The following is a 72,089-nucleotide window of genomic DNA, read 5'->3' as shown; positions in this document are numbered from 1 at the left end:
TGTGGCAATTTTTATCTTTATTTAAAGCTATTCTTTCAGATGTTAAGAAACTACAGCAAATTCTGTGGTTCCAGAAAGCCTTCTCAAATTCTCCACCATCTCCATTTTTTTGTTTGTTTGTTTGTTTGTTTTGTGTTTTTTTTTTGAGACAGAGTCTCACTCTGTCACCCAGGCTGGAGTGCAGTGGCGCAATCTTGGCTCACTGTAAGCTCCGCCTCCCAGGTTCACACCATTCTCCTGCCTCAGCCTCCCAAGTAGCTGGGACTACAGGTGCCCACCACCATGCCCAACTAATTTTTTTGTATTTTTAGTAGAGACAGGGTTTCACCTTTTAGCCAGGACGGTCTCGATCTCCTGACCTTGTGATCTGCCCGTCTTGGCCTCCCAAAGTGCTGGTGTGAGCCACCGTGCCCGGCCTACCTCCATTTTAACACAAGACTGTGCTTCTTGTGTTAACAGGCCTTTCTTTCTAACAAACCCATTTCTTATTAAATTATGTTCTTTCGTCCTTCCTTATGATGCTAGAATTTGACAATCTTATCTGTGTTTAGTCACAGGAGACACAAAGTATTCTGGAATATCAAGACATTGTTTTCAGCCATGGTGCAACAATGCCAAGGGCATGTGAAGCTTCTACAGATAAGGCATCAAATGCAGAGAGCATCAGAAGCCAGCTTTGAAGGGCACAAGGTATGGCTCATGACATTTCAATGCCATGAAATAGGGCAGCCAGTGTTTGCAAAGCAAGCCAGGTGAGTTGGTGGCATAAGGAAAACGACTTCAGAGCTGGAACCTCTCCTGGTGTGGAGAAAACAGGTGGCTGACCTTCCACCCAGAAACTCCTCCAAGTAGATGAGCAACACAGATTGCCCATGAAGGCTGCATTTGGCAGTAAGGGCAGTCAGTAGTCATGGCTGGGGCAACCAGAAGGATTCCAAAAAGGAGCAAATAGAGAATTTGAGCAATGATGGAAAGTGGAAGGACAGTAAACTGGTGGGTGTAACTCCTTAAAGGATGAAGCTAGATTTATTTTATATGAAAGATGAAGTGTGAAATCCTGGGCAGGCCTCTTCCATGGGATGACTTAGGGTAAGCCAGAGAAAAAAATGGGGGAAGAAGACAGACCTGATGATAACTAAAGCCTCTCTCTACCTTGGTTGCTAATGTTTTTACCCTGGGGTCAGGAACAGGGTGGTTATGATGGCGTAGAATATGGTCCTTTCTCCAGTGTTTGGGCCACTCTGGCCCCCTTGCTGTCCATCATCACTATGCCCAAAGACGGGCATGGGGAAATGAGAAGCTACATGGAGGGTTGCCGAGTGGCTTTTTACTAAGCAGGCCCTTGCACAGAGAAAATTGAAGCTTCTGTGCTGGCAGAGATGAGTGTAACCCTTGCTCCCTCCTTTGAGTGATTCACACTCAAGTCATCCCATGCCAAGCCTGTGGTTTCACAGTAACAATGATTTTAGACTCCAGGATCCCTGTATAGACCAGCCACCAGGATTCCTTGTCCCCAAGCTCCACTGCCTTTTCTTTCTGGGCACTAGCTAGCTCACCCACTCATGGCAAAAACCTCCGAAGTTTTCCACCCACTTTCATCACGACCTCTGAGACACCTCTACTCTCCCTTACTGCCTCACCTCTCTTACTTCCCATCCTTCCTTGAAATTTTGCTTTATTCTTTGGATCGAGATATGAGGTTGCTTCTTCAGAAGCTCCAGAGGCCCCTTTATGAAGTCCTCCCCACTAGTTTCTTCTCTGTGTAGTCCATAAGCATATATGGAGCACCCAGTCTTTAGCCAGGGGCCAGGCCCTGGTTTCTCCCTTGTGTCATGAATCTCAGTTCATTCATATGCAGAAAGTCTAATGCCAACAGCCTAAAGTGGAGGTCAAGCCCCTGTAACTCCAACAGAGGCAAGAAAGTCACGAAGGTGGGGTTACCAGTGGTATCAGTCGGCTACATCTGCCATAACGAAACACCATATACTGAATGGCTTAAAACAGTGAAGCTCATTTCTTCACAGTTCTGGAAGCTGGAAATCCAAGATCAAAGTGTCAATAGGTTTGGTTTCTCCTGATGCCTCTCTCCTTGGCTTGCAAATGACCCCCTTCTCCCTGACCTCACATGACCTTTTTTATGTGTGTGCACATCCTTGGCTCTCTTCCTCTTCTTATAAGGACACCACTGCTATTGGATTAGGACCCAGCCTTATGACCTCATTTAATTTTAATTACCTCTTTAAAGGCTTTATCTGCAAATACAGCCACATTGGGAATTAGGACTTCAACCTATGAATTTTGGGCCGAATAATTCAGTATGTCACCCCAGTGAAGAAGCTTTTGTCTGCAAGTAGCAGAAACTTGACTCTCGTGTTCAGGTGTCCAGAGGAAGAGAGTATCCACTGTTAGTTCAGGGACCTCACAGGTTTATCAAGAACCAGACTCAAAAGAGACCACTGAAAGCATGTTCAGTTATGTGTATAGATCCAAAGACAATGATTCTCGAGTCCAGAAATTGTTTTAAGATTTTATATATCTATTCTGCCCATGTCACTTATTTGTGAGAATCACCAGCAAAACATTAAACCAGGCTATATGATTGCAGGGTACGCAAGGGTGTTTTCACTTTATCATCTCTGGAAATGACATTGATATCACTTTCTTAGTTCATTTATTCAGAACACAGTTAATAAACGGGTCACCTGCATTTTCAAGGCCTTGTGTTAGGGGCTTTCAAGGCCATTGGTATGAATCAGAAATTAGAGTGCCTCCACCTTGTTTTGTGAATTTCAGAGCAAGATTTAGCCACTTAATGCCCACAGTGAGAGGAGAATTCTGAAAATTCAGATGTTCAAGAAAATATATGTAAGCAATAAATAAATAAATAAACTGTGACACTCCTTAGAATCAGGCAGTAATCAACTGCACAATTACTTGTAGTGAAGATTCACACATCAGGGGACACCAGAAAAAGTAGTTTCTGGCCAGGCGTGGTGGCTCACTCCTGTAATCCCAGTACTTTGGGAGGCCGAGGAGGGCGGATCATGAGGTCAAGAGACCAATACCATCCTGGCCAACATGGTGAAACCCCATCTCTAATAAAAATATAAAAATTAGCTGGGCACGGTGGCACCTGCCTGTTGTCCCAACTACTCAGGAGGCTGAGGCAGGAGAATCACTTGAACCCAGGAGGTGAGCCAAGATCATGCCACTGCACTCCAGCCTGGTGACAGAGTGAGACTCCGTCTCAAAAAAAAAAAAAAGTAGTTCCTACTCCTTTTTACTGTTTAGTGCTTTTTTTTTTTTTTTTTTTTTTTTGGTCTCCCTATTTTGTTGATTTGTGCAGCTTCCAGCAGTTCTCTCTCCACTTCTCTCTAAGATTTTCCATCTTACTTTTTATGGAGCTTGATGTCTCTCTCTCTTTCCCTTTTTTCCCCATTAGTCTTTGCTTTTAGTTCCTGGCTCCTGCATGTAATTCTCCCTCCTCCCACCACGTCTCCACCTTTCCCCACTAAGGCCTTGAGAGACATAGATTTCTTCCAGAGACCCGGGGTGGATGTTTTAAACTTGCCTTAGGAAGTTACTTCTTTCACATATAGCTGCTTCAAGTGAGAACCAAAAACACTCTTTATAGCCCGGATCTGGGAGGCTGCAGAGCAGAAGGCTGCTTCTGAAAGTGGAGCAGGAGCACTGGGCATTCTCTTTGAAGAAAGCAAAATTCTTTTATCTCAGAGCAGAGTCCAATTTTATGAGCATATGGAAAGTTAGATTGAAGCAGGTCAAACCTCAGCCAATGCCTTTAATGACTGCATCTTCCCTCACAAGGGCCATATGCTTGGGATGGATCTGATTGTGTATATAATATATAAAATAGACAAAGGTACACTCTTGTACTCTCGCTTGCCAATTTCATGTTTTTGAACCATGAGATCCCTTGCTGTTGAAGTTGGGTCCCTGTGGGCCCTGTAACACCTTCTACCCATAGGGGCAGAATTCATGGAGTTCCATTGCAGAATTAAATTAACTCTGCCATCCATAAAAGCCAACAATCCAATGCATCCTCAAACCTCTGCGTTTTTTGAAGAGTGTAAAATGTGAACACGTGGAGGAAGATTTGAGACCAAATAGACAAGAGATAAGTGGCTGGATAAGTTGAAGTTTTTCCCCAACAATGATTGATTGTTATGCTATTTTGACAAGGAGGTTTTTAATAAATTCTGGCAATTAAAGAAATTTAGCAGTCTTGGAACCAGAAGCCTTTGAGAATGAACATAGGCTTTACATAAGAAGCTCAGTGGACTAAGGGAAATACTTGGCAATATTGCTATCAGCAGAGTGAGGGATTTTTTTTAATAGTAAATAACAATGGTTTGTAAAATTTGCGTATCAAGCAAACACACAATTACCTAGCCAAAAAGATATGCTTAAGTATGAGGCAGATATAGAGCTGCCTGTAGCTGACAAGCAGTTTCCAGGAATTCTTTAAGAACAAATGTGACCTGGTAAACAAGTGTGGCTAATAGTCCCAATATCACAACAATTTATAGGGCCAGGGTCCAGAACAAATCCATGAAGAGCTATAGTTCAGCCCAACCCAAAACCCAAGGAGTAGGATGTTGGGGAAATTAAGCTGTTTTAGGGACATGCAGGGCACACACGTGTTTGCCTTCCTGTGGATTAGTTATGCTACAAATGCAAGCTATTTTGCTAGAAAGAAAAGCACGTTGGGGACAGTCTCCTAAATTCTGGCTGGCTAGAAAGGACAGAGTTCCTAGATGTAATGGCCAAGATGATTGCAGAAAGCAGCAGGAAGAAAAATAACTCTAAGAAGCTAGAATCACAAAGAATGTCAAGAAACCAGTGAATGGAAAACACAAGGCACAAGGAAAGAATGCACCCAAGACCTAGCATCATGTCTGGTACATAACACTTACTCGGCCGGGCGCAGTGGCTCATGCCTGTAATCCCAGAACTTTGGGAGGCCAAGGTGGGCAGATCACGAAGTTAGGAGTTTAAGACCAGTCTGGCCAACATAGTGAAACCCTGTCTAGTAAAAATACAAAAAATTACCCAGATATAGTGGTGTGCACCTTTCCCCACTAAGGCCTTGAGTGACATAGATTTCCCAGCTACTCGGGAGGCTGAGGCAGGAGAATCGCATGAACCTGGGAGGCAGAGGTTGCAGTGAGCCAAGAAGCAAGATCGCGCCATTGCACTCCAGCCCAGGCGACAGTGTGAGACTGTCTCAAAAAAACAAAAAACAACAACAAAAAACAAACAAACAAAAAGCCATTTACTCCATGCATGTTATTGAAGAAATGAAAGAATAAAACACTAAATGAATAAATGGAAAAGGTTTAATCCACTGTATGTATTAGGAATCGCCTTTTTCCATAGATGGTGGATTTGGAGTTTTGAAAATAGATGGAAGCAAACATTTCATAATCCGTGGGCAACTAAAGCTTCATGCTGTCCCTAGAAGGGAGATTCTCATTGTGGTGACTGATGTCTCCCCTCTGCAGGGGTAGAGGTGGCTGTGAGTACACTTGGCATGGCCAATTGGGAGGTGAAGAAAACATGATGGACATATTTTCAGGGTTTTCCAAATTTGGCTTATGTGATTCAAGTGTAAATAGATGCCATCCACATGAGAAGCAAACTTGAGTTGTGGGCAGAAGTAGTGTTTTCAGCTCTTCTTCCACTGAAACTCATGACTTTGAAAGTCAAGGCACCTTTATGAAGTAGACAGTGGAAGTTAATTTTCTAGAGCATACCCAGAGTTTTTCAGTCAAGAGTGGGCACTGCCTTTATTTTGGGAGGGACAATATTTTATTTTGTAGGCCAAAAGTACAGCCCTGCCTGCTGCCCACGAAATGCCAGTTAACATACCCCAGTCATTGTGACAACCAAAAAATGCCCCAACACAGTTCCAGTTGCCCTCTTGGGGAATGTTTTCCAGGTAAGCAACACTCGTTGCTTTCAAAGAACTGGATTTAGTCTTCTGAACCATAGTACACTATGCAAAAATAAATGGCTTAGGAAAGGATAGAGTTTGTCTTGTAAATATTGGACTAACATACTTAGCAGAATGATGATGTGTTCAGTACAACGTTGAATGATATTCAAGTGTGGAATAGAGACAAACTCAAACATGCACTATACCCTTGCCTATCTCAGTGGGCCCCCTTCAAGTATCTACTCTAGTATAGAACACCTACTGGGTGTTCAGAGTTAAGTAATCTTAACTCCTACTTGCTTATGCTCTGCTCCAGGCCTCAAAGGCCTCATTTTCAACCTTGCATGCTCATCATTTCACCCTCTGGCTTGCTTTTCTACTTTCATCTGGTGATCGGCTAACTTCCAGCTCCTGGCCATGGCTTAGTTCCCTGGATGCTGCTTTTGTGGTGTTCCTGCATCATGGCAACCCAGATAGATGACTTTGTGATGACCATGTTGCCCAATCTAGCCCAGGGAGCACCCACCCTTGGGCAGAGTGCCTCCATGCAGCCCTCACACAATCTTAGTTCAGCTTCAGTGTCAGGGCCAAAACAAACACCACATAGCATAAACAAACAACAGTAAGGAAGGTTCCCAGTCCCTCTCAGGAAAGAATAATAGGGAAGAGGGTTAAAAACAATGCTGACATATTCACAATTTCATATGCAAATTCCCAGAGTATAAGTAATAAACCAAGTGAACTTGAAATTATAAGAATAGAAAATAAATTGACCTCATGGGTCCAAATGAGAGTTAGGAGCTCATGGAACTAAAAAGTCCAGAGGTAGAGCTAGAGCTAGTTTTAAGCATGGGTAGTGTATTAGTCCATTCACTCACTATTATAAAGAAATACTCGATACTGGGTAATTTATCAAGAAAAGAAGTTTAATTGGCTCCTGGTTCTGCAGGCTGTGCAGGAAGCATGGAAGTATCTGTTGCGGGAAGTCAGGGACCCCGAACGGAGGGACCAGCTGAAGCCACGGCAGAAGAACATAAATTGTGAAGATTTCATGGACATTTATCACTTCCCCAATCAATACTCTTATAATTTCCTATGCCTGTCTTTACTTTAATTTCTTAATCCCATCATCTTCGTAAGCTGAGGATGTATGTCACCTCAGGATCCTGTGATGATTGCATTATCTGCACAAATTATTTGTAGAGCGTGTGTGTTTGAACAATATGAAATCTGGGCACCTAGAAAAGGAACAGGATAACAGCAATTTTCAGGGAACAAGGGAGATAACCATAAAGTCTGACTGCCTGCAGGGCCGGGCAGAACAGAGTCATATTTCTCTTCTTGCAAAAGCGAATAAGAGAAATATAGCTGAATTCTTTTTCTCAGTAAGGAACAGCCCTGGGAAAAGAATGCACTCCCAGGGGGAGGCCTCTAAAATGGCCACTCTGGGAGTGTCTGTCTTATGCACTTGAAGATAAGGGATAAAATACGCCCTGGTCTCCTGCAGCGCCCCCAGGCTTGCTAGGATTAGGAAATTCCAGCCTGGTGAATTCTAGTCAGACCGGTTCTCTGCCCTTGAACCCTGTTTCCTGTTAAGATGTTTATCAGTGACAATGTGTGCACAGTGGGACATGGAACCTCATTAGTAATTCTAATTTCACCCTGGCCTTGTGATCTTGCTCTGCCCCCATTTGCCTTGTGATATTTTATTGCCTTTGAAGCACATGACCTCTATGACCCACACCCTATTCGTACGCTCCCTCCCCTTTGAAAATCACTAACAAAAACTTGCTGGTTTACGGCTCAGGGGGTATCACGGAACCTGCTGACATGTGTTGTCTCCCCCAGACACCCAGCTTTAAAATTTCTCTCTTTTGTACTCTTTCCCTTTACTTCTCAGACCAGCCGACACCTAGGTAAAATAGAAAAGAACCTACGTTGAAATATTGGGGGCTGGTTCCCCCGATAAATATCTGCCTTTAGGAAGGTCTCAGTAAACAGGAAACAGTCATGGCAGAAGGAAAAGGAGGAGCAGGCACATCACATGTCCAGAGCAGGAACAAGAGGGGCAGTGGGGGCGGGAGGTGCTGCACACTTTTAGACAACCAGATCTCATGAGAACTCTATCACCAGAACAGCATCAAAAAGGGAAATCTGCTCCCATGAGCCAATCACCTCCCACCAGGCCCCATCTCAACACTGGGGATCACAATATGACATGAGATTTGGATGAGGACACAAATCCAAACCATATCAGGTAGATTGAAGAGCTCAAATTATGTCAGTAAAATAGAAGAAAATCTCTTGGTCTTGCTTTCTCTTGTGTTGACTTTATTCTCAATAAACTTTTTACACTTGAACTATGTCTGAGATGGTCACTAGAGAGTATAGTTTACCTTCTATATTCAGCTTAGTAAACCCAGTGTGAAAAATTCCTTTTCCTAAAGTATTCCAGAAAGAGTTCTGGGGTCTCCTTCTGGCTCAACAAAGCACATAATTATTTTCCAATCCCAAAGAGCAAGGGTGTGAAGTGCTATCATTGAGCCTCCTCATCCCCAGAGGGGGGAAAGATGATTCCCCAAAGGAAAGTCAGAGGAAGAGGAAAGAATGCTGAGCAGCCAAGAATGACAGATATCTATGATGCTGGCCTGCAGCTCTTGACTTGGCTTTGGCAAAGGAAGAGTACAGCTTTATTTTTAAATACATATACACAAAATATATACACATAAAAATAATATAAATATATACATAACATATGTGTGCATGCAAATGTGATATATATTATATATATAAAATATATATGATATATACAAAATATATATATATATTTTATAGCAAATTCTATCAGCTACCTGAAAAGTGAGCTCCACAAAGGCAGGGAATATTTTTTATCTGTTTTGTTCGTTGTTGCATCACCATTACTTATAACAGTGCCTGGCACATAGTGGGTTCCCCCAAAATAGCTGATGAATAAACGAGTATGGAAATCCATACTTATGGAGAGGAAAGCCCAGGGGACAGTGTGTGAGTGAAGACTGAGTATATACCATAGGCTGCCCCACCAGACGGATGGTATTACTGGTGCTCTTCTAACATCAGCCCATTACTAGTGATGGATTTAAAGTCTCCAGGCAGTGATAAAGACTGTGTACCCCAAATACATGGCTTCTTTGACTTATCTTGCTAATAATTTCACCTTCAGGGAGTAATAGAAGTTGTATCCCTTAGAATTGTCTCTCACCAACCAGTGAGAACCATTTAGAATTGAATGTGAAAGAGATAAAAACCTTTGGATGAAAGTGGCCAGGCCAGTCATGGTGGCTCACACCTGTAATCCCAGCACTTTGGGAGGCTGAGTTGGGAGGATTGCTTGAGCCCAGGAGTTGGAGACAAGCCTAGACAACATCATGAGACCCTGTTTCTACAAAAAGTTAGCCAGGGATGGTGGCAAGCACCTGTGGTTCCAGCTACTTGAGGGGCTGAAGTGGGAGGATCACTTGAGCCCTGGCGACTGAGGGTGCAATGAGCCAAGGTTGCACCACTGCACTCCAGCTTGGGGGACAGAGCAAGACCCTTTCAGAAAGAAAAAAGAAGGAGAGAGAGAGGGAGAGAGAGAGAAGGAAGGAAGGAAGGAAGGAAGGAAGGAAGGAAGGAAAGAAGGAAGGAAGGAAGGAAGGAAGGAAGGAAGGAAGGAAGGAGCCATAGGATCCAAGCTTTAAAGGTATTGGTAAACATGTACCTCAGATTTGCATTTCTAAAAATGCAGACATAGTGATTCAAAATTTCATATTGGCCAATAAACAAGATTTATTTCAGAAAATGTGAATAAGAAGAACAACGAATGGGGAATATATATACCAGATATTAAAATACAGCAGTCCCTCCGTGTCCATGGGGGATTGGTTCCAGGACTCCCATGGATATTAAAATCCACAGATGCTCAGGTCCTGATATAAAACGGTGCCATATTTACGTATAACCTATGTACATCCTCCCATATACTTTAAATCATCTCTAGCTTACTTATAATACTAATACAATGTAAATGTTATGTAATTAGTTGTTATATTGTTTTTTAAATTTGTATATTTTTCATCATTGTATTGTTATTTTTATTGTGTTTTTTTCCTGAATGTTTTCAATTTGAGGTTGGTTGAATCTGCAGATGCAGAATCTGTGGATACAGAGGGCCCACCATATATACTCTTTTTGAGGGGCAAGGATGGTATACAGTGAAAACTGGAAACCCTGTTAGATAAATTCTAAAAGAGCTGCCACACTCAACTCTATATTCTACAACAGCAGTAACTAAACAGTATGGTACTGCCTCAGAACAGACACATCTATGGAACAAAATAAAGAATCCAGAAATAAACTGAAACACATCTGGGAATGAAATACATTATATAGATGCCATCCCAATTGAGTAAAGAGAAAGTGGATTATGTGATCGGTGGTGTTGGATCAACACAGAAGAAGCCATCTTGAAAAAATAAAGTTGGATCCATGCCTCATACCTTACACCTGGATAAATTCCAAATGTAAGAAATCAAAACCCCAAAGTAGTAGAAGAAAGCATGAGAGGATATTTAATAAGTTGAGATGGGAACAACTTATCCAATATAAGATTCAGACATTATAAAAGAATAGGTTAATAAAATTCTATCACGAAAACATAAAATGAAAATTCTCTATGCAATAAACATTACAAGCAAAGTCAAAAAGACAAATGACAAAGCAGGAAAAAATCTACTTCCTCCATCACAGAGAAAGGCCTAATTTCCCCACCATGCATGTTATCATGCAAATTAATTTTTTAAGATGGTCAGTCCATTTAAAAATGAGTAAAGGATATAAACAGTTCATAGAAAAGTAAATACAATAAGTCTCTTTAAAATATGAAAAATGTTCACAGCACTCACAAAAAAATACAAGTTAAAACTACCCTGAAATACAATTATTTGCTGCTGAAATTGGCAAAGATCCAAAACCCCGATAACATACTCAGTTGGTGAGGCTTGGAGTAAAGGGAACTCATTTATCACTGGAGGGGAAATAAATTGGATGGCCGCAAAGGTCAGTATGGCAATATCTATTAAAATTACAAATGTGCCTACCCTTTGACCTGGCAATTCATTTCAAAGCCTTTATCTTACAGTTGTACCCACACATATGCAAAATGATGTATGTACAAGATTATTTGTTGCAGCAACTTAAGAGGGAAAGATTGGAAACTACCTAAATGTCCATTAAAAAGGGACCTGGGCAAGGAAATATTATTAAGGTGTAAAAAAGAACAAAAGATCTCCAATATATGCTGCTAGCTGAAAAACAAAAAAACAAACAAACAAAAAAAGATATGAAACAATGAGTGAAAAGGAGAGAAAAGAATATCTATCTTTTTCAAGTGCATAAAAATCTCTAGATGGGATACCCAAGAAACTGGGTCACTAAGAGCAAGCCATATTCAAGGGGAGAGAAATTAGACTCTATCTTTGATGGGAAGAGGGTCAAAGAATTTGCAGATATATTTAAAACCACTTTTTATATTCCTAAAATTCTGAACCCCATGAATATACCACCTATTCAATATTTAATCCATCAATTTTTTAAAACAAGGGAATAAGTACCACTGGGTTTCCAAGTTGTGGCTGTTTACTTCTATTCAAAGAAAAGAAAACATTCAACTTTCATCAGAATTTTTTGCAAGTTAGACTTGGTTTCAGCATTCCAGGAGGTCCTAGGAGAGATTCCTCCTGGTTTCTTGTGGGGATTCTAACCCAACCAGAAAGAAAGGGATAGAGGCAGAGAGGGAGGGAGGGAGAAAGAGAGAGAGAAATATGTTACACGTTATGCCGGTGGTAGTTAGCAATGTGGTAATTGTCATAACCCTTTATATTTCTGTGTGATTTCTAACATTTTTTCATTGAGCAGAAATTTTTGTAACCAGAAAAACTGTTATTTAAAAATTTATATGTTCTTTAAAGTGCACTTATTAGTTAAAATTCACGTATTATTTCAGATTCACCTTGCCTTCCAACAAAGACATATCCCTAGAGATATGTTGCTTCTGCTAATGGAGTGCTAAGCTGAAGGATGCTGGTGGAAAAATTCAAAAGAAAACTATACTCTGTTTTTAAAAAGAAAATCTAGGGTGGACGAAGGGAAATACAGGAGAAGGGAAAGGCTGGACAGCGTTGCTGACGGGGTTGCAGGGTAAAGGTCACTGGAGTATAAAGGAGCCATGGCGACCACCAGACGCTGGGCACCTTAGACAGTAAACACTAGATAAATTCCATAAATTAAGTATATTCAAAGAGGGTTTTATGCTTGGCCATATGGTCTGTGATGTACAATTCTTCCTCATTTCTTTATGAAAGCATCAGTAACTTTGTATATATGTATATAGTTTTCCAAAACACCCCCACCTCCAAAGGAATTCAGCTGAACAGGAACCTGTGAAAACTTCCACCTGGAGAAGGATATCCCCAGCAGAGTCTTGGGACAGGAAATAGAATGGTCTGGGCCGGAAGTGTGAGAAGGTCAGTTGGCTGGAGCCATAAAGCGTCAGGTAGGGAGAGACAGGAGATGGGGCCTGATGGACAATAAGCAGGAGACAGGTCTTGGAGGTCCCTATGTCTTGTAGGACTTGTGGACTTTATCTCATAGATTACTTGGAACTACTGAAGAGCCTTAAATGGGAGTGTCTTAGATTTGTAACTTAAACTGAGCATATGGCTGCAGCTGGAAGACAGATTGGAGTGGTCAAAATTGGAGACAGGGAGACAAATTAGGGTTTTATTTTGCAACAAACCTCATCCAGGTGATGAATGAGGATGGTGGAATAAGGATCGTGGTACTGGGAAGAAAGAAACACACAGGTATGAGAACTCTCCAAAGGATAGAATGGGCAAAATGGAGTGATTGATTGGACTGAGGTTAGCTGAGGGAAGGGTTTCTGTGATGTTTCTTAGGTTTCTTGGAATGGATACTGTTGACAAAACAAACAAACAAACACACAAAGCATATGTAGAGAAGACCCATTGTGTGAGCCTTTTTAAATTGTTGCTTTTTATTTCTTTTGTTGTCTGTAAGGAAGCTATGAGTTGTTTCGAACATGTTGCATTTACATTATTTATGGGACAACCAAGTAGAGATGTTCAGCTGGTGGTTGGATACTTGAGTCTAAGGTTTGGGGAGCATTCTGGGCTAGAGGTATAGAAATCATTAGGATACAGGCAAATAAATGATACAGAGGGATGGGTTCACCCCAGAATATCAGCACAGTAAGAAGGGTCATGGGTCAAGCACAGAGCTTTGGAAAGTGATGTCTGGAGTTAGAGATAGGACTCTAGGGTTTAGGACTCCAATGACTGAGTAGATGTTGACCTGATTATTTCAGGCAGGCACCTTTAGCTGCAGTAACTGGGACTCATTCAATTTATCTCAAGAGAAGAGAGGTTTTGTGGAAGGGTCTGGATCAGACCCAACCCGGAGACCTCAGCAAATGAGGCAGGTCTGGGGGTATCCATCTCTCTCCAACCCTATTTATTTCTGTATATCCTCTTCATTTTCACAGTATTGGCTTTATTATCTCTTCTCTAGGGCCAATTTCTCCAAAATTTGGAAGGTCTATAAACATCTTAAAACTGTAAGCAAATTGTTCATTTATGCATTTCTCTGCAAGGGGAGTCTGCAGCTTTTGTAAGATTCTCAGGGTAATCTAAGATACAAAAGAAGCCTAAAACCTCCTCCTTATCTCTGTCTCTCTCTCTCCAGAAAGAAAGAAGCCTTGGCTTGCCTCAGCCCCACCTCAACCCCACAATATCCATTCACTTCCTGATCACTTGAAAATTACAAAATTCTTTTTATTTTCCTAGTTCCGATTTTAAAATTAGAGGATATGATTGATCCAATTTTTTTACATTAGGCCAAAGTTAATAGGATTATTGCTGTGGAGTCAGGGTTAGCTAGCAAGGGGGTGTGATGACAGAATATAAAGCCAGCCTGCCTGAGAAGGAGGTTAGGTAAAGAAGCTTCCCTTGGAAGGGATGTGGTGCAGACAGGATGGAAGGTAAAAGCTTGGCCTACGCAGCATGCCCATTACCATTAAAGAGGAGTAGATTGTGTATCCCACATATTGTGTTAGATGATCAATAGCTGGCTGGTTGCAATTACCCAAAGAGATTGGATTATAGGATTGATATTAAACTGGAAGATATCTAATGGAATGCTACAGATTTTGTAGAAGATCCCAACCTTATCTTTTCAACATTTATGTTAATTAAAGTTTATCAAACATGAATATCAAATTTGAAGCTGGGGGTGACATAATATATTGGAAGACAGAGCTGAGTCTCAAAAAGATCTTGGCAAGTTGGAACAAGAGACCAAAACAAACAAGATTAAATTTAGTGGGGCTGAATATAAAATATTGTATTTAGAATTATTAAATTCAAACACACAACTACCACATCAGGAAGAAGTGGACAATTATATGTTCATATATAGCTTTAAATAATCTCTAACCAATCTGATCCCAAAGAATAAGGCAATTGCTGAAGAAAAAGAAGAAAAAAAAGAAAGAAGACAGAAGAAGCAGAAGCAGGAGGAAAAGGAGGAGGAATAGGAAGAAGGAAGAGGAAGAAGGAAGAAAGAGGAGGAAGAAGAAGAAGGAGAAAGAGGAGGAGGAGGAGGAAGAGGAGAAGGGGGAGGAGGAGGAGGGGGGAGGGGAGGAGAGGGAGGGGGAGGGGAGGAGAGGGAGGGGGAGGGGAGGAGAGGGAGGGGGAGGGGAGGAGAGGGAGGGGGAGGGGAGGAGAGGGAGGGGGAGGGGAGGAGAGGGAGGGGGAGGGGAGGAGAGGGAAAGGGGAAGGGTGAGGGGGAGGGGGAAAGTCCTGTATTAATAAACGTTTAAATATCCAGATCCAAGTGTGGTGCTCCATTATTCATTGCTCAGAGGGCATCTGCATTCAGTGTCTAGCTGCTGGGGCCCTATTTGGAAAGATCCAGTAAACACAATATACTCTGCTCCTTAAAAGAGCCTGCCTGGGCTGGGCACAGTGGCTTATACCTGTAATCCCAGCACTTTGGTAGGCCAAGGTGGGTAGACCTGAGGTCGGGAGTTCGAGACCAGCCTGACCAACAGGGAGAAACCCTGTCTCTACTAAAAATACAAAATTAGCCAGGCATGGTGGCGCATGCCTGTAATCCCAGCTACTTGGAAGGCTGAGGCAGGAGAATTGTTTGAACCCAGGAGGCGGAGGTTGTGGTGAGCTGAGATCATGCCATTGCACTCCAGCCTGGGCAACAAGAGCAAAACTCCGTTACAAAAAAAAGGAAGGAAGGAAGGAAGGAAAGGAAAGAAAAAGATAGCCTGCCTGGCTTCGACTTGGATTTCCTCCTAAGTTATTTTCTCTTAAATTACTTGCTCATGCTCTATTCGTTCCAGTCCATAGGCACATGATGCCCTTCTCCTGTGCCTGCTAAAGTCCTAGCATCTCACCTCCAGGGACGGCAGTGAGCTCACACAACCCTGGACTCAAACTCTCGTCATCATGATCTTGCAATTATGCCCACTCCACGCCTTGAAACAGACTCGTAGAATCGCCAGTGAGCAAACGTGAGGATGGGTTGTTTACTCTTCATGGTGGCAACAACAGAAGAAACTGAGGTACAGAGTCATATCTCAAAGTAAGTGACCAGCACAGTTAGGATTCAGACTCCACATATTTGACCCCCAAAGGCATGTCCACCCCTCATCCACTTTTTTCAGTTCCCCTTTGAGCTATGGCAACACAAAATCCAAGAAATTGATTTTTGAATAGTCTGTTTTGACTCTTTGGAATCCTCCCTTCTCCTTTCTTATCCTTCAGGCTGTCAGTCCCCATCTGCTCTGCCCCTAAGACCCCAGCATCTCCCCCTACTTCCCCCCTTCCCTCATACAGAGTCAACATTGTGACTGACATTTTTGTTTGCATGAACCCTCACTTGAGTAGATAACCTCTGCTCAAAGAACACCTCGAGATGCAGATAGTTTTGGTCACAGTTCGGAAAGAGCAGGAGGTTGGGCCCCCAGTGGTTTGGCTTACCAAGCAAACTTGCCACATAAATCTGAGTAACCCACACGTCATCAGTGATATCAACACGCTCCCAAACCTAGCTGTGGAGGTCCAAAGATTGGCACATTTCTTTCCACATGGGATGAAATTGAGCCACGTCGGAAATTAGGTTAACTGCATGCATGAGAGCTGTGCAACAAATCAGATAAAATCCTCCAGGGTCGCAGGCTTGCGAAGGAGGGACTCAGACAGAAGAAGAAACCACAGCTGTGTCCATGTTCAATGTCCTGGTGTGGATTGTGTAGGGGTAGTAAGAGTCAGAACGGAGGCCAAGGTCATGGGCAACGGGGCAGTCAGGTGGAGCTGGCACAGCCGTGGGAGGAGCATGAACTGAATAGACCAAGTGTACCATCCAACAGAGCATAATGCTCATGCTGGGCAAATGAGATACCACCAGGGAGGACCAGCCCTTCCCCTGACAGCAAACCGATAGGGCAGGAACACCTGCTCCCAAGCAGAGATTCAGCCAGGCCTGGGCTCTATGGGGCCCATGAGCCAGGAAGCTGGCCTCGTTGGGCAGAGCATGCAAACCCTGCATAGTCCTGTTTCCTTTCCTCCAACCTACCAGCCAGGCCAAGTGTACATTTTCAGGCTAATGATCTATGAGGTTGCCAAACTAAACTTCATTTTCTGTTTGAAAGACTTTTCTAGTTTGGGGCCAGGCGCAAGGCTTGGCAATTTTACCCAGAGTTCTCCTTACACATGCAGTAATAACAACTAACCAAAAGCAACCGTGTGCCTTAGGGTATCCAAGCCCCTAGAACGTGCAAATGAGTCCCAAGGCAAGCGGGGAGTCAGGCGGGGGCACATCTGCTCATTTTCCTTTCCAAAATCATTGCAGTGCTAAGATCCCTTCCACGCTTGCCAGGAAAGTGCTGCCCAGTGACTTGTTGCTGCCAGCAGTGGCCGCACATGGCTCCCTAAGTAGCAATTCAGGGTGATGTCCCATTTGCCAAAGAACAGTTACATACATTGACTAGTAGTACAGTTCAGACTTCTGTGGTTTGTGTGTACTTAAATAAAAATTACAGCCCACTCTTGGAAAGCATAATGAAAACTTGGTCTTTTTTTAAGGGTTCTAAGCTGTTTAATTGGTCCAAATAACATCTGTCCCTGAATCTTACACCATTACCTACCAAGTCACGGAGGAGATGGATGTAATGCGGTTACTGCCTCCACCAGAGGGTGACATCACTCACACCTTGCTAAGTGGGTCCTTCGGTTCTTCTCCAGTATCAATCCCTGGTTGCTTCCTTTCACAAAGCTTCTTATGCAACACACTATCATTGTCATTAGTCAACTAATTAAAATGCCTATTAACATGGAGAATCATAAAAAAGATTAATACGTACAACCAACATTTGACTTTAACCTAAAAACAAATGTACCTTAATTTGCCAGTTTTTCCTTGTGCCAACAATCCCCGATCCCTCTCTGACCAAAGTCAACTAGAAAAGAAAGAGAAACTTAACGCAACACTTCCCCAAACCTAAGTTCCTTGACTAATCATAAAATAATCCTGGGCTTAAAAGTCACCTGAGAGATTAGCTCATTCCACTCCTTTAATAGAACTGAAAATAATGTAAAATTTTTATCATTTTACGGAAGAGAAAAATGAAGTCAGACCAAGGTTGTTAGCAAACCTGAGAGAGCAGTGAGTGCTTGCAACGAAGGGGCTACCGATGCTAAATAAGCTCATCTGCTCTCTAGAACCCCAGACAGATTCAGGAATTAGAGGCCCCGCCGGAGTGTCATTGAAGGTGGGAGGCGGGGCATTGAATCAATCAGGAAGATTGATTAGATGTCACAAAAGAGGCAGTAAAGTAAGACTTCCCAACTTGTCCAGTGGGGTAACTGGTCCCCATGCCCACTGCCACCAGGATATACAGGGGTCTTATTTGGGGGATGACACGGACAAGCATGGCTCCAGGCTCGGGGCTACCAGGCAGGTCAGAGGGCAGGAGCTGGTGCCCCGCTGACATCAGGGCAAGGAGTAAAAAGCCCAGATGCTGGAACCTAAGACCTCACAACTACACTGCCTGGGCAGAGCTCAGGCAGTCACCCCCAGGCAGGAGACTGGAGCGAGACCGGAGGTATGATGTGTGCAAAGCCGCAGAGGCTGAGACCGAACTGCAAACAACCAGATAGGGAGAGCATGAGCCCTGAGCAGGGAGGTGGGCAGAGTCCCAGTGAGGGTGGGAGACCAGAAGGCTCTAAAAAAGTTAAATGGCATGGCCATACCAGCACTGGAACAGGATCGCTCTGGCATTAGAGGGGCTCCAAATAATGAAGGAGGTAACACTGGGAATGACTGGTTGGGTCCAGGTGAGGACGACAGCTCCTGAAGAAAGGCATATGGGGGAGGGAGAATAGGTTTGAGAGGAAAAGTTAAAACTAACAGAGTCAGGCCGTCTCTCACTGACCTCTTGGTTCAAAAGGTAGGACCCCAAGCTCCCAATGTTGCCCCTTTAACCTTGCCAGTTAATAGACCCAGAAAGACCTGGGTAAGTGAATGTAAAGAAATATTGCAAGTTGAGCCATGTGGTTGCTGTGAGATTTTAAACCAGTTGCCCATTTCTTGCCAGGAAATGTAATCTCATTTTGGGTTAGATGGATCTGCCAGGAAATACTCCAGTGTGCAGTGAAGCTGTGGAGTAGAGGTCAATTTTACAATTACGAAATAGCTAGCTTTTCCAGAAACACCAGCAGTAACCCATCTACATCCTCAAAGGGCAGCTATGAATATCACACCTGTGCAGCCTGTCGCTGGGGGACACACTGGGGATGATGACTCACGTATGGTGGGAATGTGGGGGTACGTTGGGTGCACAGCCAAGTGTGTGCTATGAGATGGACAAGGTGGGAGACGAGGTTGAGGCTCCTCTACGAACCTCGTCAGCTAGGGCTGGGCATCAAAATTAAACTTGTGCTTCTCCCACAGCCCTCATTGTATCTTCTCATGGCCTGGGCAGTTCTTGGACCATCAAGGTCTACAAAATTGGCACTCTCCCCAAGAGAACTAAGCCTCCTTTACTTCTTCTACTTGGCACTGACGATGACTTTAGCTGTGACAGAGCAAAGGCCAAAATATGAATGCCATCTGGGCTTTAACAGTTACTAACTAGAGGAATAGTTCAACAACACCTTTCGACTAGTGGGAAATAATGAAGCTAGTGTCTTTAGCCAGTCTCAAATCAGTCCTACCCCTGACTCAGGCAAGGTCTAAAGGGGGCTGGGACTAGGAAGAGGCAATTCACCTGGGATGCAAACCATGAGGGGATCCCAGAAAACTCAGCGATCAAGACATAAAATATTTCCAATATTTCTAAATATTTAGAGTATTTCCAATATTGCAAAAATTAAAATGAACGTAGAAAAATCCATGATGAATAAAATATCAAAATGTTATACAAAAAGGCCAAGCCGTACTGGAGCCTGAAGCAAAACAAAAAAATCAGTAATGCTGGTTGTTTACTTATTTAAAATTTGCAGATTTTGCTCATCATTGCATTCATTTGGATTTTTAAAAAATATAGCATTAAAACATTCTAATCTTGAGTACTAACTCTTTGGACACCGTCTTAAATCTCGTGCCAGAGACAAACACCCCAATCTTGGACCAGCTTCATGGGAAGGAATTTGAATAGTTTTACACGTGTTCACTTACAGCTTTGGACACCCCACCTCACCCCAACACACACACACACACACACATACACACACACACACACACACACAAACATGCATGCACATACACACAAAAGGGCTCGGAGAAATTAAAAGCCAGTCTTTGGAAATTTAAGCAGACATCCCGTCCATTCACAGAGGCTATGCAAACAACTTTTCTCATTTCTCTCTTCAAGAGTGTTTCTGTTCACCTTTAAATACACACCTGAGATCAGCATTCGTAACAGAGCTGTGCACTCAGGTTGTGCTCACACACAGAAAGGAGGAAAATCAATTTCAATCCCCGAAGGACAGAATTACTGGTGCAGAAGGTCACTAAATGCTAGCACTTGCTCAGTGGGCTTGGAACAAGATCCTTGTTCTCATTGCTTCACTGCACTTCTGGCAGTGTGGGGGAGGGAGGCCTGGAGACTGGCTCTCACCAGGGAAGAGAGCGATGTCGCTTGTACAAGCCACAGGATAAACACTTAAAACAGCAAAGGGGACATGGCAAACACATGCATGAGCAATGTGGAGTCCCAGACTGACATTCGCACCTAACGCTCTGGAGAAATTGGCCAAGATTGGCCCAACCAACTGAAAATATTATTGCTGTAATTCTTTCAAGGTCACTTGTCAGACTGGGTTATCTACCTCCCAAGGGCTTGCTACACAAATCGGCCTTTCCAGAGAGACAGAACTCAGGGCTGTGTCTGGGGGAACCTCTCAGGCCTGGTTGCCATTTTGCTCATGTTCTTCCCTGCCAAGAGCATCTGATTGAGGCCATCTGAGGTCTGCAGTGGACAAGGGCCGAGCCTGGATCCTGTGCCAGTTGTCACGCAGCCTGAGTCCTTCCAGATGTCGGCACACTGGTGCCATCTCTGCCACCTCAGAGATGACTGCAAATATTTGGTTGGAAAGCACAGCAGTGGTAACATGATCAGAGGCACGGAGGGGCAGTAGTCAGGAGAAGGTGGCCAGGCTTCTTCTGCACACATGTTCCCAGGAGCACATGCGTTCTTCCCCCAGTATGAGGAGGAGGGTTTAGCGGTAAAAGCCAGAGCATGGAAATCAAATAGATCTGCAGTCGTGAGTCTGGATCCTGGCTCCACTCTTTAGCCATGGGACCTTGGGACATTATCTGACTTCTCTGAGGTTCAGTTACCTAATCCATAAAGTGGGGAAAAGCTAATGGATGCAAAGTGCCTGGTTCGAACTTCACGCTCCCCACGCGTGTATTGCACCCTTTCCCCAGCAAAGACCTGCCACATAGGACCTCTTCTCCCCTTCTCTGCACCAATCCCTTTTCTGTGCCCAGAACTGCCAAGCTGCTCTTGCTTCCTGTTCATTATGGTTGAGGCTTGACCTGGCTTTCTCTTTACTCAGCGTCTGGCAGTGGGGACAATGGGATTTTTATGAGAATAAAGGAGCCAGGTGAGAGCATCCCACTCCCAGCTTGCATGATTTAGGCAAGGAGGCAGGGAGGAGAAGAGGAAACTAAGGCACACCTCTTCCTCTCCTCTCTCCTCTGCTCCTACCCAGTCCTGAGGACCAGAGCAACCATGAGAGCGGGCCTACCGGGCTGCATCCCAGTCGACCTGCTGCTATTCTGAACTAGCTCTTGGGAGGGCCACGAAGGACACGCAGAGACTGAAGCTGAAGGAGGTGGCTGGACACTTGTTCCCACATCCTTGTGGGGAAAGAGGTTATAAGAGCCCGAGGGAATGAAAACACTGCCCCAAGTGACGGGCTCATCAGGAACTCTAGTGCACATGAGCAGAAAATAGGCTGATCTTGTTATTTGAACAAAAAGATTCATGCAGTAGGAAAGGAAATTTGAAATTACAGATGCCCCCTGCCACCCCAAATCTAAGCTATATGGCTACCAACCTCCACAAGCTTCCTAGGGAAGATTACTGGGAGACTGAACCTGGTGGGTCAAGCCTGTTCTGGGATTAAGAGTCACAAAGATGACATAGAAAGGCTGTACAACCTACGAAGTCCCATGTGGGCAGGGCATCTTCCTGTAGTGACAACAGTTGTGTCTGGCCCCTGCTGTGGTTTTTGGCTAACGTTGGGGGCAAGATGTTTTTGATTGGGGCACTGGGGTGGTGGAAAATGCCCCAATTCCAGGAACAGAAAGCAACAACAAGAAGTTAGTTTATTATGTAGGGAGGTTTTATTGGCAAGAGAGGCCTTTACGACTCCCAGGGGCCCAGCGGCTGCAGCCCAGGGAGCCGCAAGTCAGACTGAGCAGGAGGGATGGGGGAAGCAGTTGCTTAACCGGTCCACCGGGTGGCAGCACAGAAAGCAGCAGTGGCCGGACCAACAATACAACACTGACGGCGGCCAAGGGCCAAGGAGAGTCACAGAGGCCTACAAGAATGGGGCCTGTGCGCGGGATACCAGCCCTATTTGGTGGGGAAATGCAGCGTCAAGGATAATTTTATTTTTATCAGGGTTGTTACTTATGTCCTGGGTCATGAAGAGCCTGGAGAAATAAAGTTATACTCAAAACTTGTTAGGATTTGTTTTAAAAAATGAAAATATAATGAGTTATTTTGGCAGAGATCATTTCTGTCTGAGTAAATTCGGGTTAAAAATATAATGGGGGTTCAGAGGTCACTTTTTTTTTTGAGACAGGGTCTCACTCTGCCACCCAGGCTGGAGTGCAGTGGTATGATCATAGCTCATTATGACTGTTACTTATAGCTCACCGCAGCCCCAACCTCCCGGGCTCAAGGGATCCTCCTGCCTCAGCCTCCCAAGTAGCTGGGACAATAGGCGCACGCCACCATGTCTGGCTAATTTTTTAATTATTATTATTTGTAGAGACAGGATCTCGCCATGTTGCCCGGGCTGGTCTTGAACTCCTGGCCTCAAGTTATCCTCCCACCTAGGCCTCCCAAAGTGCTGAGATTACAGGTGTGAGCAACTGTGACCAGCCCAGAAATCACTTTCAAAGAAAGTAAGGTTGCTGATTTCACCTCCTTTGGGTTCAGCTGAGGCTGATGTTTGGCCTAGTCTGAGAGGAGTGACTTCTTGCTTTCTTTATATTGCTTTGCTCTCAGCCTGTGAAAAGGATCCATCCACAGCTCGAGCTGCCTTCCTGTTGCTCCCCATCTCTGGTTCCCCAGGAAATGAACCCTACCTTAGAGAGAAGAGGCAGAGAAGGAAGAAGCCCCACTGCCTACTGTTGGCCCACTGTGGACAGGCTGCTGCTGCTGCCAGGAGCTCTTGGGGGTGACCCTAGACAAGGAGAATCTTCCCAGGGAAATCCTGGGAGGGGCTAACTAAAGCCATGTAGAGTAGGAAGCAACTTCTCTCCAAGCCACAGTCCAATGGCAGGCTCAACTATGCAGCCTCCTTCAATGGAGCCATCTCCCTCAGCCTCGCCTTCTGCCCCTACTCCAGCTTGCCAGGCCTATATCGTCAGCTTCCATGCTCCAAAAGAAGAAAACTACTTATTGAGCAGAAGCAAATGCTACTGATAATTTAACACATACTGCACACCACACCTTTACACAAATATCAACGCATTTAGTTCTCACAACAAATCTATGAGAATATCATACCCATTTACCGGATGAGTAAATTGAGTCACCTGGATTCTAATTCACACTGACTGACTCCAAAAACTGTATTTTTTTCACACCAGTGCGTAAGCCATCATCTTTCTACCTTATTATGTGTTACCCCCTCTGGGGACTGTTTGCATTTTTTTAAAGGAGCCTGAAAGGGGTAAGACTAAAGATAAATACCACATATAGTCTCTTACCACGAACATCTGCAACCTCACCCATGCCAGATGAATGGTATTTCCAGACTTTGGGTCTTAATGTCTATAGATTTTTTTCCTTTTGCTACACTTGATCTAGCACCACTGGCTTCTGGGTGCATTCTTTGATTTTCTGATTTATTGTAGGGATTAAGAAATGGAATGTGTTAAATGCATTTGCACAAGTGCAATTCAACATGTTAAGACAGGATTGACCTGCCAAAACATCTAAGTGTCTGAGAACCATCAACACCTGCCATGCCAGAGGATCGCTGTGATGTCCCTGTCACCACCATTGCACTCCGACCTCATCCCCAGCTGGAGCACACCACAGTCACAGCCCAATCCCTCCAGGAAATCTTCCTTCAGTTATCAAGATGGTAGGATGTGTTTTTAAATGAATGATCATTTTAACAATCCTGCATTTGAAAGCTTTCCAATATTCAGATTATTATATTAGTTTCTAGGGCTGCCATGACAAAGTACCTGAAACTGGATGGCTTAGAACAACAGGAATGTATTCTCCCTTAGTACTAGAGGCCAGAAGTCTGAAATCAAGGAGTCAGCAAAGGCCATGCTCCCTCTGAATCCGTTCCAGGCTCCTCTCTTAGCTTCTAGTGGTTGCCAGCAATTCTCGACATTTCTTGGCTTGTAGGTGTATCATTCCAACCTCTGCCTCTGTCTTCACAAGGCCTTCTCTTCTCTGTGTGTCTGTCTCCACATTTCACTTTTGTTATAAGGACACCCATCCTAATCCAGAATGATCTCATCCTAACTTGCCTACATTTGCAAAGATGCTGTTTCCAAATAAGCTCACATTCACAGGTACCAGGGATAAGGACTTCCACGTATCTTTTCTGGAGACACAATTTAATCTACAACAACTACCTTTTCCAGACATCAATAATCAATCATGGCCTATTCTACTGGGCACACTAGATACAGCGATCCTCCAGGCAGCCGGCCTGGCTGTACCTATCAGCAATCAGAGCTGACACCTGCAGTGAAGCCGATTTGCCATCACAATTCTCACTAAAGGAATGAGTCTGAAACGATGGCAATCTAACATGTGGTGAAGAACCTGTTGGGGAGATCGTGCCAGCATCCTTCAAGCCTGGGTGCGGGTGGCCAGTTCACTGTATGCATAAGGTGGGTCCTGCTGGGGAGGGAGTCATTACACTGTCTCTTTGGCCTGGCAGGGACTATGTACACCTGACCACAGCCCTGGATTCACAAGGGAGACATTCCCTGTGCCTTTTCTGAGTTCGCAATCCACATGCATTGTAGTATGGCCTGGTTCCAACTTCACTCCATGCATACATTTCTCCTTCCTATACCCCCTGCAAATTGGAAATAGTGATACACAGCCATCTCACAGGGCTGTTGGGCAATTTAATTAATGTTTGTAAAGCACTCTGAGGTCTTCAGATGAAAACTGCTGTGTAAGTGCAAAATTATTATTAGTTCTCAGCCTCCTGTCCCTTGACTTCTGACATGGGCTTTTGTTGTTCCTGAATGGGAGCTGTTTATGGGCTGTCCAGCTGGCTCTTTTGGGTACATAGGCAAGTACATACACATTTACAGATTTTTTCCCCTTTGAAAAAAGCATTCCAACTCTGTGGGATGTCTCAAAGCTTTTCAATGTCTGAATTTCTCTCTACTTGTCTCTACTAAGTACTGTAATCTACAAGAGCAGATTGTAAACAGGCTACTTTTGCAAAGAGTTGGGGCGAGGGGCAGGAAATGGTCAATTTGAAGAAATAGCTCCTCTTATAATGAAGAATAAAGCAATATCTCCTTCTCATGCAGAATCTAAATGAACCACTAAGTGAGGTCTCCCTCGCCCAGAGGGATACTGTACGTGTTTATGCACTGAAAGAAGAAAAGAATAGAAGATTTGCTTCCAGTGCCCACGTTTTGCCTCCTTCCTTCACCCTAACTTCTCAGGAACCATGGAAACAAATACACCCCACCTAGATGATGTTTTCCTGATAGTCCTTTGTTACCTCACTGTGCGCTGCCTGGGATCCCACGGGGAGAATGAAATAAAAAAGTGGAAAAGAAGAAAGATATGTCTGCAAGTGAAATGTCTTGTCTCTGAAGGACAGAGTGGGGCTCGTATGTGATTTATCAAGCTCTGGGGGCAATAAACAATGTTATATTCCTTTTCCTTTTCCCTAAGACGTATTCATACCCGTCCCACATCACTCAGGCACAACCCATCACGTTCCCTTGAAGGTATCTTTTGGTTGATCATTATGCTTTGTTAGCAGTGTTTGTTAGTCAGCCAACTGCTGGAAAATTTTATTTTTAAAAATCGCTCAGGAGCAATTATATAACATGTAATCCGTTGGACAAAAGTATAAAGGCACAAAATCAATGAAAGGATCAAATGTTAGTTACAGGGTTATAAACACAGGAAGAAATAAACCAGAAGAGCTCAGATGGTGCACACCGTGTTTCCTAAGTCAACCGATCACCGATTAAATAGAATATCAAATTATGTAAGGGAAAAACAGGAATATTCTTCCGGGACAGGAATGCAAATTATGTAAGGGAAAAACCAGGACTATTCTTCCGGGAGAGGAATGTTGAGGCTGAAGTGGGAGGAAAGAAGGATAAAACTAGCATGAAACACGTGAAGTCTATGGCTGCAGCAGCGGTAGTGTTTTATTAGCTACGGGGATGACTGTGAAACAGGGGGAAGCTTTTCCATGGTCTCCAATGATTGAGTTCTGTCTTTTAGGTAGAGATAAGGATGGGAGAGATAGGTTCTTTTTTTTGCATTGTTAATTTTTTTTTTTTTTTTTTTTGAGACAGTCTCTGTCTGTCGCCCAGGCTGGAGTGCTGTAGCGCCATCTCGGCTCACTGCAAGCTCCGCCTCCTGAGTTCATGCCATTCTCCTGCCTCAGCCTCCCGAGTAGCTGGGACTACAGGCGCCCGCCACCACGCCCGGCTAATTTTTTTTTTTTTTTTTTTTGTATTTTTAGTAGAGACGGGGTTTCACCGTGTTAGCCAGGATGGTCTCGATCTCCTGACCTCGTGATCCGCCCGCCTCAGCCTCCCAAAGTGCTGGGGTTACAGGCATGAGCCACCGCGACTGGCTGCATTCTGTTATTTTTTAAAAGGAAAAGATGGCTGAGTTTTAAAAAATAATAACAAAAACATATTAGCAGCAGCTAGGATCATAAGAAAACCCAAGGCTGGCAATTGAAAAGACATGCAGGAGCCGGCTGGGGTCCAGCCCTCCTCTTTTCTTCCGTTGATGCGATGCTTCTTCAGGCTTCCCTTCAGTCTCCTACGTGGTCCTCCTGCCTCCCATCTCTTCCAGCTCTTTCATCCTTTACTTTGTTTTCCTGGTTATTATCCTAAAATTGGATCTGACAATGTGGCTCCCCAACTCAGAATCCTTTGACACTACCACTGTACAGACTCTGCAATAACTTATCCATCTTCCATTACTGCCTCCTCCCTCCTCCACCTGGGCGGAAGCCGCCCCATGCCCAACTAAACTCCCATACGACCCTCTGTTCAGCCTGCTCTCTCCTTTCTCGCCTTAGAGACTGTGCCCTCGCCATTCTCACTGCTCTTTCCATTGCTACCATTCAAAATCAAGTCCAGGCTCACACGGAATCAGCTCTGCAAGGCCTCCTAAGGTGCTCCCAGAAGAATCTGGACATTGCTACAGTTATTTTTCTGTGTTCCCAGTAATCTTCATATTTCATATATCACTCTCATATTCAGTAACACTAGTAAAACAAGTAACCATGCATACGGCTCTGAGCTCACTTCTCCTTCCAGTTGATTGTAAGCTCCTTGAAAGAATGTGTCCCACTAGGTTAGGTACTGCATGGTGTCTACAACAGTATTGTATCCAGAGTATCCAGAGTATATACTCAGCCAACATAACTTATGTTTAATTTCACCCATTCAACACACACACACCACAGAATGGCAGGTAGTAGAATCTTAATTTCATCGTACTTTAAATGTACTTTAAAGGTTAAAATTAGAAACTATGCACATCTAGTCTTGAGAAGACAATAAATAACAATAGTAGACAGTGACCGAATAACTGACTGCATTTAACCAACCAATTGATCCCATCCTGCAGACAATCAGTTACAAAATTACGGGGGACAATAGCTGGTGAATTAAGCACATAGCTCGTATCCTAAGATTTTTAGGTCTTCAGCTATTTTTACATAGGAAAGATGAGGTATTAAACAATGACCCAGTTAATGCCACCAAATAAAGTTGCCAGTGAGGAAAGAGCTGGGAACCAGATTGAATTATGCCAAGACTCTTGACTCTCACTGTGCTGTTAGGTTGAACACATGGCCTCGCTCTGCTGTCTCTACATCCAGAAGTCACTGTTATATCTCTTCCCTTGCAACCCCAGCAAATAATCGGGCTGGGTTGGATTCCATGAGTGTGGCTCAGTATTTTCTAGGAGGAAACCTCCTAAGTATTATTATAAATATGAAAAAACCACAGGCTTTCTTTTGGAAGAATGTGGAGCTGATAGTCACATCTGTATTTGTGTCCTGGGACATCCCAAGGCAAAATTATTATAACTGTAGAACTAATTTCATAGACAAGGGACAGCCTCGAATACAAAGCTTTCCCTGGCAATGGAGATGAAGAATAAATATGGTCCATGATCATCTGCCTTCCTCTGAAACATCTTCATAGGCCTCAATCGAGGCAGTTGAAACCAGTTCACTCTCTTTGACAAATTCTGCCCTCCATTCTCTTCTACACCCCCTTCTCTCTCTTTCTCTCTCTCTCTCTCTCACACATTTTTTTTTTTTTTTTTTGAGATGGAGTCTCACTCTGTCGCCCAGGCTGGAGTGCAGTGGTGCAATCTCAGCTCACTGCAACCTCCGCCTCCTGGGTTCAAGCGATTCTCCTGCCTCAGCCTCCCGAGTACCTGGGACTACAGGCACATGCCACCACACCCGGCCAATTTTTGTATTTTTAGTAGAGACGGGTTGCACTATACTGGCCAGGCTAGTCTCAAACTCCTGACCTCATGATCCGCCCACCTGGGCCTCCCAAAGTGCTGGGATTACAGGTGTGAGCCACCGTGCCTGGCCACACACAAACTTTTTCTTATACCAAAGACTAGGTCTGAAACATTGAGTCTACCTGCTCTCAAATTTCCATCATGTTTCCAGCTTAATTCAGTCCAAATTGACAAAAGGCAACCCTCCTTCCTGGTGTGTCCTGTACTGTAATTCTAATGGCCACAAAGAATTTTAGTACACTGAGTAATAATCCTCTGAAAGCAGCATGACTCCTTCACCAAGCCAATTCATTCCTTTTAACAAAACCACTTTGTCAAAGATTTATGGTTACTGATACTTTCTCTGCTACCTTTTTCTTCTTTCTTGTTCTAATATCAATCAAAGGCTTACCTTTTGCTAGATACTAAGCTTACTGCTTCTATATATTATCTTATTTAATCCTCACAATAAACCTATTAGGCAGATACTATTCTTATTTTAAAGATGGGCCAGCTAAGGCTTAGAGGGGTAAGTCCCCTGCCCAAGGAAATATAACTTCCAAATCTTGAAGCCGGGCTACACTACACACTCAGGTGACTAGGAGCTCTGTGAACTCTCAATTACCATGCCCTGGCACTTTTGATAAAGCATTTGAGAACAGACTTGATTCCATTGAAAATGAATCCACAGCTTTTAAAGACATTTTATGTGTATTCATCTTTGTAAAGAGCCATCCACCTATGATGCTTTTATAACTATTACAACTACTTAGACCACATTGTTCTTAACATTGTGGGGGGAAGGGACCTATTTGAGAATCTTGAGTGAAACCCATGAATCCAGGCACAAAGCCCCTGATGTTACACATCTTTCTGAAGCAGAAACCCTCCCTCCATCCCTCCCACCCATGACCATGCATGTTAGTATAAGCTGCTCATGTACTGGGTAGCAATGTGGCCCCAGGATGGAAGCAGCAGCATCTCTGGGAAGGAAGGTGCTGCTTACAAAGCTCTGTCTGCCAGCATGCCCTCCCTCCAAGAAAGACTCAGCCAATCTTTCAGCTCTCATTTTGGATTCTGATTCTCAAACTGGTTTACAACATCCTAGCACTCATCCCAAAGTCGGGATTTTTTTTATTTGTATTTGTATATGTTTTTTATTTTTAACTTTTATTTTAAGTTCATGGGTACAAGTGCAGGTTTGTTACACAGGTAAACTTACATCATGGGGGTTCGTTGTACAGATTATGTCATCACCCAGGTATTAAGCCTAGTAGCCATTACTCATTTTTCCTATCCCAAAGTCTTATGAGTTGAATATAAAACAGAAAAACACCCTTTCTTCACATGCATACGTTTAATAACATGAAAGCCACGACAGAGGCAAAAACACTAAATCAACTTGGTATCCATTTTACTCCCTAATATTAGGGGGACAGTGAACATATAACTCAAGCAATAAAATGCCTTTGGAAACCAAGAAGGGAAGGGCCCAAGTTTGATAAGAGAAACCCAACAACGGCTAAAACATCCATGCAACATTTCGTGAAGTCCCTTCTGCCAGTAGCTCCTGTGTGTCCATATCTTGGAGTGTGTTAGGCTACTGCCAGTGGCTCCCGTGTGTCCGTATCTTGGAGTATGTTAGGCTACTCTTCAAGAGCAGACCATGGACCTGGCTTCCTCACTTCCCCAAAAGAATTCCTACAGAAGGCTACAGGAAAGGCTTCTTGGTAACCTTCTTTGTTTCAAACAATGGAAAACATGAGAAATGGACAGCACCCTCTCATCCCCAAAACACCACCATCATAGCAAGGATAATGACTCAATGGAGTTTCAAATTTGTATAGTGCTTTATATGTTTTCAAAGAATTTTCACGCATATGATCTTCATCAGCCCATGCAACAGCCTTGTGGTTTATAATGGAGAAAGCAGACACCAGAAGGAACTTGCTCAAGATCACGCAGCCAGATAGTGGGACAAGGGGGCAAGCACCCAGACTGCACCGTCAGCCCAGCATTTCCAGCCGGCCATTAAATAGCTCTCTATCTTGTCACTCTCTCCGACTTCTTTTCCCTCTCTATGTCCAGGCTGCCTGTCAGTTCACAATGCTATCTCACTACAGATACAGATTTCAAAAGCAGAAAAACACAAACCTTCTTTGACAAGTACATATAGATATAAAAATAAATGTGGCACTCTTCTTTATTGCTTCTTTATGGATGTCTTTCCCAGATGAAAAGACCCTGCTGGGGAATAGTTCATCGACCTGTTATTTCTTTGTACACAGATTACTCCTTAGTAATAGCAGGACCTTCACACCAGGAAATTATTTGCTAAATATTTCCCACTGTCTCACAGCTTGATCTGTCAATTTCTCCCAGATGTAAAACATCTGGGCTGGTACAGCAAAACACAGAAAATTCAAAGAGATGTCCCCAAGATGCAGAAGAGGACAGCTGTCCTCAGGAGTCTGTCACGGGCCAGCTGGGGGCATTCATATTTCCCAAGACCCTTTTCCGGCTGCATCTCACCATAGCTTTTATATGACTGAAAAAGTGTCCAGGAGGTTGACCAGATAGCTGCATACATCGCTGAAAAGGTGGCCATGGAGAAGCAGCAGTGGCCCCATGCTATGTGGTCATGTGATGGTTTTCGAGGCCTGCCCACAGAAAATGGGGTGGGATCCACTTCCAGATGTTTTCAGTGAGGTGAAGGACTTCACAGGAGGATGCCATCTTCAGCGTAGGCTCATTCTTCTCTCTTCCAGTGTGACAGACAGGCACACCCCTGAGCCTCAGCTTCAGGAAGAAGAACCTGCAGAAATCCTGCTCATACCAGTTCTGTCTTGTGAGGAGTCACTGGCCCTAAATGCTTATTTGGGGAGGTAACTGGGAGAAAAGCTCGTTCCATGCCAGCTTTAGAAAAATCTGGGAAGATACTCTGTAGCCGTGCAAACTTCTAAAAAGAAATGAAAGAAACATGAAGTGAATAATTGGAAAAATTCAGCAGTTGTCACCTCCTTTTAAACTCTATTCACTAAGAGCTGGCTAGACAACCCATTCTGGAAGCTCTCATACTCACTGCCTCACTTGCTCCACAGGGATTTGTACCAACCATTTCACTGGCGTCTCCAAACTTGGACCAGGAGATTCACTGATTGTGGCCATTTCGACCCCCTACTGTTAGGTCTCTGTATGGAAAGTCAATGCCCACAGAAGCAGGCATTTTCCAACAAGAAGCTAAAGTCATTCATGTTTAAAACATACTGCCTGGTAACTCTAATTATCTTCTTATACGCAAATAACCCTAACATCCTAACTGTAAGATCTTTGAGGGCAGGAACAATGTCTTACACCTTTTTACACCCTGTACAGTGCCTAGCATAATGCCTTGAACATAGTAGGTGCTCACTGGAGTCTTTGATTGACTGGTATCTAAAATAGAAACCAGAGAGATGAGTGCACAGTCAGAGAGGCAAGTAAGTGAATAGAGGGACACAGTGAGTGGCAAGAACCAGTCCTGGGGTAGCTCCTGGGTGAAGTCTGTCATGCCGGCCCTGCCTGGTGGATGGAGACAAAGGGGGCAGATCACTTCCTGGAGGGGTCAGACACACGTGTGGCCCTACTCTCCCGCAACCATGGTCAACACAGGTGAGCAGCCATGCAGAAAGAATCTCTGAGGGCTTTGAGCCGGAACCTGCAACCAACAGCTCATGGGCATGTCTAGGGTGCCCGAGCACCGGCCAGCCATCCTTCACCCCGGAAGCCTCCTGCTGTGTCTCACTGCTCTGGCTTTTTGGGATTAATTCTTAAGGCATAGGCAGAAATACCAAAAATAGAAGGGGAGAACCCCCACGAGAAAATAGTTTGAAGGCAGCCAAAGGAGGCTGATCTATCCCCTGGCATCCCTGGGGCAGTGGGGCCCACTCCCTCACCCACAGGAAGAGCGGGGCCTCTGCTCTGGGATGGGGGACCCTCAGCGCTGCAACTTCTAGCACTGTGCCTACAGGGCCTCTGCTCGTTCACAGAACCCCTTGTCATTTCCCAAACGTCCTTCCTATACCTTACTTTGGTTTTTTTTTTTCCACAATGCTCTAAATGTAGCCACTAGACAAAAGCTGGAAATATTTCAGGGAGCTTCCTGTAATGATTCTCCCAGTCTAGGGGCCTCAGAAAGTCCAGGGTTCAAAGAATAAGCTCCCTCACCATTATTAAATGATTCACACTATCTGCAAAAGATATTTGGATTGGTGCCCTGGGTAATCTTTTAATAACAGAAGATGTTTTAAAAAGATACTTACACAAGTGAAAATGATGAGTGTTAAGTAGAAAATAACCAGAGCCAGCAGCAGGACAATCTCCGCTCTGTATTTCTTAAAAGTCTCTTCTTTACGCCGTGCAGGGCATCCTTTAAAAAAGTAAGTGACATGTGAAGCCATTTTAACAGGATTTTTCTACCATGAAAAAAAGCTACGAATGCTTTGTTCCTCGGTCCTGGAGTCCTACTTGTCTCCTCTTCCCACCATCAGGATGAACGACAGTGACAGTAACAGTAACAGTGACGGTGACAGCAGCAGCAGCAGCCAGTGCGCACTGTCGCTCTGTGTCTGGCTGCATGCGACAGGACTCTCACACGGCATCTCCCCGAATCTTCAGAGCAGGCCTGAGTAGTCCCATTTTACAGATGAAAGAGCCGAGGCTCAGAGAGGGTGAAGGACCAAGGACCAAGGCAGGTGAGCCAGGCATCTGGTCCAGGCTTATCCTGCAGCCTGTCTGCCTGTACTTCGGATGTCAAGCCTTTCCTGGCTTATTTGGTCCTCCTACCAGATGAACCACCACTTGTTAATCCAGAAATTATCTTAACTTCATCAGTGTTGGGTAGACTGTGGTGTGTCCTCACCTCAGGAGGTTTCAGGGACTATGAAAGGAAGTAGGTGAGCTCCCCTGATATTGCCAAATACGTCAACAGATTTTTCTAGAATCATTCAAGCTCTTTTGGCAAGGCTGCCAGCATGGTTGGGTGGAAGAACAACTCCCTCAGGGTTGTTAAAGGGTGTGGTGCAGCACGAAGGGAGGGTAAGGGCAGGGAGGCCTTTAGCCCAGGGACAGACATGAAGGGAGGTACCTCTCCCCACTCAGGTGCAACACCCAATGTGCTCTTTGGGGAAGCAAGTTGAGCTTTGGCTATAGTGTGCTTGCAAACAGAATCTGCTCGATGCCCCAGGCAGGAGCCGGTGGAGTGCAAATGAGTGGAGGGGGTTCTGCCATTGGAGCCTACAGCTGGATCTCCAGAGAGCTGTCAATCCCTGAAAATGGATTCAACATTTTGTGCAGCAGTCGAGGGATGGATTCTCACAGCCATGGGTCATGAGAGCCATTGTCCTCATAGTCCCTAACATGTATTGATTATTCAGTCTATCCCGGGCACTACACTCAGCATTTTAATGCAACTTCTCATTTAACCTTCACAACAAGCCTATGTTGTAGATGTTACTTCCATTTTAGAGATTAGAGAACTGAGGCTTAGAGTGAATCAGTGATTTGCTCAAGGTCACACACTAACAAAAGCCAGGGTTAATATTTGAGCCAGATCTAAGTGACTGTAGACTCTGACCCCTTAAGCTGTAGGCAATATCGCCTTCGAAGAGGAAAAGGAGAGAAAATCAGCTATTCTCTTCATTTTCTCTCCACTCCCCACAGGACATGCCTCCCCTCTCCATCTCCTCTGCAAGGTTCCTCTCATTCAGGTGAATATTCATTGAGGGCCTACTATGTGCCCAGATACATCAGAGGAGAAAACAAAGAGGTTGTTGTTCTTTTGGGGAGACAGACAGTAAATCAATCCATACATAACATGCCAGTTGTACTAAGTACCAGGAAACAAAGAAACCAAGATGAAGGGCTGGAGATCCAGAAGGGCCTAAGGGAGGTGTGTGCATACAACACTAAGCAAAAAGCACACACTGCCCCCCTTAAACAGGGACTGTACTCTTGCAGGTGTAATAATATTACCCTAAGTCCGATTCCTTTCAGATCCCTGACAGAAGGAGAAATCAACTGTTGTATGGAATCAGGGGCTCTGTGACCACATTTTTATCATTTCCAGCCTCAGCCCCTAACAAGTGTTGGGCAAAAGTCAAACAAAAGGCATCATTTAAGCCACAGAAAAAGAAAATGGTGACATGCTTGCAGCGGATTTCCACTTTCAGCCACAGATGTGATCCAAAGCTCTAGAGCTACACTCCAAAAGAGAGGATCGATTTTAGGACCTAAAGGAAGTACACATGCATTGTGAAAGAAGAAAACAAGTGCAGCAGGTCACCTCACCTGTCACTCTCAAAATCACCTTGCCACTTAGGTTTCTCTGCCCATCCGGGTCCTGCAGAGTGCACCTGTATGTCCCCGAGTTGCAGCTGGTAGTGTTTCGGATCTTCAGGGAATAGGGCCTTTCACTGGGGGCGTCGAAAGAACCATTTTGCCCCTTCTGATGATAGTGCTGTCCCCTGAGGTGGTCTTCCTGGGGTGTCTCCATCCTCTCTTCACCGCCCTCCAATAGCTGTGAAGAAGGAATCATAGCGCATCACGGTCCACTGCAAGCACTCCAACTTGACACCAATTGTTCCATTTTGTTTTCAGAAGATCCAGCCTCAACTTATGTTTGTAAAACAAGACATGATGCTTTTGTGTGTGTGTGACCTCTTGGGGAGGAGAGATCTATGAAAATTCCCAAGGCTACATCTTCGGAATATATCAGGACTGCATCTCATGATTCTATCATAAGTATCCCAATTTCCACCCTATATTAGGGAGAGAGAGTCACTGTTGATGACAGTGATAAGCTGTGTGTGAATCTTGCTGGATTATATTTTGTGTCTATGTATACATGTATAGATAGGATTGTTCTGTATTAAATGTTCTCTTGTTTTCTTCAGACACCAACTCACCCACTGAATGATTCCTATTTTTGTATCCCAGCCTTTTATTTGGAAAAATTCCTAAATCCGTTATGATCCTTGCCAGACAATTCAACTAAAATCAGATAAGCAGATGAGCAATGCCTCCTGCGAATAGTCACCTTGTTCCTCAAGGGCTGTGTCTCTGTGTGGTCATGCCTGACGTCGCCGAATGTGCCACATCTTTTCTCTGTACTAGGGCAGCGAGACCGCTGAGAAGCATGCTTTATAGAGAGTGTATGTGTCAGATCATTTGCTGGTCATATCAAACTCCACATGGAAGGGCAGTAACAGCTGACTTCACTGTACTCAGGACAGACCAGCCGGACTTGGGGAGATGCCCAATTTAGCCAAACATTTTATCTGGCTGGCTTTCTTTCTTTTTTTCTTTTTTGAGACAGGGTCTCGCTCTATCACCCAGGCTGGAGAGAATTGGCTTGATCATGGCTCACTGCACCCTTGGCCTCCTGAGTCAACCTTCTGGTACTCCCACCTCAGCCTCTCCAGTAGCTAGGACTATAAGCATGTGCCACCACACCTGGCTGATTTTTATTTGTTTGTTTTTTTAGAGGCAGTGTCTTGCTCTGTTGCCCAAGCTAGTCTTGAACTCCCAGACTCAAGAGATACGCCCGCCTCGGCCTCCCAAAGTTCTGGGATTACAGGCGTGAGCCACCGCACCCGGCTTGCTTTCTGTGAATTCTTTGTGATCAAACTGGTGGAGTGTCTTCAGCATCTCCCACTGCATAGATCAGGCTCATATCACATTCACCGTTAATTCTCTCTTTCTTAGACATATTTTTAATTTGCCTAATTAACTTGCTAAGTAGCTCCTCCATTGAAATACTTTAAAGCTTCTAAAATGAATTTACACAAGCAGTAAAGCAAATCCTTGTTTTCAGCCTTCCTGGGCAGCCCTTCAACAATGACATTCCCTAGCAGCACCTGAGTTTCCCTTTGCTGGTTGGCTGGGGACCAGCAGGGAGCCCAGGATTAAGTGATATTCCTTACCTGTCCCTAGCATAACTGCACCCAAGAGCCACCTTAGGGAAGGAGACAGAGATTATCAGGCTCCACTGCCACTATCTTTGCTTGCACCTATCAATGATGAATCTCTCGTTCTGGGAGCACCCTACAACTCTGTTCTGACTTTTAGGAAGGGACTCAGTGTAGGGAAAGAGATAACCAAGGAGTTAGGGGAATACTCTGAGAAGCAACTCAGGAAAGAAAATACATACACACGGGCACCTGTGCACTCATACACACACACACACACACACACACACACACACACACACAGAGTCATTTCTGCTTCATTTATTAATTCAGGGCATATACCACAAGGTCACCGGAAAGCTCAGGCTCCAGCCCTGGTGTTTGTTAGCATTCCTGTAGAGTGGGCTACAGAGACATCTGGTGGCAGATTGATCGCTCCTGCAAGAAAACCTGCTCAGCTCCCTCCTAGCCCTGAGCTGAGACGAATGGCTCTTCTCAGGCCGAGTCTGTGGACATAAATCCCATTGCTTGATGGTCGTTTTTGTGTGGAAAGATTCCTTCCTAAATAATCAAGCATCTATGCGAGGAAGCTAAAAGACTGGGGCCCTTGGGTGTGCAAAAATAAAGCACAAAAAGGAGGTGGGGCCAAGGAAATTTAGAGGAAACTAACGGTGTCCACCTGATTCCAGAACACATCTAATTTAGCACCATTTTTCCCTTTTCAAGCCTAAGTAAACCATAAACTGCAGCCTCATCATGGGCTCACACTGCTTGCCTCTCCCTTCCGCTGCCTGGCAGAGCGGCTTCTTCCTACTAGGCAGGGCTTTTAACAGACCAGAGGCCGAGGCCCATCCAGGGCCAGTCTGTGTCTAGGATGGTCTGAAAGCCAGTTTGAAATAATTAGCTCAGCCCAGTCCCTGCAGTTCCCATTCCGATGTCCAATCTTGCTTTTCTTTTTCTAAATTAACCTCCAAATGCGAGCGTAGCTGCAACAACCATTTTGAGATTATTCACCCACGGTTTTCTCCTGGGGAGCTCCTCTCCCATCCAGCAACCCCTCCCTCAGCTCAGAAAGGCCCATCTGAAAGTCAAGGTCAAAACTGTGAACCCCTCTGGAGCTGGTAGAAATATAAACTATTGTGTCTATTTACATAAAGATGGCCCCATTATTGTGTTAGCTGCTGGGAATTGTTGAAGCAAAAAGGTGCTGGTGATCAAAACTGGCTGGCAGTAACTTCTGCCTATTTGCAGAGAATTCATTTTAAAAATCAGCAGCAACACCAATAAAATGTAGTTTATTTGATGGTTAGATTTCCAAGGGCCTCTGGCAAAACCGTCAGTGGGCCGCTAGTTATTTTTAAATGGCAGAACAAAGGCAGGGTGAGCCATAAGAACGGAAGGAAGAATCAAGGGAGAAGGCAAAACAAAGAACCTCAAAGCAACCTGCAGAATTCTGATGTGCTGCCACCAGTGGAATCATGGCAAAATATCTCAAGTCTCATAGGGTCATCTTCCAAACACCCCTTTTCCTAAATGACCCAGAGAACTATCGGCAAAACCTAGGAACTCTTGCCAAACTAACGAACAGCACTGTTTGCCTAATAACTAACTACAGCAAAAAGAATTCCCTGTAAATTCATACACTGCACCTGGAAATATTTCATAACCCTCCCTCTGACTTCCAGTTTTAGGTATATACATTTTCAGCTAAACTTTCTCTTGTGACCCCCAGCTGTGGAATTTGGGGTTTATCCACAGCTGCAAAAGTCGTGGTAGTTTTTATGTTAATGTTGCATGCTCAGAATGGGGGTGGGGCCCTAGCAGGATCAAGGGACCGTATGCAAAAGCTCAAATCATTATCGTCAGCTACGTGGCCAGGCAGCTATCACCCTGCTTTATCAGATGAGCTAACTGTGGCAGAGGCACCACCAAAAACTGAAGGGAAATTTCAGTGGGAGGAAAATGGAGTAACAGCAAATGGGCCATCCCCACTTTGCTTTGTTTTATGCGTTCTCATAAACATTGGAGCTGGCTCAAAATCAACCACTGGCAAGAACAGCTCTTTAAACATTCCAAATCTAAAAGTGTTCCATCGCTTCTCTGCAAAAGCATTTTAGGAAATAGTAATTTATAACAAAAGGAACCCTCAGATTCATTCACAGCCAACCATAATTGACAGGAACTATTTAATGCACCCTTCACAATGCTAATATTGTAGTACAGTGTGCTAAAGCACAACACAATTTCAGCAAATTAATTACTCAAAACACTCATCCCAATCATGTTTTAAAAATCCACATGTTGTACATTAACTTTTATGCTGACAACTCTATCATTTTTGGTTGAGCTGGAAAAGTGCAAACGTGGGACATCTCATTTTCAGAAAGCCTGGGGACTCTGACTTGTCTCAAGGCCTCCAATTTGACTGAATTATTTAAATACCATATTCTTTCTCTCAAATGGAGATTTGACCTTAAGGAAACCACAAGCCCTAAATTAAAATAAACTCTCTTTCATTTGCAGAATGCTAAATCAAGCAAACACAAGTACTAATTTTATGGGCACGTGAATGGAGTCAGTTTTTGTTTTTGTTTTTTTTTTAATGATGAACTAATTTGAACTAAAACAAAAGACATAAAATAAATCATTAATTATGGCTGAAACTGAACCAGTATTCAAACATCCTATTGTGGAAAGCGTTTTTTTTTTAAGTGTACATAATTTTATCCAAATATATGCCTCCTACATTACCATATTTGAAGCTAAGAGGGCAATAGTTTCATTTTATAGCAAAAAAAGAGTTTTGATCACAAAATTGAGATCTAAATTTATCATACATCAGATTTGTTAAGAATGCAGGGCCAGGCACGGTGGCTCACGCCTGTAATCCCAGCACTTCGAGAGGCCGAGGCAGGTGGATCACATGAGGTCAGGAGTTCAAGACCAGCCTGGCCAACATGGTGAAACCCCGTCTCCACCACAAATACAAAATATTAGCTGGGCGTGGTAGTGGACATCTGAAATTCCAGCTACTTGGGAGGCTGAGGCAGGAAAATCGCTTGAACCCAGGAGGCGGAGGTTGCAGTGAGCCAAGATTGTGCCATTGCACTCCAGCCTGGGTAACACAGCAAGACTCTGTCAAAAAAAAAAAAAAAGCGGGGGTGGGGGGAATGTGCAATAGGTGCCTACTTAAAAGAAAAAAACAGTATAAAAATTTCATCTAATGATTTGATAAAACATATTTAAGGGTATAGACTGTAAAGATTTAAAGTTGGTATTAAACTAATCTGATGTATTCCAACCACATTGAGCAGCTTTCTTTATTGCATTTCTTGTGCACTAACATTCACGTACCTTGGTTTCTAACTCAATTAAAGTGCCAATATAATTCCCATTCATCATAAAAACAGCTCTTTATAATGTGCAAAATAGTTTGGCTCGGAGGTTGATGTCATAATGAGGGTTGAATGTATGAGCATTAATATCGTTTTTTTTCTATGCGTAGTTTTATTAGAAAAATGATTTTCCACTTTGAAATTTACTAGGTCTAACAGACAGAGCTGGATTTATGGCTGTTAACAGTGTTATGAGTATAGCAGAGGCAACATAATTAAGAGCACAGTCATTGGCATTGGACTGAGCTGGAACCAAACTCCAGCCCTCCCACGGCTACCTCTGCTCTTGGCCAACTGACTGAACGACTCTCAGGCTTGGATAGCTCCACTGGAATCTGGGGGTGATCACATCTCACTGAGCTGGTGTGAAGATACTTATGATGATGTATACAGACCCTAAGCATCGTATCGATCACACAGAAAGCCCTAAAGATGTTACTACTCTCTCTCTCTTCTTTTTTTTTATAACCAAGGTTTCATTCTGCATACTAAATAGTTCCCTGAATATAAGAAGTATTGAAAAAGTATTTACTGAATGAATGCGTGAATTTTAGAAACAGTGAGAAAGTTACAAGAGCACTAGCTTTGGAATCAAAGGTCTGAAGTCAATCCCAGCTTCTCCACGTGTTAGCTGGGTAATCTTCCATATGACACTTGACCTCTGAGCCCCATTTCATCATCTGGAGCTCCCTTACTTGCTCATGGGGTTATTATAAGAATCAAGTGAGAAAACACAGAAAAGTGCTGTATAATTGGTAATGCTGGTAATAGAAATTATTCTTGTATGTAGCTTTCCACACCATCCACCCATTCTGTCATTTCCTTACCACTGACACTTCCCATCTCCTCTGGGAAAGTTGTCCTAGAAGTCCCAATCTCTGCTCTAGGGAGAAACTGTTTTTTCCACATACAATGTCTTCAAAATATCCACAACATTCTGAATTTTTTAAAGCATCATCATAATAATGTAGCAAACCCTATTGGAACTGAGATTTGAAGGCAATGTTGGACCCTTCATTGTTCATGCCAATCATCTCTCTTCTATTAGCATCCCGTGCGGCCTGCTGGACCTGGAAGAGGTACCATTACAAGCTCTGAGTTCATGTCCTCTGAAGAACTCCACATCTAGGTTCTAGAGGAGGCAACTTAACTCAGGCCTGGTATCCCACGATCATGGAGACTGGCTCTGATAGGCATGTGACCCAGTCAAAGTCCCTTGAGAATAATCAGACATAAGTTGAGATATTTGAAGAGAAACACAACCTTCTCCTTTGCACTTGCTTCTGGAAGGATATACAGGTTGAGCATCCCTAATCCAAAAATCTGAAACACTTCTGCTCCCATGCATTTCAGATAAAGGATGTGCAACCTGTCCAACTCTGTAGTTATTGGCTATGATCTGGCTGCGATGTAGAGGTTGGACACAGAACCAATGTAAAGGAAGGCAGAGTTGACAGACGGAAAGTCACCAAGTCCTGGGGACATTCATGAACCTCTAAGCCTAGCTATATTCATTGCCAGGGCTTCAGAGCACCACAAACTGGGTGGCTGAAACAATAGAAATGTATTCTCTCACAGTTCAGGAGGCCAGAAGTCCAAAATCAAGGTGTTGCCAGGGCCAAGCTCTCTGAAGGCTTTAGGGGAGAATCTGTTCTGTGCCTTTCTCTTAGCTTCTTGTGGTTGCCAGCAGTCCTTGGCGTTGCTTGGCTTGTAGACACATCACTCCAATCCCTGTGTCTGTCTTCACTTAGCTTTCTCCCGGTTGTCTGTATCAGTGTGTGTTTTCTCTTATTAGGACATCATTCATACTGAAGTAGGGCCCACCCTAGTCAGGTAGCACCTCATCTCAATTTGATTACATTTGCAAAGACTCTATTTCAAAATAAAGTCATAATCACAAGCATCAGAAATTAGAACTTCTGATCTTTTGGGGGCGCACAATTCAAGCCACAACGCCAGCCATAACTGAAATGTGAACTGTATTTTGATTTTTCAATTTTTTCCCATTCCAATTATATATAAGTCTTATATAAGCCAATTATATATATATTTCCTTCTCTTTAGGCTAGTTTTGATTGGATTTACAATCCCTCACAACTGAAAGCCTCCTAATGACAAGGCACCCTGCACCACCACGTAAATAAGGGTGGTACGTAGGGTGCTATAGGCACATGGCTCCAGCTTCAAGGTCAGTCCTGCTTTGTCCCTTGGGCTCACATGCCTCCCACTCCTTGAGGAATGAGACCTCAAGGCCTGATTTGAATCAGAACCTCTGTTCTCCAAGGTGATTATGAACTGTTTATGGAAACCAGCACTCTTCTTTTCCTAAAGGTTTTCCCTATGTGGACCCATAATCCTAGGCAGCTACCAGCTCTTCTAGAATTGGTAACCTCGATTCTATCGGTAATACCTATTCTAATCGGTAACCCCGAGGACTGCTGGCAACCACTGGAAGCTAAGAACTGGAACAATTCTTCAAATTGTCCCAATTTGGGACATGCAGTAGACTGGTCCTCCAAGAAAGCATCAAGTGATATTAGCAAGCCTTGGGCTCCCAAGTCTGTACTAGTTCCACATGACACACACGGAAATTTTACCCAAATACACTTCAGTGCAAAACAAAACAAAATGAAAAACAAAAACATGCTTATGAGTACAAAGGAATCTTAGGGAAGTATTTTCCGTCCAGCTCTATTTTGAGCTAATGATTGTTGATACAAAATTTAGGGTTATTCCAGGAGTAGCCAGGAAGGGATTATGGAAACATCTTTAGAGGGAGGAAACTTTTTTTAGGTAATCAATCTGCTTTTAGTCTTGCCATACATAAAAGTTTCCCTTATGTCACTAAGAGCTTCTCCAAACTTCCTCTTCTTTGTGTAGTGACATTGCCAAGTACATAGCTAAGACAATCCAGTCTTCATGTGACTCAGGTTCCCCCTTTTATTAATGGAAAACAAGTTGGTTTTTTTGTTTAGTTTGTTTTTTGTTTTTTTTTCAATTTAACTCTCAGCTGCTTTCTTCCTCCCTCCCCACTATCAAGCTAAAAGATTTTGGCAACTTGTGCTCTGTTCCACTATTGTCCAAAAATCTCAGTGATCCACCATTCTCATCTAGATGAGACTTCTTCTACAGCCCCTCAGAGGCGACCTCATTCCTCCATGCCCACTCCTCCGCAGAACCACATGAACAGGACTGGTGAGCAAGAGGAAAAGAAGGAAAAGAATGAAGTCTCCCTCTGACACTCAGCTTCTAAGATGAATCATATTCTCTCCAACACCAGGAGAAATATGCTTTGCTTTAGGCATATTTTGCATTATGCCATTCTCTTTGCTTAAAATCCTTCAATGAGGCCGGGCATGGTGGCTCACGCCTGTAATCCCAGCACTTTGGGAAGCTGAGGCAGGTGGATCACCTGAGGTCAGGAGTTCGAGACCAGCCTGGCCAACATGGTGAAACCCTGTCTCTACTAAAAATACAAAAAAGTAGCCGGGCATGGTGGTGGGTGCCTGTAATCCCAGCTACTCAGGAGGCTGAGGCAGAGGAATCGCTTGAACCTTGGAAGAGGGGGTTGCAGTGAGTCAAGATCATACCACAGTACTCCAGCCTGGGCGACAAGAGCAAAACTGTCTCAAAAAAAAAAAAAAAAAATCCTTCAATGGCTCCTTACTGCCAAAAGGATAAAGTTCAAGTCATTGTTGCTGGGCATTCAAAGCACCTCACAACTGTCTCTAGCCTACTTTCTAATGTTATCTCTCAGCCATCTGCTGTTTAAGCCTCCCTTCTACATCACTGGTTACCTCAATGGTTCCCAAAAAGTCTTAGTGGATTCCCAGGCCTTTGCTCAAGATGGTTCTCTGGCAAAAGTTCTACATCGATCCTGAGATGGCCAATGCCAGGCCCAGGATGGGGCACACATTTGGGACTTAGAAATATTTACTAAACAGTGAAAGTGTAAATATGAGAGACATCTGAAAAGCAACTTTACATCTTTCATGGTTTGACCTAGGGAAGAGCCCATAAAAGTGATTCAACCAGGTCAAGTACTATAGGTGCCAATGGGGACAGTATGATTTTTTTTTTAATTCTAACATACATGGTTTTCATAATTCAATGGTTCTACATTTAATGTAGAAATGTTTCCTTTTTGTCCTAAAACATGTTCTTAAATCCATCTTACAACAGAATCATTCTAGAATCCAGGAAGCACAGTAAGTGTTCGGTACTGGCTCCTTCCATGGTCTATGAGGGTCTGTGGCTGTATAGATTACATCTGCCCCGACTGCTTATCAACTCTAGGCCCTCCTAAGGCACTCTGCTCTCCTCAGTATCCCTGGTTTTGTAGCTCATTATCACACAAGATGGTAGAGACAGAAAACATAACTTCACCAAAAAGAAGTTTAGCAACATACACGGAAGAGCCTTGAACTTTTGAAGTGGCCTCACGCAAGCCATTAACCTGCTCTCCAACAGTTTCCTTAGTGTTAATGTCAGAAGCAGAACACTCCATGATGGCCCAAGATCTGCCCCAGCTGGGGCTCTTCTCAATATTATAAAGTCTATTTATAGTAGACTTTTATATGAAGTCACACTCTTACTTCCCTTTTCTCCCTTCCTTTGGAAATGATCTGAAAAGGGCACTTGTCTTGTGATGCTTCACTGTCCTCACCCCCGCAGCATCACCCAGAGACGACACCATATATCCTCTTTCGTTTTGCATCACCCGTAGGCTGTCAGGGCTCCTAGCATGATACAAGAAGGCATTGCATCTCTGGGATAAATAACCACTCATTATTATCCTTAGTGAATATCAACCAGGCCCAAAGTACTCCATCCAAACTCGTCCTCTCTCTCCAAACCTACATTAAAGAGAGTGTAGACACAGCGATGCTTTTCATGAAGTCCAGCTGCAGCCCTTTAATGCATGGCTTTACTACTTGCAGACATGATATTGCGCTATGCCCTTTTATGCTGGAATTTAACCACAGGTCATGGCCAGTGGAAGAAAAGTCATGGATCAAAGTCAATTTGCATATTTTCTCAAAATACCTCCTCAAAGAATCACATCTATTACAACTTTTTTTGTGTGTGTGTGTGTGGTAGAGACAGGTCTCACTACATTGCCCAGGCTGGCCTCAAACTCCTGGGCTCAAGTGATCCTCCCATCTTGGCCTCCCAAAATGCTGGGATTACAGGAATGAGCCTGAGCCACCACACCCAGTCTACTATAACTTTAAAAGATAAATCGATTGGCTCATGCCTGTAATCCTAGCACTATGGGAGGCTGAAGTGGGAGGATGGCTTGAGCTCAGGAGTTGGAGACCAGCCTGGGCAATGTATTGAGATCTTGTCTCTACAAAAAATTAAAAACATAAAAATTAGCCAGGTGTGGTGGTACACCCTTGTAGTCTCAGCTACTTGGGAGGCTGAGGTGGGAGGATTACTCGAGCCCAGGAAGTCGAGGCTGCAGTGAGCCATCTTCATGCCACTGTACTCCAGCTTCGGAAACAGGGTGAGACTCTGTCTCAAAAAATAAAAATAAAGCTAAATTGAGCTACTATCCTAATGAATATAATGTATTAACTTTTCTATTTCTTCTCAATCACCCATTCTGCCTTAAAAAGTATAAGGGAGGAAGGGATGAGAAGAGGACCCTTTGCTGGATCCCAGTTAAGAGGACATGGTCCATAGAAGAGAAGAGCAGGGCCAACAGCAATTGGGATATCTCTGTCCACTTTTGGCTTCACCTTTAGCCTCCTGCGCATGTGTCTATTAAGTCCCCTCTAGCCCATCTCACCGCATCTTTGAAACAGAGATAACAGAATGAACACTCTTCCTTCCCAACACTAATGTTGCAAACAGATTGGATGCTGTCTGTTTTGAGTTTTCTGGTCAAAGGCATATGATAAAAAACACACGGTTTACATGGGTCCTTTTGTTAATTACAAGTAATCAGTGCCAAATGGACAAAGGCAAGATGCTACCTGGTGCCGAAGGATTGAGTGGTGAATGGAATTTTAAACTGTGAGTCATTACAACCATACTTATGATACGCAGACAGCCTGCAGAATGTGCTTCAATCTGGTGGACGGTGAAAACCCACTGCAAGGGACTCTGCTTTCCTTGCCCAGCACAAAGCCCCCTCCTATACCGGCAAAACAGGTTTTACAAAGCCAGGGCAGTGATGATGAAGTGAGTAGGATGGGATAAGCTGGCTCTGGTTACCAAAATGAAATTCCTCCCTTTGTGGCTACCCCTCCACTTTGACGAAACATTTTACAAGAAACTTGTAGAAAAATGACCAGATGCTTAATCTTCTGTAAAATGAAGTATTTCGGCATTTCACCACTGGCCTTATCTCCAGAACACTCTATCCATTTTTGTTGTATAAGGATAATCAATGCAAAAGTATAATTATTGGGCTGGAAAATAATAAGTACCTACAGAACATGCTGAGAGCTGTTTAAAAAAATGCTTAAAGGAACAACATATGTCACTTTCGAGGCACCTGATTCGTTTACTGGTATAGCATAACTCTCCTACCCATGAATCTCAATCACCATTTACTTCTCAAAAAATAACTACGGTATGACTTTTCATTGGCACTATTCCATGGAGCAACAGGAAAAAAAGAACACCTAGAGACTGCTGTCCCTTTTCTTCTTGACAGAGTTTTGAAAGACCTTCGGGGTAAATCTCACAAGAATTGTGTCTAATAAACAAGTTCATGCGTTACAGAGTTACATCACCAGCTGACATCCAAGGAGAAGTCCAAGGTTAATTGCTATGGTTTAGTGGACCATTCCAAATGACCCTGTGCAAGAAGCTTTCACTCCAGAACTGTTTGAACTTTACAGTCTGAAATTTCATCTTCTTGTTTCATGAGTACTTTTTAATTACTCCCCTGGGGGTATTAATAATGTTTTCTTTCTTTATTAAATAGTTACTCTCTGATAGTGGTTTCACATTTTTCCCCCTTCTTTGAGATAACTAAGTCCCTGCCTGGTTAGCCCAGGGGCACTTTGATTTTCTTTACCTTAAGTTATTAAGGTAGAAAACAGAGATATCAAGATAGACCTCTAACAACTCAGGATTTGGAATCAGACTGCTTGGTTTAAATCCCAACTCCACCATTTAGCCAGCTGTGCAAAAGTGGACAGGTTATTTCCCTCCCTAAGGCTCAGTTTCCTCACCTGTAAAGTAGGACTAGTAACAGTACTAATCCCTAAGTGCATTCTTCCGATGGATGGAAATGGATAATGTATGTAAATATTTACCTTGGAGCTTGGCATGTGGTGAGCATTCAAAAATTGTTTTTTACAATAATTTTTAAAATACTATTGTTTTGACTATGAGAACAATTTCGGAATTGCTGTGTTCTCTGATCCCACAGTAAGTAAGGTACCAATGAAGTAGGAATATTTAACACCTTACTTTTACACACAATACAATGCTCTGAGGCAGCAGCACCATCCCCGTCATGCATAACTCATGAAGTGCTGGGCTGAATTCACAAAGCACCTTTGCAATTTATAGGGCAAAAATTAGGTGCCGTGAAGAATACACAGAAGTATTGATACAGCCACTGCCCCCCAGAGAACTGACAATCCAGTTAGGAGACACATACACAAAGAGATCACCGCAGTGATGCCTTGTACTGTTAAGTGGTCAAAGACATGTACAGTTTCTTATAGTATCTTTCATGGTGGGCAGAAGAACGCCCTGCATTTTGGGGAAAGCTACAAGCGCAGAGTTGCCCCCATGGTAAGACAGCAAATCAGTGAGAGCTACACAGTAAGGTTGGAATGTCATATTCATTTGGGTTAAAATGGAGGTGCAGTGGTAGCAGTGGCCTGACTTAAAGAAGGACCAGTGATATCAAACAGTAGCTGCTTGGCTTTGGAATGACACCATCATTGCCATCTTAGAATCTGAGAATGTTTCAGTCAAGAGCAAACCTTGAAAAAGCCTCCTTGTCACTCAGTCCTCTTACAGTAGGAGCAGCAAGGCCTGTTCTTACACATGCGGGCTCCGGCTCATGCATCCACCTGATGCCCTCAAGGCTGCCTCTCTCACGGCTGCCAGAGGAAGGAGGAGGAGGGCTAGGGGAGGAGGCCAAGGGTATCCCACAAAGGAGATGACCACTGATAACTACCATGGATGAAATGGCCTAAGTCACTTCTGTGTCTTAGCCCTTCCTTTCAAATTGCCCCCTCCCCCTCCCATGTATCATGGGCATCACAGTCACAAAACACAAGAAATTGGAAGTCTGGAGACATGCGCCCTGTCCAATGCCCAACAGGGACCAAATCTAGGTCCCTGTTGCTTTCTTCCTGACCTGCTGGCCCACAACCACAGGTGGCCTCCAGAATTAATCCAAATGAGAGAGCCTCTGCCCTTCCAAAACGTCTTAAGTGGATCATTCATCTCAGGCCGCCTTCAGTGGCAGGAAGGGGATTGAGGTCTGCGGAGAGCAAAACCTAATTCGGCCCTGTACCTGGATGCGGATGGGGTGGGGGAGGCGCGACGGGAGCCTGGGTACTCCAAGTTCAGCTGCGGGAGACGCCCCCCGCCCCCACCTGGCAGCCACAGAGGGTCGCCAGCCTAGGGGAGATGGTTCCTGCTGTCTTCAAATGAGCTCACCAAACCCCAGCCCGCGGGTATCGCAGCACCTACCTTGACCCAGGAGACCGTGTAGGGAACCTGCGGATCCCAGGGGGCGGTGCAGGGCAAGTCCACATCTTCGGAGCAAGCCACCTTCACCTCCGGCGTCGCGGGAGCCAGGCTGTAGGCTACAAGAAAGAGAGAGCGCGTCGTGAGCAAGCGACCGACGGGAGGGGGTGTCGTGGAGGGGCGGGGGGCGACAGGGGCTCGCGGGCCCTACCGCAGCTCAGGAGCAGAAGCTGGAGGCCGCGCGACATGGCTGGAGCGCTGCGCCGCTGCCACGAGCTGCAGAGCGGTGGCGCGCTGGCGCCGGCTGCCCTTTTATGCCCGCGCGTTCGGGAACTTCCCTGCGCGCCAGCCCGGGGGATTCCCCGGCGGGCAGCGGAAGCGGGTGGCGCGCCCTCCTAGTGCCGCTTAGGCCGGGGCGCCCCCGTCCCCGCCCCCGTCGCCCCCGTCCCCGCCCCCGTCGCCCCCGTCCCCGCCCCCGTCGCCCCCGTCGCCGCCCCCGCCGCCCCCCTCGCCGCGTGCGCGTCCCCGCCCCCGCGCGCCCGGGCCGGGCGCCCCGAGTTCGCGTCGCTGCTGCGGCTGGCAGCGGCGACAGCAATCCCCGCGTGACGCCCAGTGCTGGGGGCTTCGCAGACCGCGCTCGCGCGCGTGACGCTGCCGTTGACCCGCAAAAGGAAGCCGGGAACCGGGCCATCCGAGCGGGATCTGCCCATTTTACGGAGGCCAAACCAGATTCCGAGAGGGTGGGCAACTTCCTCAGAAGCCCAGCCTGTCCTTGGGAACGCACTGGTGAACCCAAGTCCTCACTGTTTTCCAGAATCTGTGATAATCAAAGGCGCGTTAGATTTCCATAGAAACATACAAGTCCATAGTACTTGGCTCCCTGCCTTCCCCGAGAGGTTATTAGTCAGTACCGTCCTACCTGTTTAAATTATATCACCAAAGGAGAGTGTCTCCTATTAAAATAATAATTACACACACACAAACACAACATTTTTGGAAAAGAAAATTCTAGAAGCCAATGAAATCACCTGTAATTCATCCAGGAAGTAACTTCAGTTAACATGTTTTTTTGTATTATAAAATGTTTATAACAACATAAAATATTTATAACATTTATGTCAGTGCACAGATTGGTATTTTTAATGGTTTATTCTTCCTGCTATCTTGTAACCTACTTTCTTTTAGCTTAATAATTTGCAAGCAGTTCCACATAATTAAAAACTTCCAACAGCATCATTTTGGTCCACTGTTCAGTTGCACCATAAATTAGAATTGATTAGTGTTAGACATACAGGTTGTTTCTTTTTGTGTTACTAATATTAGAAACAATGCTGTGATTGCTATGGGAAACTTCAGTGTAGATAAATCTTTGCTCTAAAATTGCTTATTTTCTTAGAATAAATACCTCAAGGAAATTGTGCTAGGTGACGGGGAGTTTCCAATTTTGTTAAATATTGCCAAAAAGTTACCTGCAAGGAGGTGTCTTCAATCTATATTCCCATCTGCAATGAGAGTGCCTGTTTGCCAACACAAACTTATCCAACCTTTCTTTGTCCATCCAAGAAGTTAAAAAGAGTGGCATCACTATACCACCAGTTTTAATCTGCTCTTGGAAGTAGTTGTACCAATTGACAGTCCCGCCAGCTTGTGTGAGTACCTTTTCCCCAGCAGCCTCACCAAACTAATTTTTTAATTGTGAAAATGTTAAGCACACAAAATAAGTATAGAAAATATGGAATTGAACGCATCTGTATACAATTTACTCTTGAGAAATAAAACAGTACTAACATTTTTGAGACCCTCTTTTTTTTTTCTGAGACGGAGTCTCACTCTGTCGCCCAGGCTGGAGTACAGTGGCCGTGATCTCAGCTTACTGCAAGCTCTGCCTTCCGGGTTCACGCCATTCTCCCGCCTCAGCCTCCCAAGTAGCTGGGACTACAGGCGCCCACCACCACGCCCGACTAATTTTTGTATGTGTGTACTTTTAGTAGAGACGGGGTTTCACCGTGTTAGCCAGGATGGTCTTTTGAGACCCACTATGTGTCCTCTGCCAGATCTCATACCTAGGCATTTATGCTTCTTTCCAGTTTTTCCTGATTATAAACAATGTTGCAGGGGAGCTGAAAGTCTTCCAACACTCTAGCTCAGTAATTACACTGCATTGTTAAATATTGCCATCTTATTATCCAAAATGCACATGCCCATTTACATTCCCCTCAGCAGGTCTTAGCATGATCAGATTTTTTTTTTTTAAAGATAGGGTCTCACTATGTTGCTCAGGCTGGTCTCAAATTCCTGGGCTCAAGCGATCCTCCTACCTTGTCCTCCCAAGGTACTGGGATTACAGGTATGAGCCACTGTGCCCAGCCAGATTTTTTTAAATTTCTGCCTATCTAATGAGTGTGAAATAGTAGATCTTTTCTGCTTAATTTATGTTACATTGATAACATATGTTTCAAGAACATTGGATAACCTTTTCTGAGGATTGTCATTCATATCCTTTGGCCTTTTCCATGAGTGCTGTTTATAAAATCTGAGCCAAATCCTTTCTTGGTTATATCCATGCCAGATCTCTTCTCCAAGTTTAAGATTTGTATTTTCCATTTTGTTTTTTACATCTTTAATCTACCAAAGAGTTTTTAAAAAATATTTTAATGTGGTCAAATTTACTGATCTTTTTGTTTATGATTTGTGCTTCTGGTATTGTGTTTAAGAAATCTTTTCCTGCCCTGAGATCATAAAAACATTCTCCTTCATTTTCTTCCAAAACTTTTAAAGTCATGCTTTTTCATATGTTGGTCTTTAATCCATTTAAATACGGTTTGATGTCGTGATCTAACTTATTTTTTCCATATGGATAACCATTTTTTCCAATGCTGCTTGCTAAAAGTCCTTCTTCCCTACTGATTTAAAATGACATCTGTGCTTTATACAAATTTCTATGTATGAGTGGACCTGTTTCTAGACTCTATTCTGCCTCTCTTTGTGCTAATATCACACTTTCTTATTACTATAATTTAATTAAGTCTTGCTGTGGTGGAAGTGAGTGAGTCCTCACATGCTGAACTTCGTCTTCAAAATTGTTCTGGTGGCTAGGTGCAGTGGCTCACGCCTGTAATCCCAGCACTTTGAAAGGCCCAGGTGGACAGATCACTTGAGATTAGGAGTTCAAGACTGGCCTGGGCAACGTGGTAAAACCCGGTCTTTACTAAAAATACAAAAAAATAACAAATACAAAAAATAGCCAGGCATGGTGGCTTGCACCTGTGGTCCCAGCTACTCAGGAGGCTGAGGCAGGAGGATCACTTGAGCCCAGGAGGTCCACGCTGCAGTGAGCCGAGATTGTGCCACTGCACTCCAGACTGGGTGACAGAGCAAGACTGTGAATCCAAAAAAAAAAATGTTCTGGCATTCTTGGTTCTTTGTTCTACCTTATACACATTATATCAATTTGTGAACCTCAAAAAATTTGATTTGAATTTTAGAGGAATATATTCAACTTATAAATTGCCTAAAATCAACATCTTTAGAAGTCAGTTCTACAAATTCATCCCATATTGTGTATCTTTCCATTTATTTAGGTCTTCAAGAATTTTTAAAATTATATATATATATATAGGTTTTTCATATCTTTTGATAGATTTCTTCCTGGATACCTTCACATTTTGTGTTGCTACTTTCACATATATATTTTTTAAACTATATTTTTCTAGGTGTCCATAGCCAGTGAGTAGAAATTTCCTTTCTTATTAATGTTAACAATGTGTTCTTAGACTTTCCATTAAGTCACTTGTTGAATTATGAATTATTTAGAGGATTTTAAAAAAAAATCCCAATATATGGTTTGGTTTTCATTTTGCTACTGGTGTCTAACAGTTGAGGTTGCTCAAGAACAGTCTGTATGGTTCTTTGTTGCATATCAAGGATTGCTTTGTAGCCTCATATGTGATCTTTTGGTAAGAGTGGCAGGTACTCGGAAAGAAAGATCTTTTGATCAAGTTTGCTCATGGTGTTGCTCAGATCTTCTATATCCTTTCTGTAATCATAAACTATCAATTACTGAAAGAGATGTGTTAAATTCTCTCCCGTGACTACAGAATTGTCCGTTTATCTCTGAAATTTTATCATTTTTTTGGCTTGGTATAATTTGATGCTATGTTTTAGTGTCTGGAAGTTATGCTTTTCCAATGAATTGTTCCTTTTTCTCTTCATTTATCTGACATTTTTTTCTAGTATTCCTTTTTGCTTGAAATACAACTTTGTCTAATTTTTTTTTTTTTTTTTTTTTGAGATGTAGTCTCACTCTGTCACCCAAGCGGGAGTGCAGTGGCACAATCTCGGCTCACTGCAACCTCCACCTCCCGGGTTCAAGCAATTCTCTGCCTCAGCCTCCCAAGTAGCTGGAATTACAGGCACCCGTCACCATGCCTGGCTAATTCTTGTATTTTTAGTAGAGATGGGATTTCACCATGTTGGTCAGGCTGGTCTTGAACTCCTAACCTCGTGATCCGCCCGCCTCAGCCTCCCAAAGTGCTGGGATTACAGGCGTGAACCACCACGCCCAGCCTGTTTACTCTTAATATTACCATCCTCTGCCTGTTCCTTTCTCTGGGTTAGTTTTTTGCTGGCGTTTTCCATACCTTTACATTCAACATTTCTTTGTCCTTACATTCTGTTGTGCCGTTTTTAAAGTATATTGTTAGATTTTCTTGTATCCAGTATGACTGACAATCTATCTTGCTAATTGAGGGTTTAATTTTACTTACTTTATGAATTCTGCTATATTAGGATTTATTTTGGTCATTTTGTTTTACGCTTTATGCTTGCCCAGATTTTTCTCTGCCTCTTCCTTTCTTGCATCTTTTTATTGACCATCAATAAAAATATTTTAGCCCGGGCGCGGTGGCTCATGCCTGTAATCCCAGCACTTTGGGAGGCCGAGGTGGGTGGGTCACATGAGGTCAGGAGTTTGAGACTAGCCTGAACAACATAGTAAAACCCATCTCTACTAAAAATAAATAAGTAAATAAATAAATAAATAAAATTAGCGGGGCATGGTGGCACATGCCTGTAATTCCAGCTACTCAGGAGGCTGAGGCAGGAGAATCACTTGAACCCAGGAGGCGGAGGTTGCAGGGAGCCGAGATTGTACCGCTGCACTCCAGCCTGGGTGACAGAGCCAGACTCGGTCTCAAAAAATAAAATGAAAATAAAAATGTATATTCTGTGGTGTTCTCTCTACTGATTTGGAAGTCATGCATACTATTTCTCTTATGTGATTATCTTTTTATAATTTTTAATAAGCATACTCGATTTAATAAATTCTAGAGTTAATTAATATTGCCACCCTTTTCCCTAAAATGCCCAAATGCCCGAACTCTGCCCATCTCATCTACTATTATGACCAGTACCCTCATTCCACTATGTTTTTATACTCCCCAAGTAGTCTTTTTTTACATATTAGTTATTTGTTGAAATTTATCTCATATTGTACATCTCACTGCTTCTTTCCTGGGTCAATTCCTTCTGAGGTATATTCTTAATTCTTTTAGCAAAGGTGTTCAAGTGGAAAATGCTCTCTGTTTTTGTCTGAAAGTGTTTATTTTGCCCATATCCGTGAATCATAGTATAGCTGTAAGTTGACGGTTATTTCTTCTCAGCACTTGAATATATTATTCCATTGCAGCACTTGAATATATTATTCCATTGGTCTTCTGGCTTCTATCGTTGCTGTTGTAAAGTTCCAGACAACCTGATAACTCATTCCTTTGTAGGCAATGCTTTTGTCTTTGAGAGCTTCTAAGATCTTGGCCTTTCTACTTGGTCTTTTTTTTTTTTTTTTTTTTTTTTTGAGATGGAGTCTTGCTCTGTTGCCTAGGCTGGAGTGTAGTGGTGTGATCTCGGCTCACCGCAACCTCTGCCTCCCGGGTTCAAGCGATTCTGGTGCCTCAGCCTCCTGAGTAGCTGGGACTACAGGCACGTGCCACCTTGCCCAGCTAATTTTTTTGTGTGTTTTTAGTAAAGATGGGGTTTCACCATGTTGGCCAGGCTGTTCTCAAACTCCTGACCTCAGATGATCCGCCCGCCTCGGCCTCCCAAAGTGTTGGGATTACAGGCGTGAGCCACCGCACCCAGCTGGTCTTTTAGTTATACTGTGTTGTGTCCAGTAGAGGATTTCATGTTATTTAATCTGCTGTGGTTCATAACTTTCATTAATCCTCATTTATCATGTCTTGAACATCTAATAGATGTGGTTGGTCCTTCACAGTCCACACTCCTTGTCAGTAAGCCCTTCCTCTGCATGTTCTGTCTCTTCATCTCTTTGCACAGGCTTCTGAAGATTCCTCAGATCTTTCTTTCCATTCATTAGTTATTTATTTGGTAATATATAATCTTTGGTTTAACATAGTAAGTTTTAAATGATAATTTTTAAATTTCTGAGTTATATTTGATTTCCTATGTAGCTCAGTCTAATCTTTTTGATGTCTTATTCTGTTATGTTCTTTATTATTATTATTATACTTCTTTTATGACTTCTCATTTTGAACATGCTTATTTTTAATCTACCTGATAATTATATTTTATCTGAAGTTGTTGGCTGTTTCATATTGTTTTTTGTTTTGTTCACTAACTGTTGGTTTTGGGGGATTGTTTTTTCATGTGTTTGTAGTTGGGTCTTTTTTTTGGTTTTGCCTCCCAGACTGGAGTGTGGCAGCATGATCTCTGCTCACTGCAACCTCTGCCTCCCGGATTCAAGCAATTCTCCTGTCTCAGCCTCCCAAGTAGCTGGGCGCCACCACGCCCGGCTAAGTTTTGTATTTTTAATAGAGATGGGATTTCACCATGTTGGCCAGGCTGGTCTCAAACTCCTGACCTCAGGTGATTCACCCACCTCAGCCTCCCAAAGTGCTGGGATTACAGGTATGAACCACCACGCCAGGACTGTATGGTAGTTTTTAATTATAAGTTAATCTTTAGTTGGGACTTCATATGAGGATATGCTAGGAGGCCTAGGATGGATGTATGGCCTCCCAGAAAGGTTTTATTTTTGTTTCAGCCAGGTTCCCCAGGATATTATCAGCGTGTGACAGCACTTTATATTAATTTCTTGGTGGGACATGTCTTAGACCACTCTAGTAATATAAATTTAAATATCATATCCATGCAAGGGCACATTAATTATTATAAATTAATTTTAAGGGGAGCTTTTTTTCTTTTTCTCAAGCAAGCTTCCCTGTCATCTCCCTGTGTAAGCAGGCAATGGTTTTCATTTCATCCTTACACCAGGGTCTCAGTTCCAACTCCCTACTCTTCTGGGGCCCAAGCCCCTTCCTGTGTGCCTGCTGGTTATGAAAGCCTAAGCTCCTTGATTTAATAAATTCTAAAGTGAATTAATATTCCCAAACTGGATTCCCAGCCTGGCCAACTGTCCTCCCTGACCTTACCCCCAGCAGCCCCAGGGGCAGCTCAGGCTGGTCATAGTTCTTCCTCCATTTTTGACCCTTCAGCGTTCCCTTACTTTCTTGCAGGTGCAGCTAGGCATTTATTAGACTGGTTTCAGCATTTCTAGAAATTCGCAACAGCTGTTTTTCATATTACATGGAAACCTATGTTGTTGAAAAATAGAAGCATCCAATCTGCTGCTCAATAACCTAAAAGCTTGCCGTCACAGGAACCCCTTCTTAACCCACAGAGTTGAACGACAAGGTGTATTTTCACACGTAGCATATTCTTCCTCATGTCCTCATACTGAGTATGAAGAGATTTCTGATGAAGACCATTCCTGAGGAAGCATTTTCAGGCTAACTACAGGCTACCTTACCATAAAAAACCAGACAGTATTTCGTAGCGTGTGTCTGGCGTGGGAGTGGGAGTGGAAATTCAGTAGCTCTGGGTCCTGACTTGGGTTCTTCCTCGAATGTATGAAAGGAGCTTACCCGTATGTTGATCTTCGCTTTCAGTGAAAAGGGAAAAGGTGAATGCAGAGGAAGAGCTTCTTGCCTTTCTAAAACCACTAGTTGTCACCTTCATGTTTTCTCTGCTGTGACTATAAAAAGAGAAAAACCGAAAATCATTAGAAAACATTGTGGTTACGCATTCTCACTGCCAAGGCAAGCATTTGGTAACCTTGAGCAAGGAACAAAGCTAGCCAGGGCCCTCTCCCTTTCTTCTGACCCTCAGACCTTCCTGTCTGATTGCAATTTGCATCACGGCCAGGGCTTCATCATTTAATTTATCTCAGAGAGCGTCCCGACGGAGCATGGCAGAACATTGTGAACCTAGACATTTGAGAAGCTGGTCAGAGTTTGGGAGCCAGGGGAGAAAGCTCTAGAATGTTTTATTAGTGCTCTCACCTGCCCCTCCCAAGGCAGGGACTCATGGGGAACGGGTGTGGAGAGAGGGAAGTTTTAATTCACTATTAAACATTCACTAAGCAGCTGGTAAGTGGTGCATAAGAAAAGACCATTCTCAAGAAGTTTACACAGTAGAATACAGTTTCCTTTTTTTTTCTGGAGTTGCTGGGGGAGTGTCTCACGATGTTGCCCAGGCTAGTTTTGAACTCCTGAGCTCAAGTGATCCTCCCACCTCAGCCTCCCAAAGTGCTGGAATTACAGGCATGAGCCGCCGTGCCTGGCCATTGAATACCATTTTTCACAGTGGACCGTGCTTGCCTCTCTGGAGTTCTACACAGTTTCTCGCTGAGGGTCTGGGGGGACTGGGATGCAGGGGCAGAAGGTGGTTCTACAAGGAGGGAGAGAACTAGTGACGGGAGAATTCAGGGGAGGAGAGAGGATTAGGAGAAAAAGGAAATGAGAGTAAGGCATGCCCTTTAAGAAAAAGTCCCGAGGGAGGGGGGCCAGTGAACACGTTTCTGCTGTCTGCCTTAGACACCTGTCAGATGCTGAATGGATCATAAATAGGCAGAAAGAAGTTTGTGATAGGCTGGAAATAGCTCACCTGATGACTGCTGCCAGCGATGGGGGCAAAAACCCATGGTACTCCCCAGGCACCCAGCTCTCCACCCAGCCTGACTTCCTGGCTGGACTGATCTGCAGGATGAGGAAGTTCTGTAAAAGGGGAAGGTGGGGGTTCCCCTCTGCCCCAAGTGTGCCTTCTGAGCCTCCTTTCCAGAGAAGGGCTTTTGAGTGAAAAGAACGCACTTAACCTAGGCCTGCCCACGGACTACCGCAGCAGCTGCCCCTTGTTGAGCTCTGGCAGAGAGTCAAGCCTTCTGTGCTCAGCCCCTTCTGACTCTCCGCTCCCCAGCAACTCCAGTGGAGAGCTCTTATCTGCTGGCCTCCAGGTCTCGGGTTCCCATTACCACAAGCCAGTAGAACCTTCCCTCAAGCAAGTAGAACCTTCGCGAACACCCTCCACTGCTCGCGGCACTCCCCAGCGTTAAGGCCTGAACACCCATGGGCCATTGAGAACCACAGAAGGGCTGGAAGGAAAGCCCAAAGTGTGGCTATGTAAATTGTGTTTTTAAATGAAATTTCCCATCAGGTTTTTCCCTGAGGGCTACTTCTTAGTCACTATGTACTTTCCAGTTATGGGCTTGTTTGTTCACCGAATGAACCAAATAAATAGAAATAACTCTTATTTCTCGTACTTTGTCTTTGCTTTCTTTTTTCTCTTGGAAACTAAAAGCTTGTAGAGAGAGTGCCCATCCTCTGCCAAGGAGGAAAGAGGGAGGTGAAACAATTCCTTTGTTGAACATGAGGAAGAAACCGCATAATCCAGCAAGTGACACAAAAACAAAACACAGAGATATTGGTCTCAGGCTTGATTTGAGGCACTTTAGTGGAAAGTCTTTCCATAGGCACAACACAGTCCTTCAAGGACCATGTAAAGTAAGCCTTTTCTCTTCTCTTCTCTTCTCTTTTCTTTTCTTTTATTTTTTGAGATGACGTCTTGCTCTGTTGCCCAGGCTGGAGTTTAATGGTATGATCTCAGCTCACTGCAAACCCCACCTCCCAGGTTCAAGCAATTCTCCTGTCTCAGCCTCCCGAGTAGCTGGGATTACAGGGACCCGCCATCATGCCTGGCTAATTTTTGTAGAGACAGGGTTTCACCGTGTTGACCAGGCTGGTCTTGAACTCCTGACCTCAGGTGATCCACCTGCCTCGGTCTCCCAGAGTTCTGGGATTACAGGCATGAACCACCATGCCAGGCTGCCTTTTTTTTTTTTTTTTTTTTTTTTTTTAAGGCAGGAACTTCTATGCTGAAATCTCCTGCTTGTATGCTTCTTGCTGCACCTTTGAGCTTGCTTGTCCCTCTCTCTAGAAACTTCTTGCCCAGAATCACAGCCCAACTTCCTCATTCATTTCACCCAAGTGTGTTCCAATGTTACTCTTCCAGAAGAGTCTCTCTTGACCATCTATCTAAAAGATCTAAGCCCTGCACCATCCCTGTACCTTGTCTTAATTTTCCCCCACAGCACTTCTCTCAATCTGACATTATCACACATATTTGTATGCCTATTTATATTTTTTCTCCTCCATTAGAATGTAGAGGCCATGTCTTATTCACTTCCTTTAGTCTCAGGTCCAAGAATAGCATTGGGCATGTAGTAGGTGCTCAATAAATGTTTGCTGAATGGATGTATCAATGAAGACAGATGTACTTGAGAGAAATATTGTGGCAATTTGCATTATCAGCTTTCATTTTCACACCTCCTTGTTTTCATGCTGTGAGAGTTGAGGCCAAACATTAAGTCAGGGGACCCTCACTTCCAACATCAATTCAAGTTTGAGGGGTTCCCAAAGCCACCCTTGAGTGTGATAATGCACTGAAGGGACTCATGAAGTGGCTGAAAGCTGTTATACTCATGGTTACCATTTATTACAGAGAAAGAATACAGATTAAAACCAGCTGAGGAAGAGAAGCGTAGGGCAGAGTCCAAGAGAGGTCCAATGTGGAGGTTCCAGGCATCCTCTTTTCATGGAGTCATGGACAGTGGTACCTCCTCCCAGCCATGATGTGTGACAATATGCATGGAATATTGCCAAGCAGGGATGCTCACCTGAGCCTCAGTGGCCAGAGTTTTTATTGCAGCTCAATCACTACTGCCCACATGGCTGACATGGTTCTCTAGTTCCTCCAAAGGCAGAGCTAACATCACTACCTCCACCAAATGCCTCCATTGCAAATCATATTTTTAGACTGTCAAGTGGTCAATGCCCCTAGACAAACAAAGTCATTTCTATCAGTCTTGATATTCCAGGAGCCTAGGGGTTACCTCCCAGTAGTGAAGGGCAAAGGTCAGACCTCTCTTTGGGTAGAGTTAATTCTTTACTCACACATGCCTTATAAATTTGCTGTGCCCTTGAGCTGTGGGTGGGAATAACTCCCCCACCTCTTGACCTTGGGTTTGTCTCATGAGCGGTGCAAGATCAGAGGTAACCAGGTCCATGCACATTTGTGTCTTTTCACATTGACAGACTTTTATTGATGCTATTTCAATCACAAAAGCCACTAGCTACATCAAGTCCCCAAGGAGGCTACTCTCATTAGCACTTCGTGTTCACTGGGCAGTCAGAGTCACAGGCACACAGGCTGAAGCCACTCCACAAGTCAGTATATATTGCAAATTATACATAATAGTACACCTAATCAATATATAAATGTTATGGGTTAAACATCTACAACAAACAAAATAACATTTAACATCAAGAGAAAAGAAATGGGAAAAAGGGTTAATGAACCAGTCCATGAAGAGCAACAGAGACAAAAAGAATCTCCTGGTCTGGGCCAGGCAGTCCAATGGTCTTGCAAGGAACACCTTTGATGTGGGTAGAGCCTTTCGTGGCAGATGCCAAGGAGCTTATCTTGAGTGACAGCAAGACAGTGTTGATTAAGACAGCTGTTTCAGCCAGGTGTGGTGGCTCACACCTGTAATCCCAGCACTTTGGGAGGCTGAGGCGGGTGGATCACCAGAGGTCAGGAGTTTGGGACCACCCTGGCCAACATGGTGAAACCCCATCTCTACTAAAAATACAAAAATTAGCTGGATGTGGTGGCACACGCTTTTAATCCCAGCTACTCAGGAGGCTGAGGCAGGAGAATTGCTTGAACCTGGGGGGCAGAGGTTGCAGTGAGCCGAGATCACGCCACTACACTCCAGCCTGGGCAATAAGAGCGAAACTCCATCTCAAAACAAAACAAAACAAACAAACAATAAAACACTGTTTCAAGCGCTGAAGTCCTGCTCCTGCCCTTTTTATGGCTGCAGTGTCCTCTGGTGAAGAATGATAGTGGAAGATCGTGCTTATTTATGTCCTTATCTGGTTGGATGCAGTCTTTATTTATTAATTTATTTATTAAGCAAAATACCTTGTCCCTATTGGCAAGTGCCCTATGAAATGTAAGATGGAGTTTTTTTCTAAGATGGAGTCACTTATGTCAAGGGTGCTTTATGCAGTTTGTAGTGTGACTTCTTGCCCATGGAATGAAGCAGAAATCGAGGTGTATTAATTCCACTTTCTCTCCTTCATCTCTACCATCATCATGAGAAGAACATGTCCAGGCTAGCCCATTAGTGCCAGGAAGAATATGAGAAACATGTGGTGCAAAGCCAACCCACCCCCAATCTGAACCCAGCCTAGAGCCAGCCTTCATCTCATGGGCCAACTATCTGAACTCCATAAACGCCCTCTGCTATATGCTGCTGAGATTTTGTGATTGGTTTTTAAGCAGCATTATCACGGGTATAATTAACTGATAAAGATATCAAACCCTTAAGGACCATTTATATTTTTCCTTAAGTTTGCTGATCCTATTAGAGCTCCTTTGGCTGTCAGAAACAGGGTAGCTTGTGAAAATGGGCACAAGTTGATGAAGTTTGGATGAAAGCAGGTGATAAGGGAGAAAGCTTGCAAGATCTAAAGCAGTGATTGCAAACCCAGTTACCTACAGAGCCAGGAGGGTTATGTGAGGGAACAAAGAAAGCCAGTTACCTGACAATAAATGTGACCCATGTGAGAAGAAAAGCAATAGAGAGTAGTGAGGACTATGGCAAACTGAACAGTAATCACCCATCTAAGAGAAGCCACCACTTAGCTCCCACCAATTGTTGCTAATGGGAAAATGTCAACCAACGTCAAATCTTTCAAGTGTTTTTTTCAGAGAAGTGGATATAGATATTATATGAAATCTCTTAAATGCTGCAAATGGTTGATTTTTGTTCAAAACACTGTTGCAAGACAAACCAAACACACCTATGGCTGTCTGTATGCAACCTCTCATTTATATCATGATGTACAACATCTGGTGGCAGCAGACTCGTCTGGGACCTTAAGGAGAGGACCCTTGATGGCCAGGGTCAGCATGAGGTGACCAGTTGCCTTGTGTGCGGCTGGGTGATGGGTTTTAGCTCAGAGAGGAAAAATCACACAAAGAGGAGAGCAGGCATAACAAGTGGATACCAAAGACAAACTTCTTCACCGTTATTTGGCCTGTGGCTGTTCCTATCACAGCTTAATGGGGCCACTTGAGGGTTCTGAAATGATTTGTTAACAGTTTTCAATGGTGGGGGTGTAACACTCATAATAATCAGGCAAGGAGCAAAGTAATTTACATGTATAACTCTCCGTAGGGTGGTGCAGAATGTTTCAGGAATTCAAGCAACATCAGTGGCACCACATGAGTAGCCTCTTCCTGGGCTCAGGGGCAAGGTGGGAGGTGCTAACATAGCCCCTCCATACGCTCGCCCCTCACTAGGCATTGCCCCAAACACTGACCCTCAACTGTGTATGCAGAATTTTGCTCTTAGAAACAGAAAAGTGAGAGGTGGCCTTCTTTTCTGTTTGTGACTAAAAGCTATGGACATCAGCACCTAGTCTTTTTTCTAAGGTGGAATTCAGCTGTAGACACAGCAGAGCTGTCAGTAAGTCCTACGACTGCCTTTCAGGGTGTTTATTCTCCAGTCACTGGTCCTGATATGGGCTGTCTGTTCTACAGGTGCAAGAATTATTCCTGAGACAAGTCATTTGTAAGGTGATATTTGTCTAGCACCAGGTTGTTGCTTGCTCTTCCTCATTTCCTTGATGTCTTGTAGCCCTGGGGATGCTGCAGACATGATGGTTCTGAGGAAGGCCAGGGAAGGTCTCCCCCACATGCACAGACCGAGCGCAGCTGCTGGCAGGAACAGCAGAAATGACAGAGCGTTTATCTCTACCTGCAATGGGAGCAAGCCCGCTTCATATGAAAAAGCACCTAAGCTTGCCTAAGGGTTTTATTTTTAAGAATGTATACCAACAATGCCACTGAAAGCACATTCTACTGGTACCAGTAAGACAAAAGAAACAAACATCCACGGAGTGATATTAACTAGACATACACATCACACCATTTAATCCTTATGATGATTCTGATGGGTGATATTAAAATGTCCACTAGTACACATGAGGAAATTGATGCCCAGATATGCCTGACCCAAGAGACTACTGTTAGATATGGTAGGCATATGTCTTGAACGTTCCAGATTTTGAATACTGTGTTCCACAATTACACCTTCTCCCGTCGTGGGATGTCACTATGTCATGAGGCCAGTAAGGGGCCCCCTATCCCCATGCTCTTTTAATATCCTACAGAATTTTTATAGGATATTCTATAAATGCCCTCTAGGTACCACAGGTGAGCATCAAGCCAAAAGGGAAGAGCGAGTTCAACTTTGTCTCTGGTCACTTCTGTGATACGGAAGCAAACAAGTGAAAGCTCCTTGACAATGGTATTTTCAGTAACTTACATGAGAAGATTATGATGTCGCAAAGGTAAAGGCAGCCTTTCTCATGTCTCATGGCTAGCCAAATAGACCTTCCCTGAAGATTCAAACATGATAGCACAGTCAACTCTCTACCATCCCAAAGGCAGGCTTGTGTGGGTACACGAGTCCAGAAAGTAGAACTGTACAAGGAGGCCAGCCTGCCAGGAAAGAGAGAAGTCAGATGTCTGGTAGCAGAAGCCAAGATCTCATCGGGCTCTGAGTGTGGTCATTTGGTCCAAGCAGGAATGGGGCAGGCAGTGAGGGTGTGAGGAGGGCCCAGGATGGCAGGAGACCAGCATCAAGGATGTGAGAGTGTATGCCAGGGGCTAAGATTGGGCATAAGAAAGTCAGGCTGGGGAGCAAGGTCGGACTCCTGACCCTGAGGACTCGGGGCAAGTAGGCCAGAGTTAGGCAGGACCAAGACCACCCAGCTGAGCCAGAGGGCTTCCCACAGGGTCTCTGCCTGGGTCAGACTCAGTCCCCAAGACCTCAAGCTGATTTTGATAGCCTTTATTTATCAAAGGACTGGTATTTAAATAAAAGACTTTATTTATCCATTGACTGTTGGTGTTTGGGTTCAAAACATGTTATCTAAGTGATGAGACTCCTTTATCCCACCCATGACCTCAGGTTACTGAGCAATCGGAGGGTTCTGGGCTGCTGCCTGTGTCTGGATGAGAAGAGCTGCAACTCCAGATTTGTGCATTTGAGGACATGCCTATATGAGAGTGGGTATATATGTGGTTGTGGACATATGGATATGTGTGTGTATCTCTCTGTGCGTGTTTGTGTATGCATGTTTCCTCAAGATCTGAGGCATCTCTTGCAGATGGGGATTCAGGGCTGGTAATCCCCAGGCATCACTTCTCTCTCTGTGAGCAGAGGAACTTAGAGGAATGGGTGAATGTCTCCAGCCTCACCTCTGTCACCACTACCCTCTTCCCTATTGTCCAGACCCTGTCCATCAACCTTGGAACCCAGTCCTGAGAGTGAGAGCTGGTGGTGGGACCTTGCCTCTCCTTCACAAGGACCTCCTGAGACATGGTCTGGAAACAGAGGTGGCATCTCTCACCTGTTCTCTTCTCCTTCCTGTGTGAGCACGGGTCAGGGGATCCCAAGTCCAGGGTGCACTTTTTTTCTACCCCAAAAAGATGGATGTCAACTTCCAAATTATTATTACACAGCTATGACTAAAAAAATGAATCTAGCCAAGTTCAGTGGCTCACGCCTGTAATCCCAGCACTTTGGGAGGCCGAGGCAGGAGGATCATCTGAGGTCAGAAGTTCGAGACCAGCCTGGTCAACATGGCGAAATCCCGTCTCCACTAAAAATACAAAAAGAAGAATATTAGCCGGGCATGGTGGCACATGACTGTAATCCCAGCTACCTGGGAGGCTGAGGCAGGAGAATTGCTTGAACCTGGGAGGCAGAGGTTGCAGTAAGCCAAGACCATGCCACTGCACTTCAGACTGGGCAACAAGAGTGAAACTGTCTCAAAAAAAAAAAAAAAAAGAATCTGAACTTTATTTCTAACATCTTAACTGGTCATAGACCATCACCTTTAATTCTTAGTAAATACCCAGCTCTTACATCCCATACACACCATTTGTCACCTCATACATGGACCTCATCCTAAGTCCATTAATTATTTCTGCTCCCTGAAAGACTGATTTCCTTGACACTATCTATTTTCCCTTCAGAAAGACCGGGGACCCTTCCTTCCTAGGGTCCCCAGGTAAGATCACCCTCAGCAGCATAGCCAAAGCAACACTGGAGTCACCGATTAAACAGGGCTCGTTAGGAAAGTGTTGCCTTCAGAGGGTGCCCAGGTTAAGTTCACCTGGCAGGGACACTTATAGTCTTCAGAATCTGGCTTCAAATGTTTTGAGATTCTCGAGAAGTCTGTATGGGAAAGGAAGCTTGAAGTAAGGGGTGTTTTTCAACTCTTGGGAGCTCTTGGAGAAAGAGCTGAGGCTTTGATTTGGGACCCAGGGCAGGATGCTCAGGTAGGCAGGGATCCTTGTGGCTTGATCCAGGTTTTGTCTATTTGACTCTTTCAGGGTCTAGGCGCTGAGTTCCATTATGACACTGAACGTACTCTTCATTCATCTGGTCTACACTGCAGAGGAATCCCAGTCATGTCAGCCCTTCATAAAGGGCTGTCTATGATCTCTGCCTCTGGGTTTTAAGAAATGGTAAGCTCTACAGACAAATCTCTTACACAATCCTCTTACACTCAGACTTCACAACTAAATCCAACCCTGGAAGGTTACCAGGGAAATAGACTGAAACGGAGTGTGGGGAGATATCTGGGAGTAACAGACTAGGACTTCCTGGTGCTGCAATTCTGCATGTCCTTGAAGAACGATTGATTCAGATGCCACTGGCTACCCGCTCTCATCTACATGATGATGATGCTACGGCAGTCATCTCTAGCCTCCCAGCCACTGCCCCTGTTCATCAAGAGTTCAGGATCTGGCTCACTGTCTCTCTGCCACCACCACTGTCATCACAACTACAAAGACAACCCACCCTGCATTCTGGCCCTTCTGTTTCTTATCTCCTTGTTGACATCTTTTCTTCTATTCCACTTTATCCACCCACTCCCAAGATCATTTCCTAGATCAACATCCAGGGTCATTGCTTCCCCTTGCATAGACTCCAGCATTTCTTGGGATCTCTGATCCATTGGCACTATCATCTTTTTCACATCTGTCCCTCTTACCCAGCTTGGATCCAGGGCCCATCATTCTGCTCCCTTGCATCCATGTCCTTCCACACTTAACCCGTTGTCCCATCTGTCATACTTGTGAGGCTAACACCCCAAGTCTGCTTACACTTACCTCCTTGCCTAGTGAGCTCCCAAACCTAAGCCATGTACAAGGCTGGTGGAAAACACATAACTGTGCCTACTTCTTCCTTTATATGTGTGATCATAAAACTCAAGTGGGCCCCAGCACTATCTGGGTAGTTCCTCAGTCAACTCACTCTGCAATCCCCCTGCGCAAGATGACTATTTCTCATCTTCTTTCCTCTCCCCACTCAGCTGTTGACCTTGGTTTTTATTTCACCAGAAAACAAAATGAGAAGAGAATTCTTCTCATCAACAAATGTACCAACTTGCTGAGTCTGTGTTATCTGGCTCCTTTCCAAGACCTCTCCACTTGTGCCTACCGAAGGACTTTGCAACCATCTTCTCTCTCTCCTGACCCAACTCGCTACTTGCTTATACTCATCAGCCTACATATATTCTACAATAACTCCTATGTTTAAAAAAATTCTATCTGGGCCAAATGCAGTGCCTGTAATCCCAGCACTTTGGGAGGCTGAGCGGGGCAGAACACTTGAGCCCAGGAGTTCAAGACCAGCCTGGGCAACATAGTGAGACCCCCATCTCTACAAAAAAAATCAGCCAGGCGTGGTGGTGCATGCCTGTAGTCCCAGCTACTCTGGGGACTGAGGTGGGCAGATCGCTTGAGCCCAGGAGGTTGAGGCTGCAGTAAGCTGAGATCCCACCATTGCATTCCAGCCTGGATGACAGAGTGAGACCCTGTTTCAAAAAAAAAAAATTATATCTGAACAAGGAGTGGTTCTACATTGTATTAGTACACACTGTGAAGCCCCTATAATGAAAATAGTGTGGTACTAACCCATAAAAATTCAGAAAGATCAATTAAATAAAACAAAAAGTCAAGAAATAGACACAAATGCTTATAGAAATCCAAGTTACGTAAAGGTGTTATACCCAAATATCCCCAAATCACTGAGGCAAAGATAGTCTTCTTAACACAGGGTACTCAAACAACTGAATAGTCATTTGAAAAAAATAAAATAAAATATTATCTATTTCTCACACTATCACAAGAATAATTGCCAAATGAATCAGAGACCTAGATGCAAAATGAAACTATAGAAGTACTAGAATAGAACACGGGTGAACTCCTGTATAACCTGGATAGGAAAAGATTTTTTAATATGACCAAAATCCAGAGGCTACAAAGGAAAGACTGGTAAACATCACTACAAAAAAAAAAAAAGTTTTTTTTTAAAAAGGCATAAACATAGTCAAAACACGATGAAAACTGACAGAAAAATATTTGCAGATGCTGATCATAAGGTTTTAAAATTTTAAAACTTCTAAAAATTGAGAAAAAGGACCAAAAATCCTAAAGAAAAATAGACAAAATACATGAACAGATAATTCATTAAAAGAGAAATAACACTGGTCCTTAAACATACGAAAATGTGTTCAAATTTACTTATAGTAGGGCTGGGTACGGTGACTCACGCCTGTAATCCTAGCACTCTGGGAAGCCGAGGGAGGCAGGTCACCTGAGGTCAGCAGTTGAAGAAGAGCCTGGTCAACATGACGAAACCCCGTCTCTACTAAAAATACAAAAATTAGCTGGGTGTGATGGCAGGCGCCCGTAATCCCAGCTACTCAAGAGGCTGAGGCAGGAGAATCACTTGAACCCGGGAGGCGGAGGTTGGTTGCAGTCAGCCGAGATTGCACCACTGCACTCCAGCCTGGGCGACAGGGTGAGACTCTGTCTCAAAAAAAAAAAAAAACAAAAAAAAACTTAGAGTAAAATGTAAATTAAATGCTCATTTTTAACTCATTGAATTGGCAAAAAAAAAAAAAAAAAGTTCAAAAGCTTAACAATACACTCTGTTGGTGAGGCTAAGGAAAAAGGCTTTCTGGTACATTGCAGGTGGGACTGTGATACGGTACAACCCCTGTGGAGATGAACTCAGCAACATCTAACAAAACCACGTATGCATGTACCCGTCCACCCAGCAATTCCACTTCTGTAAATTTGCCCCAAATATATCCCTTCCACTATGTAAAAATACAAATGTCCAAGGTTATTCATTGCAGCAATTTTTTATAATTGCAAAATATTGGAAGCTACCTAAATGCCTAAGTACAGAGTACTTGAATAAAATATGGTACACATATGCAATGAGGTACTAAGCAGATATAAAAAGTATGTGGAAGATCCCTGTGAAATGATATGGAATGATTTCCAGGAGACGCTGTTGTGTGAAAAGGCAAGGTACAAAATAGTATATAGAGTGGGATATCTTTTGTGAAGAAAGAAGGGAAATAATGAGACTTGAGTATTCTTTTCTTTTTTTTTGAGACGAGTCTCGCTCTGCCGCCCAGGCTGTGTGCAGTGGCGCGATCTCAGCTCACTGCAAGTTCCGCTTCCCGGGTTCACACCATTCTCCTGCCTCAGCCTCCTGAGTAGCTGGGACTACAGGCGCCCGCCACCACGCCCGGCTAATTTTTTGTTTTTGTATTTTTAGTAAAGACAGGGTTTCACCATGTTAGCTAGGATGGTCTCGATCTCCTGACCTCGTGATCCACCCACCTTGTCTCTACAAAGACAAGCTTCTTGAGCTTCTCTCTACAAAAAGAAACACGGGAAGAAAAATCCAAAAAATCTAGTAGTTGTTTTCCTCTAAGGAGTGTGAGGGAATAGGATGGAAAAAGCATGCTTTTCTTTTTAATTCTTTCTTTTCTTTTTTTTTTTTTTAAGACAGAGTTTCGCTTTTATTGCCTAGGCTGGAGTGCAATGGTACGATCTTGGCTCACTGCAACCTCTGCCTTCCAAGTTCAAGCAATTCTCCTGCCTCAGCCTCCTGAGTAGCTGGGCTTACAGGCACCCGCCACCACACCCAGCTAATTTTTGTACTTTTAGTAGAGATGAGGTTTCACCATGTTGGCCAGGCTAGTCTCGAACTCCTGACCTCAGGTGATCCGCCCGCCTCGGCCTCCCAAAGTGCTGGGATTACAGGCATGAGCCACTGTGCCCAGCCTGAGCATGCTTTTCTATATCGTTTTGACTTTTGGAAGCATCTTCACATTCTACCTGGCAAACAATAAAATTAAATCAGTAATGAAGCTTAACACCCAGTACCTATTTGCCATTCTTTGGGCAACCACGCCCTGCTTTTTTGGGGGGAAATCACTCATCCCACATCCTCTTCCCATGTGTGTTTCATGGGCCCCACCCATATGTGGGGTGGGCATGTGACAGTCCTGGCCATTTGGAGTACCACATTTCTCTGGCCATGGGGCCTGGCCTAGGGGTGTGTGCTTAACACAACTGAGTCAGTGATTTTTCATAGCCTTTAGCTGCCACTGTTCAGAGACAAGCCACCTTCCTCTTTTTCCTTGCACTAGCATCTGGGAGGTAGTAAACCTGGAGTAACCAGCAGCCCTCTTGGCATCATGTGGAGCCTTGAAATGAAGCCGAAATGGCAGTGCTAAGAGGGGAACAGACCAGTTCCTGAAAATATTGTTCAAGCCCCTGGATCAAGCCCCTGCCCTTTTTAATGAATTGCATGAACTAATGATTTCAAGTTCTTGCCTATGCCTGCTTGAGTTAGGTTTTCTGTAACATGCATTCAAACCATCTCAATGGATACATTAGTTCAAATTTCTCCTATTATTGGTGTGGAATCTGAGTCTCAGTAGAGTGAAAGCACAAGCCTAAAAATCATGCTGGAAGACTTGGAACCAACCCAAATGTCCAACAATGATAGACTGGATTAAGAAAATGTGGCACATATACACCATGGAATACTATGCAGCCATAAAAAATGATGAGTTCATGTCCTTTGTAGGGACATGGATGAAATTGGAAATCATCATTCTCAGTAAACTATCGCAAGAACAAAAAACCAAACACTGCATATTCTCACTCATAGGTGGGAATTGAACAATGAGAACACATGGACACAGGAAGGGGAACATCACACTTCGGGGACTGTTGTGGGGTGGGGGGAGGGGGGAGGGATAGCACTGGGAGATATACCTAATGCTAGATGACGAGTTAGTGGGTGCAGCACACCAGCATGGCACATATATACATATGTAACTAAACTGCACATTGCGCACATGTACCATAAAACCTAAAGTATAATAATAATAAAAAATAAATAAATAAAAATAAATTAAAAAAAAGAAAAAAAATCATGCTGGAAGATAATAGCAAGGGTGGTGCTAAGACTCAGAACCTCTGGCTCCAAGTTCAGATTACACAGTCAGTGTGGCAGACAGACTTCACCTAGGGGACAACTTATGTCCCAGATGGAAGAGAAAGAGAGAGAAAGCAAGCTAAGCCCCCTCCTATGGCCTAATATGTCCCAGACCTCCAGACTCAGGGTTTATGAGAGTTGAACGAAGTTTCTGCTATTACAGGTATCAGCCATCAAGATGTGCACTGAGAAAACTCAGCAACTGGGAAATCAGCTGCATGGCAGCGAGATACATGGACTTGGAGTCAGAAGGTGTGGGCCCAGACCCTGATATCCACCCACTCGTGTGGGTGGGTGCCTTCTGCATGTGAAGGGAGGCTAATAATAGTGCTCCTGGGAGTCGAAGGACTGATGCTTTGGAGAGGCCTCTGTAAGCCGGCATCCTCCTCCAGCAGTGCTCAGGCCTGGAAACAATCCACAGGCTGTTTTAATGGCCATCACAGAGGCTTTCTTCAAGGCAGAATTCTGCCTTCTCTTGACAACAAACAAGCAAGACTTGAGAACACCTGGGGAGAACTGTGACCTACATGCCTCTTTGTCCAGGCAGGAGAGGCTGACATGCCCTCAATTCTCCTTCACCCACCCCTACCCAGTGCAGCTAGAAACCTGGGGGTGTGCTCCAGTGGCCATTTAGGGTCCCACACTGCCATGGGCCTCACACAAGAGAACTCTTGCTCTGCAGCCAGGTGTCTTCCAAAGCAGGGAAGCAAAGGATTCACCCAGAGGCCCCTGCGAACTTCCCGCCCTGGCTTCCAAGCTGGTCACCCGCCTCACTCAGCACATGACCGCCTGGCCCAGGGGGGCCTCTGAATTCACAGGCATAACTGTAAATGCAAATTCCCACGTAAAGCTCATGGATGAAAGGAAGGAAATGAGAATTAGGACTCAAGTTCTGTTGGGCGAAATATAAAACCTGGGGTATCTACTCAGATAAGATGAAAGCGAGTAATTGGCAGGTGGACCAATGGTGAGCTTCAGGGATCAAGAACACAGGGAAGCAAGTTTAGTGGCCAAAAAAGGAAACCACTGGGTGCCAAGCAGGGGAGAACTAGTGATGTTGACCGCCTATGGCCGGGTGAGGGCTGAGGCCGAGCCTCCCAGTGCTGGGCGCAGGTACTGCTGCTGGCGTTGACCACTAGGTACAGGAAACCAGGCAGACCTTTACAAAGGCTGGGCGACATCCTGGTGAGCTCCCATGTGGAACCCACAAGAAGCCACGTTTACTCTCACAACATTTATGGGGAAATTCCCCTGAATTGACATTTAAGCTTTAATAGAGGAAATCAACCTTCTCAGTAAATCTGGTAAAAGGTCTATGGAAACTTAGTTAAATTTCAGCCAGAGACACCCCCAGTGGCTGGTCCAGCCAGTGCTGTCCATTACGCAGCTCATTCCATACAAAGCCCTTGTTCTCAAACTTGGCTAAGGCCTCCTATGAGAGAACACCTTCTACACCAGAAGGTATAATTAGATGCCCTATGGTATAGCTTTTAGCGCACGTTTTGAAAATCAGCGAGGTGCCTGAGCTGAGGTGGATGGTGGATGTGCATTGAGGAGACAGGCTGACATGGGGTGTGTTCATTAAGTTATTCAACAAGCATTCATTTACTGGGTATATAGAGTTTCCAAGCCATTATGCTTAACACCGTGGACCCCACAGCAATGGACAAAATGGAGCAAGTCCATTTTGCTCCCCATGGAGCATGTCAGAGGCCAGTTGGGGCCAAGCGTCTGTCTGGGA

The 72,089-nt window shown here is 44.1% G+C and overlaps 1 protein-coding gene and 1 non-coding gene across 5 annotated transcripts; both read right to left on the bottom strand.

Annotated features, from left to right (window-relative positions):
• Positions 1-10,173: 10,173 nt before the first annotated feature.
• Positions 10,174-10,238, bottom strand: LOC129039750 (U7 small nuclear RNA). The gene has a single exon (XR_008503453.2). It is a non-coding gene; the product is annotated as a U7 small nuclear RNA (small nuclear RNA).
• A 19,626-nt stretch (positions 10,239-29,864) lies between these two features.
• On the bottom strand, positions 29,865-57,590 carry CD83 (CD83 molecule). 4 transcript variants are annotated; one of them, XM_054492193.2, is made up of 6 exons: positions 57,496-57,590; positions 56,475-56,584; positions 48,541-48,656; positions 34,854-35,082; positions 32,828-32,934; positions 29,865-31,482 (listed from the first exon to the last, which is right to left on the bottom strand). In XM_054492193.2, the coding sequence occupies exons 2-6, from the start codon at positions 56,566-56,568 to the stop codon at positions 31,357-31,359; spliced, it is 672 nt and encodes a 223-aa protein (XP_054348168.1). In that variant the 5' UTR covers positions 56,569-56,584; positions 57,496-57,590; the 3' UTR covers positions 29,865-31,356. The 4 variants fall into 4 exon arrangements, with proteins under 4 accessions (XP_054348168.1, XP_054348167.1, XP_054348169.1 ...); XM_054492192.2 differs by lacking the exon at positions 57,496-57,590 and having other exon boundaries at positions 29,865-31,485; positions 56,475-56,580; XM_054492194.2 differs by lacking the exons at positions 56,475-56,584; positions 57,496-57,590 and adding an exon at positions 48,749-48,981 and having other exon boundaries at positions 29,865-31,485.
• Between the last annotated feature and the right edge of the window lie 14,499 nt (positions 57,591-72,089).

The sequence above is a fragment of the Pongo pygmaeus genome, chromosome 5 (assembly GCF_028885625.2).
Source record: "Pongo pygmaeus isolate AG05252 chromosome 5, NHGRI_mPonPyg2-v2.0_pri, whole genome shotgun sequence".
In the NCBI taxonomy this organism is placed as follows: domain Eukaryota; kingdom Metazoa; phylum Chordata; class Mammalia; order Primates; family Hominidae; genus Pongo; species Pongo pygmaeus.
Note: the sequence above shows the minus strand (reverse complement) of the source record. Positions and strands in the feature narration are given on the sequence as shown.

What these genes read in the sequence shown, in the direction of transcription:
- CD83 (XM_054492192.2), bottom strand. Translation starts at nt 56,568, where the DNA reads ATGAAGGTGACAACTAGTGGTTTTAGAAAGGCAAGAAGCTCTTCCTCT. An exon ending in ACACGGTCTCCTGGGTCAAG is followed by an intron (nt 35,083 to 48,540) that starts GTAGGTGCTGCG and finishes CCTTCTTCACAG; the next exon opens with CTATTGGAGGGCGGTGAAGA. An exon ending in GGTGATTTTGAGAGTGACAG is followed by an intron (nt 32,935 to 34,853) that starts GTGAGGTGACCT and finishes ACTTTTTTAAAG; the next exon opens with GATGCCCTGCACGGCGTAAA.